Source organism: Juglans microcarpa x Juglans regia, chromosome 3S (genome assembly GCF_004785595.1).
Source record: "Juglans microcarpa x Juglans regia isolate MS1-56 chromosome 3S, Jm3101_v1.0, whole genome shotgun sequence".
NCBI lineage: Eukaryota > Viridiplantae > Streptophyta > Magnoliopsida > Fagales > Juglandaceae > Juglans > Juglans microcarpa x Juglans regia.
Genome location: NC_054599.1, coordinates 14,341,435 through 14,413,523, shown reverse-complemented (window position 1 = coordinate 14,413,523; position 72,089 = coordinate 14,341,435). Strand labels below are relative to the sequence as shown.

The 72,089-nt window shown below is 36.9% G+C and overlaps 4 protein-coding genes across 10 annotated transcripts in view; 1 reads left to right on the top strand and 3 right to left on the bottom strand.

Annotated features, from left to right (window-relative positions):
- The window catches only part of LOC121257115 (BAHD acyltransferase At5g47980-like), a 1,462-nt gene extending 293 nt beyond the window's left edge, over positions 1–1,169 (bottom strand). Inside the window, exon 1 of the mRNA XM_041158008.1 lies at positions 1–1,169. This exon is cut by the window's left edge and continues 293 nt beyond it. Coding sequence (XP_041013942.1) covers positions 1–1,121 — 1,121 coding nt within the window. The 5' untranslated portion in view covers positions 1,122–1,169.
- Positions 1,170–15,486: 14,317 nt separating this feature from the next.
- LOC121257191 (serine/threonine protein phosphatase 2A 57 kDa regulatory subunit B' theta isoform-like) lies at positions 15,487–25,716 on the bottom strand. 6 transcript variants are annotated; one of them, XR_005939169.1, is made up of 5 exons: positions 25,323–25,716; positions 23,452–25,234; positions 19,472–19,561; positions 19,142–19,354; positions 16,213–16,349 (listed from the first exon to the last, which is right to left on the bottom strand). XR_005939169.1 is itself a non-coding variant. In XM_041158123.1 (4 exons), the coding sequence occupies exons 2-3, from the start codon at positions 24,664–24,666 to the stop codon at positions 16,029–16,031; spliced, it is 1,536 nt and encodes a 511-aa protein (XP_041014057.1). In that variant the 5' UTR covers positions 24,667–25,234; positions 25,323–25,710; the 3' UTR covers positions 15,487–15,890; positions 15,996–16,028. The 6 variants fall into 6 exon arrangements, 3 of the variants coding, with proteins under 3 accessions (XP_041014057.1, XP_041014055.1, XP_041014056.1); XR_005939171.1 differs by having other exon boundaries at positions 19,142–19,204; XM_041158123.1 differs by lacking the exons at positions 19,142–19,354; positions 19,472–19,561 and adding an exon at positions 15,487–15,890 and having other exon boundaries at positions 15,996–16,349; positions 25,323–25,710.
- A 14,332-nt stretch (positions 25,717–40,048) lies between these two features.
- Positions 40,049–48,617, bottom strand: LOC121258478 (probable thimet oligopeptidase). The gene is made up of 20 exons (XM_041160001.1): positions 48,280–48,617; positions 47,996–48,117; positions 47,696–47,859; positions 47,222–47,312; positions 46,736–46,915; positions 46,490–46,570; positions 46,198–46,278; positions 45,624–45,716; positions 45,401–45,481; positions 45,113–45,275; positions 44,852–44,972; positions 44,679–44,751; positions 43,593–43,700; positions 42,519–42,616; positions 42,395–42,440; positions 42,149–42,245; positions 41,915–41,988; positions 41,733–41,837; positions 40,662–40,742; positions 40,049–40,424 (listed from the first exon to the last, which is right to left on the bottom strand). The coding sequence occupies exons 1-20, from the start codon at positions 48,440–48,442 to the stop codon at positions 40,314–40,316; spliced, it is 2,133 nt and encodes a 710-aa protein (XP_041015935.1). The 5' UTR covers positions 48,443–48,617; the 3' UTR covers positions 40,049–40,313.
- Positions 48,618–61,181: 12,564 nt separating this feature from the next.
- The window catches only part of LOC121257848 (trihelix transcription factor GT-1-like), a 15,387-nt gene continuing 4,479 nt past the window's right edge, over positions 61,182–72,089 (top strand). Inside the window, exon 1 of one of the 2 annotated variants that reach the window (XM_041159096.1) lies at positions 61,182–61,896. In XM_041159096.1, the coding sequence (XP_041015030.1) occupies positions 61,335–61,896 (562 nt within the window). In that variant the 5' untranslated portion in view covers positions 61,182–61,334. The remainder of the gene's footprint in view (positions 61,897–72,089) is intronic. The other variant, XM_041159095.1, reaches the window with a different exon arrangement.

The window sequence follows — 72,089 nt, the reverse complement described above, 5'->3', positions numbered from 1 at the left end:
AGTGGATATCGGCACCAACTAGAAAAGCAAATCTGGTGCATATCCTTTGAGGCGAGAAGCTTACCAAACTGTTTGACATGCTGACTAATCACAGAGAAAGCCTCGTTCCCATGTAATTTTGTTGCATAATCTTCACTAAAAGCTTCTTTCCCTTTCCTTAATTCAATAACCAAGCTGTCCAAGTGTATCTCAGCTTCTGCTGTTTGTGCCCCAAAAGACCACACGAGATTCCCAAAAGCATTTTTTGGAAATGACGGGACAAGCTTTCCGCGGATATTCATCATTTGCGTCAGTGTAGATGGCACTATAGATCCGCGTTTTGACCTTGAGACGGTTATTGCACATTTCCAAATGAGAGATGACACCGCTTCAACACGTGTGGGTTGCGCAACTCTAGCGCTGGCGGCTTTTGCCTTGAGTGATGCAATCTTTGATGCATCGAAAACGCACCTCCTCGTAACAGTCGTCTCGTTCACCAAGCTCATGGCTGGCGCCGCGACTTTGTATTCAATTCTTGGTGGTATGCGAGATGCTGCACTGAATTCCGGTAGCAGCACTGCCTCATCTGTAAACGCTTCAAGAGCCATGCCAGCCCAGCTGTGAATGAACATGCTAGTCGCAGCTGCATCGACTACCCTGTGGGAAACGCACACGCCAATGGCCATTCCTCCACATTCGAAGAAGCTAACTTGAACTAGAACCAAACGTTCTGTGCTTGCTTGCAGAGATTCAATCTCTTTAGGAAGAAAGTGGTACAACATTTTCTGTTCGGGTTGTTCTAGGATGTCTGAGAGGCGACAGTTGACTCGAGCTTCCAAATAATCAGCTCCAACGTCGTTGCACTCAATTGAGACATTATCTTTGATTCTCCCAGAAAGTGGATAGAAAAGGCTCAGAGTTTCAGACAACGATGTCTTTAGCCTATGGGATATATCAGCAGCCTCAAAATGGTCGGGAAAAGAACTGCCATCACTGTTGTTGGAGTAGAATAGCACCAATGGTATATAAACTTGGGGTTGGAGCTGATCTAAAAGGCAGAGATCGAAGCATCTAAGGTGATGAGGAGTTGGAGAGGAAGGCTTTATTGCCTCTCTATTGATCATCTCAACTTTGATCTCCATGGCTAGCTATTTGGTATGCTTGTGTTCCTTCATTATTAATGGTGTTCAAGTCGTACTCGAGCAGCGTTTATCTTAATATATATAATAAGGGTGAGTAATATGATTGTCATAAAATAAAGATGGAGACAATATTTAATCATACAGGAAGATAGGTCGAGAGTCACATCTGTCCTTTATAATGATTATAATAAGAATAAGAATAAGAATAATAATTCCAACAAGTCGCCTCTAGTTTATTAAGTAATTTTGTAATGCCTCGTACCTCAAACCAGCCAACGTGCTGGTGTTGACTAGAAACCCCCCAACATCACATGTTTTTCTCATCCATCTTCCCATTTGTTTATTTTTAATTGGTACAAATCCATAATTGAAGGGTAGTTGAATGAGGATGAATTTGTTGGTAATGCCCTTTGGAGGGATAATTCACTCCCCCGTCCCACAGGGTTGGGCCTGGCCAGATGATAAAGCCCCTCTCCAGCTGGAACCTGCCTTTTCCCCAGTGGCCCAAAAATACCCATGGGGCCCTGCCCACGAATTGTGTTAATAGAAAGGAAATGCTTTGCACGGGAAACAAGTCGAAGGGGATAGGTGGGATGCGTCATCCCTGATAGTCCCGTCTATCCCTGACACTCCCTTATGATGACTAGTATTAGAGGATCCACACTGGCAAGTGAATGGAGAACACTAGTGACCCTTCATTCTCTGACGATGGGAACAAGAAGTGACGCACCAATCGTCAACCGTTGAGGCACCACCCGAGAAGCCATGTCGCATAAATGGCGCCACCTCAAATGTCACATCGCATTAAAGGCCATGATTGGGCCAATTGTGGGCGTGACACAGACCCCTTAACGCAAGGTACGGGAATGTCCCCCCCCCCCCCCGGGGTTACAAATTAGACTCTCTGAACTCTACTATTCTCCAGCAATTCTCTTAGACAAACTGCTAACTTTGGCATCGGAGGCTTTCTAGACCACCACCGAGCCCATCTTTATCTAATTTGTGATCACAGGTGGAAACCTCAAGACCAAAGTTGCAGGAACTTAGTCCAGGTATACGAAACACATCTATAACACGCATAATTTCATTTTGGGCAGGGAATATATATACATACAAGGACCGACATTTCCATTTCCACCGATCAACTTTAGAAGGTCACTGCTCAAGGAAGCTTCCAGTATTTTCAATCATACAAAGACTCTACAAAGTCAACTTCTTGGCACGTGTTCACCTTGGATGGTAGAGCTATTAGTTCAAGGATTGTGGAGCAAACTTGCATTGCGAGCAAATAGATATAATATAGGTACTAAAGTGACATGATAAAATCTGTCAATGATAGTTTTCTTCGATTATTTATAGATCATGAAGTTATATTTCGATCGAAGTTTTCATGGATTTTAAGATTAACTAAACCTATAGATCAGTGCACAAAAAATTCTACATGCAGCTGTAAAAATTAATTATATATAGATAACAGAAATAAAAGTAAGTCCTTCTAATTATAGTAATACAAAACAGGGATTTTAGAACCAAAATTTTCATCGCAAAAGATTTTTTTGGACAAAAATTTAAATTTCATCCAAAAAAAATACTTTTTGAGACAAAATTGAACAAAATTGTTTGATAGCATTCGAACGGTAAGTTGTTTATGTGACGATTAAACTGCATCCCAGATAGACAATGAAACGGTCAAATCTTTTTGTTAACTTTAAAAGTATGTTCGAATGCATTGGATTGAGAAGTTGATCGAAAGCAATTTGCTCTAACGTATTAATACGGAGAAATGTTCGAACGTTAAATTCAGTGTTAGACCATACCCTATTTTCGAACACATTTCATTGCGCGTTCGATCAAACTACTATATACAAGTACTATAAGTCATGACACTTGGATGCCTTTATTAGTCAGAATATCTCTTGGTCATGACTTAGAGATCATCAATAGATTTGCACCATTTTTATGATAAATCTTGTTTACTGCAACATATATAATTAAGATCAAATGAATTTATTTCTTATATATATATATATATATATATATGCTTGTTCATATGAATATTTTGAAGAAGATCGAATTTTAATTTTAATTTTAATTCACTCTATAATTTGGATTTGAGAAATCTTGTAACCAACCTATTAATTTTAGACTTTATAACTTCAGTCTATTAATATAATATTTTCTGATGCGGATGCAGTTTGTTTTTGGTTGACTACTAGATCATGTCTTTGTCAATATGCAGCAGCAATTACGGTATCCAATGTATTCATACATACATACATACATATATATATATATATATGGATTAATTCAGTCTCCTTTGTTCCTACTGTGTACGATTTTGTTGCCCTTTTGCACTGTAAAACAATATCTGTCAACAACGTAGCGTCGTCTTCATGATCATCATGGGCCATGCATCCTCAGTATACATCAAGCATAAACCCACCAAGTTGGGTAGATAGCCACTTAATTATAAAAATACAATTAATAATCCTGTCGTTGTCGTAATTGTCATGATCATCGTGGAGAAGGTTTTAAAGGTGCCACAGTTTGTCCGACTGTTTACCCACCGGTGGAACGTGTTCTAATCCTTCTATGTAAGAAAAAGGAAAGATTGGAAAACTTCTATAACATTAAAGAGACAGAGAGAGAGATCAGAGGTGGACGACAAGAAATTACAGCAAGCGGATGTTCTTTGCTACCAGGCCGGAAGGAATTATATTTGGAAATGTTCAGTCATGATCGGGTTTGCAATTTTTGCAAATAGAATTCAAAGCCCTGGTTTGGATGGGAAACTTATCTCATCTCATCATTACAACTTTCTCAAATTTTCATGTAAAATATAATAAACAATTCAACTTTTTCAAATCTCAAAACAATAATAATATTAAAAAATAAAATTCTAATAAAATTTTATTCAACTCATCTAAAACTATCTCAACTCATCTCTAAATCTAAACGGAGTAGAGTTTGCAAGTTTGTACACATTCAACGAGTCCAACACAAACATGATTGGACAATAAGAATCTATTGTGATATGGTTCGGACCAAACCAAGTTGATTCGATTAGGCATGATTAATAGATATGAAAATTTTATTATATTTCAACAGGTTTAACCCACAATATTATTTTACCTTTATAACGAGTTTCTTATGTAGATTATATATGCGTGGAGAAGTTTATAAATTATATTTATTAGTTATGATTATTAAGAATCTAGTCATGATTATAATTAATCAAATTTATGTTTATAGGATATGAAATTGTATTAATAAGTCAGATAAAATATTCAGAGATGAGTTCTACTAATATAATTAAATGAGGTGTGTAAGTCTAGGTCACTTATGGCCGTTAGACAAGATACAAATCTAACCCACAAACCCAAATATTTGAATAAATTCATGTGCTTAACTCATCTAATAAAACCGATTCTACAAGAGATGATTGTTCATTCCTTATAAGTATATACAAGACCTTGTCCACAGGCTGTGTGAGATTATTCCTCAACAATATTCACTTCTAAATTCATGACAAGGATTTTGGTCTTTTCCAGCGCTTCAACTTCGCTGCTAAAAGCCCCAAAAACGCCGCTAATACCTTTTTGCAACGAATTTTTAATCATTGCATGTTGGTTGTCAAAGATCGGATGTTGATAAGAATAAGCGTCGAATCATAATAAAACGATGAAACAAAAATTATTTGCAACGTTTCCCTATCTGCCGCAAATATGCATTTAGGCGCTGCAAAAAAGGCCTTCACCAAGTGACCGATCGCGTTGCAAATACATTATAGGTCGTTAATAAATCCCTGCACCAAAAAAAAAAAAAAAAACTCGCTGCAATTACTAGACACTTTTGCAACGTTTAAATGCATCGTTGGGAATGATAAATTTATTTGCGTTGGAGGATGTCGCTGAAAGAGTATTTGCAGTGATTTTTGTCACCGCAAATACTCTTATATGAAGAAAAAAACTATTTTCGGCGAACTGAACTCGCCAGAAATGATGTTTCAGAAAATAAAATAAAATAAAAAATTCACAAAACAGAATAAATAAAAAATATAATGCACATCCAAATTATATTCACTATAAATTTCTAAATTTGGTTCCCACATCTTTTCTTTTTTCACATTACCTAGCTCCACTCAATGCATGTGCAAACTACTAAATCAAAAAAACACCCAAACAAAAAATTAGAGAGTGAAAGGATTCTCACAATCATCACACCAAGTGACAAGTTCTCGTACAACTAGTTACAAGAAATTTTAGACACCCCATTACAACACTTTCGCAAACCATGGTTCATACCTTGAATCATAGGTTTTAGCACATCAATCTCAATAAGGAACCCGAGACTTCATTTATGGTTGTTGATAAAAACAACAACAAAAACAATGGACTACCAAACTCTGCCCAAACACACAAATATGTACAGAATTTATATGATTGATTTAACCATATATTTGACATTTTTGTGTGGTAATAGTAAGAACTTCCCACTAATGTCTTCCATTCACGAACTTAATCAACTTGCAATTTGTCTTGAGTAGACTAATCAAATTTTAAGCTTCAACTAGTTAATGCAGATATTTAATGATAACATACCTATGCTCCAAAAACAATCATGAGGCTTTATAGGCTCATAAAGCTCCCCCTACAAGCATTCAAAGTGCATGATGAGCGAAGGTAAAAATAAGCTAAATGGAGCATTTTACATAGAAGGAAACAAAAAGTTGCAGAAACCATATTCATTAACCCAATAGCTATCATTTCCTTGTTTCCATCTACTCGGTAGTCCTTTAGAGCAACAAAAGTCCTTCCCACAGCAATGCCTTCCTGTTTGAAACTAAATTAAAACAAAAATTGATTAGCATTTTGTGGTTATAAAAACCAGAAAAACATTACAAATATTGAATATTGATGGGAAATAAAATATACTGTGAGGGATAGGATGCCAGTAACCAGCCCTGTGTTCATTACCAGTCCTAGGTGGATACCATGAAAATGCAACATGTGCCATGAAGGTGGGTTCAATCCTTCTTGTAGTTTTCCAATCTACAAATCAAAACAGCTTAAAAAATAATTAGTAATGAGGATTTTGGTTACGTTGGCCGGCCATAAGTGAACCTTTGAGTCTCCAAATAGGAAGTAGGGCCTTGCAAATAACTTACACGCTAATGCCATGATGATCAGCCTTGAATGCAAAGACCAGAAGAGTTGAGAGGATCACAGACACAAGAGGGGCTCCAACTGAAACCCAGAACAGCTTTGTTTTTCTCATGCTCTGCATGATATATAAGATCACGCAACTAATTAAATGTTATTATTCAATATGGAAAAATGAATTAAATTGAATTGGAGCGAAAAACTTATAAAAAGTAATGAATAAGAGCTAAGAAGTAGTACTCGAGAGCCTTTCTTCATAATATGGTAAATATATAAGTGAAAAGTAAAACTATGGTTTTGGTAAAATCTTCAATTAGCATCTATATATTAATTTTTCTTTTGAGGTCAGAAGTAAAATACTTGTTATTGATCCTCGAGGCAAAAAATGGTGCTGTATAAGTGGTTATAGTGGTGCCATCTACCTTTTTTTTTTTTTTTTTTGCATTCGACGATGGGTAAAAAAGAAACAAATTGACAAACAAAGAAGCTTGATAAACTAATATAGTCTCAACAAATATATAAGGGGTGAACACCAATCAAAATGCACAGTAATTCTAGGCAATATCTTCTTTTTATAAGAATTCAGACCCAAATTAAAACTAAAATAGTCTAGAAAAAATATAACCAAGTAACATGAACAAACAACAAAAAAAACTAAGAGCTTGAAACAAGAGAAAGACCTAAACAAAAATAGTAAAGGATAAAAAAAACCCAAAAAATCGAGAAACTGAGAAGTTGTATTTAACTAGAGGTAGCACTGATATTCCAACTTGGCCGCAAAACCTGCTGCTTGAGTAACTTAACATATTTTCATTTAGCAAGAGACTTTTATCTATAAGGCTATATGTATATGTATGCACTGATATATATGCCTGAAGACCATTCAAGGTCAATTACCATTATACTTTGACTTAATCTACTCCCACATTTGAAACATTAAAAGACTCACCTTGACAATTTTGGCTCTAGTATCGTATGCAGACGGTATCTATAAATTACACATTGATGGAATTAAGTCATCCAGGGGGAAAGAATCTCAAATGTTTCAAATATAAACACATATATAAACAAACCTATAAACAAACTAGCGACCACACAGATATAAACACAAAACCCAATCTCCAAACGGAACTAAAACAATAAATCAAGCAAATATAACAGGAATGAAAAGAACCCATAAATGTGAAAACAGAAGGCAATATCAGGGGTGGTCGTGGTGGTTACTTGGCGTGGAGTGGTGGCTCAGGAGGAGCACGGTGGCTCTGGGGAGACTTGGTGACCATGGGCTGCGAACAAAGCAAGGGGGAGAGGGAGGGCCTCGGATTGCTGGGCTAGGCGTGGAGGAGAAAGGGCTACGACGGAGAACTGGCGACGGCGTCGACGTGTGGGTCGTGGCGAATGGCACCCCTAGTGGCTATGATATAAAGAAATCTGAGAGAGAGAAGGGTGACGCCAGATTCGGGGAGGGTAGAGATCCGGCTGGGGCTGGGGGAGAAGGAGAGGGTGGCCTTCGAGGTGAGGTAGCGGTGGCGTGGTGGGAACGTTGGCGACAGGCTGTGCGCGGTGGCGTGGGTTGTGTGCGACGGAGGGATTGGAGACAGAGAGGGGCGAGAGGGGGTGGGGGGAGAGGGATGGAGGGAAATGAATGGAAAAAAAGCAGGGCTTTTAATTTTAATACTTTTTTGCGGCGAGTATATAGCGCTGCTAATAATATTTTAAGTGGCCCCAAATATTTTACAACGATAATTTTCGCCGCAAAATTATCTATTGCGGTGATTATAACATTCGACGGAAATGAAATTTTGCTACAGTCAAAAAGTGCTTATTGTGGCGGAAAAAATTTGCCACAATAGCTATAAAAGTTGCTACAAAAACTTAACAGTTAATTTCTTCGTCAATATTATCCAAACTCGTGCTTCTAAGTCACCTGCGAAATTCAAATCGCCAAAAATAAGTATTAGTTTCGTTTTTTTTTTTTTTTTTTTGTTGCGTCAATCAAAAATTCGCTGGAAATAGTTGTTTTGGGCGATTTTGAAAGTGAAAAAATCGCTGCAAAAGACCACTTTGCAATTGCAACGATTAACAAATCATCATAACAAGTTTTTTAATATGCCGGCAAATTTTTTCATCGCAAAGAGTGAATCATCGCTGTAAAAGACCAATTTAATATTTGCAGTGAATATTATCGTCTCGAAAATTTCAAAAATCGCCGCAAAAAATTAGTTTCAAAATTTTACGTAAAAAAATAGCGACGATGTAAAAATTGCCGTAATTAAAGGCTTTTTGCAGCAATTTTATTTCCAACCGACATAAAATCACCACAAAAAGCCTTATTTCTTGTAGTGATTAATATTAATTAACTTATATACAAATAAAAAATAGTTTGAAGTAGTATTATTGATCTTCTCAAGACAATTTTTTACCTTATTATTTATCATCCACAGAAAGCATCAAATTAATACTCAGCCCGGCCCCATAAAGAACTGCATCAAGAGAGCATGCGCAAGAGATATTTATTAGTCTTGAATTTACTTTAATATACCTAAATTGAATCTATGACAGAGATTTTTGTCTTTCTTGGCAACTTGATATGTTTGTTGATATGCAACAATCATCTAGATATAGACACCATGCTGTCATGAAAACAATGTCCAGTTTTTTTTTTTTACTTTTGAGTGGTTTTTCCTTCATTCAGTTCAATGTATTATTCTTTTGCACTCTTTTCAACCATCAGCATCATGTTACGTGCTCAATTTATCGGGCACGTAATGAGATAATTTGGAATAATTCAAGAGAAGTGGTGCTAGGGTGCCGTCCAATAGTGGCCGTGGGTGTGCCTCTAGACTTTTGTTCATATTTTTTTAATATTTCTAAACATTTTTAAAAAATATATAAAAAATAACAATACACTAATAATCACTTCTTTAATCAATAACTGAAAGAAAAAAAAAATGTAAGAATAAATTAAATGCATGAGCGGTCAAAATGAGATGTCAAAATGGGGCGGCATAATAGTATTATTCAAATACTACCTCTTTTGTAGGACACTTGGAGGTGGAGTCCTAGACCTCCCAATTAATCAACAAAATTTTTTAAAAAAATTGAATCAAGTTCGATGCCTTTATTATTAACATCGATGGCCTTAAAAAGGTTACAAAAAAGATTTAGTATGATCAAATACTACCTAATTTAAAAAACTCTTAATATTTATTTATTCCCTTATTCAAATAATATATCCCATAAAACCCTAACAAATCATTATTAATTATTCCAAAGATGCAAATATAACATTCCCCCCTCTTGAAATTGCCTTTGAACTCAAAGGCCAAAAATAAATTTGGCACTCCATTTTTTTTTTTTTTTTTTTTTTACGATAATACCTGTCAGGAATCCACTTGAGAGACATTGTGATACCCCATATGATAAGGATAAGACTAGGTGGTGTATGAGATCTCACATTGATTGGGAATGAGAAGTTCTTTCTCTTTATAATGTTCCAATGGAATTCCAATTGTATCATTGACTAGTCATTTTGGAGTATAAGTCACGTGGTTTGGGCCTTCCATTGGGACATTACAAATGGTATCAGAACCTATCCCAACTAGAAATATGAGACTTGAGTCGTGCCACCTACAACGAACAGACCTGACAAGGACGTCGAGAATTTAAGAGGGGTGGATTGTAATACCCCATATGATAAGGATAAAGCTAGGTGGTGTATGAGATCCCACATTGCTTGGAAATCAGAAGTTCTTACCCTTTATAAGGTTCCAATGAAACTCCAATTGTATCATTAACTAGTCATCTTGGAGTATAAGCCACGTGGTTTGGGCCTTCTATTGGGGCGTTACAAATATGGCTCAATTGAACTATATTAGAAGGCAGTTGAAGGAGCTTAAGCTGGGAAGTGGAAATGATATCGTTTGATTAATGATTCATTAAACCCAAAATGCAATGTTTTTTTTTTTATTTGATGGAAACGCAACGTTTTACTATCCTTTCAATTTTGTTATTTTTTCTTGTTTGTTATTCTATTTTGCTATAGCCACATGTAGTTTAGTTGTGCTTGTAGGAATCTGTTAGGAAACATGATTGCCCTTAAGGCAAGGGAGGCCTTAAGGGAGAGAAAACTCACTAGAAAATTCATGAAACTTGTTAACATTTGGAGGTTGGATTGCCTCAAATCAATCCTAGCCCATTTTATCAATACAATTCAACTTCCTTATTTAGAATTTGGCTAATGTAATTGTTCTTTCTCTTAATTGGTTATCATAAACTTGAGGGACCTAACATTTGGTAATCAAGGCCATCGATTCTATAGTAGATAGAAGAAGGTCCAAGCACCAGCAGGAGTCTCTCCCGCGGTAGGTCGAGAACCAAGAAGAAAGTATCCAGGAGATCAAGACTTAGATGGACCAACTCACTAGTATGATGCACACCCTTGTAACAACTCAAACTCACCAGGCTCACTAGGAGACTCCACTAGAGCATGAATTGGATGGGTAGGATCATCGCAGGGGTTTTACTAGAGGTCTTAGGCTTGATTTTCCCCATTTTGGAGGTGACCATCCATCTGGGTGGATCCTCAATGCCAGCCAATACTTTGACTTCCATCAAACCCCATTAGTTGATCTCTTACTCATGGCTTCCTACCAAATGGATGGAGAAACATTAATTTGTTACCAGGATGCCATGGAGAGAGGCCACTTTCGGGATGGGGAAACTTTCACTAGATCCTTACGGGTGCAGTTTGGCCCTATGGCCTACGATGATCCTATGGAGGCATTGACTCAAATCGAACAAACCACCTCTGTAGCAACTTACGAAGAAAAGTTTGAGACCCTATCCAATCGTTTGTGGGGGCTCTTAGACATACACAAGCTAAGTTATTTCTCAACGACTTGAAAGATGAAATTCGAATCCCAATCAGAATGTTGAATCCTGTTAATTTGAATTATGCTTTTGGGTTAGTCAAGATGCAAGAGGAATACGTCCTCAATACAAAGAAGACATTTAAATTAGTTGGAGATAAAGGCAACTTACCATTTAGTGGTAACCATAATCAATGGACACAATCTGGTGAGGCTAGAAATAAGTGGCAAAAGCCTTTTCTCCCTGCAAGAAAAATTTCATCGGCTCCAATGGATGTGAAAAGGAAGAAGGTTCTTTGTTACCAATGTGAAGAGAAGTGGAGTCCAAGGCACATATGTAAAAATCCCAAGATTTATTTACTACAAAGCAGTGAGGATGTGTTGGAGGAAAAAGAGGATGACATTGCTTATGACAATAAAGAAGGTCGGGAGAAAAATTTGGTCCCTTCCACAGCATCAGATGAACCTAAAATTTCCCTGGCTGCTATCACGAGGACACCTATACCTAAAACAATGAGACTTCTAGGCAATTTTTGGGGGAGCAAGTAGTTATTTTGGTATATTTGGGAAGTACACACAATTTCATTGATTCATCCCTGGTCTCAAGATTGAAACTACCCGTGGACACATCAGTGAACCTCTCTGTCCTAGTGCCAATGGACAATGCATTTAAAGTGGAGGACATTGTAAGGCAACAAACCTCAAGGTCCAACTTACTCAATTTCTACACTCTTTTTATGTGTTGGAATTGTCTGGTTGTTATGTAGTATTAGGGGTCCAATGGCTAGAAACATTGGGACCCGTTACACAAGATTTCTCTAAACTTTTAATGGAGATTTTGTATGGTGCAAATAGGGGTGTAAAAAAAAAAAAAGGAAAACTGGTTAAACCGGACCAGAGTAGACCGAACCGGTGGATTCAGCCCAGTTTGTAAGCGGTTCATTGTGGTACCAGTTCTTAAGAACCAAAACTGGTCCTGAACCGATGCGATACCGATTTTCATATTTTAAAAATCGGTTTAAACCGAACTAGACCAATATATATATTTATAATTTTTTTATATTATATTATATATATTATATGTTAAATTACTAATTTATATAACATGAAATTCTAATCTTATTACTCAAGTTTATTAATCTTATAATACAAAATTAATATAACATGTGATATAACATAAAAATTAATCTTATAATTTTTAATATAACATTTGATATAACATCTAAATTTTAATCTTAAAATATAAAATTAATATAACATAAAATTTTAATCATAAACGTAAACATCAATATTAAGTTATTAATATAAACTTACTTTTAATATATATATATATCAATGGTAAATACATTTTTGGCATAATAAATTATAATATATATATATATTCTTTTTGTAAATGCATTTTTACACATTTGATCATATATACCCATATAAAAAGTCTAGAACTTATATAGACTATAGTTAAATTCAATATTATACTAGTATGTGTTAATTATTCTAAAATAATATACTTATACTATAAAATCAATAGACTAATAGTTTAGTACATGTAAATATAATATTATTACTAACATAGATAATCCGTAAAATCGAAAAACCGAACCAGACCGGATCTAAACCGAAAAATCGAAAGTTCCAGTTTCTATAGTGAATCGGTCCAGTATCGGTTCTTAAATTTTTAAAACTAGTGTATATTTGTTCGGTTCTAAAAAATATACAAAACTGGACCGATTATACCCCTAGGTGCAAACGGGTGGAACTTTGGGGTTGTTAAGTTGAAACAATCCACATTAGAAGATTGCACTAAACTAAAATGGCCTCAATAGCCAAGGGGAGGGGATTTTTGTTGCAAATTGGCCTTGAACTAACTGCATCACAAGATGGTAATATTGTCGAGATACTTTAGTTGTTACAGGAATTTCATGGGGTTTTTCGAGAACCAATTGAGCGACCCCTATCCCGAGCCCATGACCACAAGATCATATTCTAACCTATTTCTAATAGTCCATATAAGTACCCTTACTACCAAAATTCTACTTATCATTCCCACACCACGCACCACATGATTTTTTAATTTTTTTTATTTACCAAATGTATGGTGTATGTATAATGAGTAAAAGAACTCAATTAATTTAGAAAGAATAAAACAAAAATAAATAAAAATATGTGTGGTGTATGAGATGATGAATAGCAAAACTCTTGAAAAAATAGTGACAGAATTATTGAAATTGGGCATTATCAGGCCAAGTAGTAGCAGCTCTTTTTCCTCTCCTATTCTGCTAGTACACGAGGCTGATAGGAGCTGGAGGCTTTGTGTCGATTTTAGGGCCTTGAATAGAGAAACAGTTAAGGCTAAGTTTACCATTCCAGTCATAGACAAATGATTGGATGAGTTGTTTGGCTCAGTGCTATTTTTAAACTCGATTTAAGATCGAGTTACCACTAAGTTTGTGCAATACCAGAAGATATAGCCAAGACAGCTTTTAGAACTCACAAATGCCATTAAGAGTTATTGTTGATGTTGTTTGGGTTAACCAATGCTCCTTCGACCTTCCAAGACTTAATGAACGATGTATTCAAACATTTTTTTATAGAGATTTGCATTTGTGTTTTGAAGATATACAGGTTTACAACAAGTTTTGGTAGGAGCATTTAACCCACTTAAGGCAGGTTTTGCTAATGTTATAGCATCATAGCTTATACGCTAAAAGGTCTAAATGTAGGTTTGGTGTGGAGGAAATTGATTATCTAGATCATTTGATTAATTCAAAAGGAGTTTAGGCCGATTCTTCGAGGGTTGCTTCCATGCTAGAGTGGGCTATACCCAGGAATGTGAAATACTTAAAAGGATTCTTAAGGTTAATGGGCTAGCACATAAAATTCATAAAAAATTAAGGCCTCATTGAGAACCCCTTACAGCTCTCTTAAAAAAGAACTCCTCATGGAGTGAAGAAGCAAACAAGGCTTCTCTGGCCCTCAAAGAAGTTGTGGCTCATCTCCCAAATTTAAGGCTGCCAGATTTTAGCAAGCCTTTTACCATTGAGTGTGATGCTAATGGCACGGGCATTGGGGCAGTTTCAATGCAGTTTGGCAACCCATCTCATACTTAAGTCAAACCTTAAAAGGAAAGGCTCTCCGAAAAGAGCTATTAGCTCTAATGACAACAGTTCAAAAATAGAGGCCTTACCTGTTGGGTCAAGCATTTGTTGTGAAATCTGACGAGCAAGAGCTCAAATCTCTCCTAGAGCAGAGGGTAAGCAGCAGAAATGGGTCACAAAGCTTATAGGATAATGATTTCTCTATAGAGTACAAGAGGGGCAAGGAGAATAGGGTGGCGTATGCTCTTTCAAGGAGACAAAAGGAATTCAAAGATGAAGCTTATTTGACTATGATCTCATTTCCATCCCCCATTCTTGCTAATTCCCTGCGCTTCATATACATTCTCTTGATTCTCGTCTTGATAAGAAAGAAGTTTCAGTAATTGGTCTATTCTTATAGTGCATTCCTTTAAAGTAGGATTCATCCTTTTATTTCCCCTTTCCATTTATCAATCTCTCTTCTATTTCATCAATTGTCCAGATTTTCCTTTTAGTCGTTTGAAGTTTCTCCTGAGCAAATTTGTTCAAAAAAGTCCCTTGCTGTTCAATCAAAGATGGCACCCAACTTTCGAGACATCACATTTAGGCAGTTGCAAACCTCAGCCGATTGTTAATCTCTAAAACTCCAGAACCCGTATACAGGCAGGGTTAATTGGCCATGAAGGTGCAGGAGCATTGACTCTTGTAAAAGACCACAGCCCCAGATTCAGAATGCAAAGATGCTCCTTAAGCTTATCAAGTGCTTTTGAAATGGAAAGAAGAAAATGCCGACAAAAGTTCTAAAAGTGGCCAATTTCTTCAAAGTTTGCAGCGGAAGAAATTAAAACAGAAAGTTGAAGTTGGTGAGCTGAAGAAAATGAAGATTTTAATAATGAGCTTATGAACACCCAGAAGGGGGAGTCCTTAGCAGGTCATCTGGGACGGAGCTGGATGCGTGTGAGAAATCAGAAAGGGGAAGCATCGGAAGTTGAAGCACCTACAGGGTCTGTTTCAGACAACGACAGTAGGCAGTGGGCACTGACATAGTACGAATTAACAAAGAGAGGGAAGTGTAGCGCCAAAAGAGAAATAGGAGGAAATGATTCGGATCATGCCCTTCTTCAACTCACCGTACCTTCCTTCCACCCAACCTTCTTTCTTCAGCCCATACCCCCCAAATTGACTAATAACCTGTGGAGCAGAAACTCAAACTACCTTTAGATTGAGAATATGCTAGGGAGAGCAAGTTTGCCTGTAATAGCAACCCAAAAAAGTATGATGGATTAGTTAAGATCATTCATATACATCATCATCTATATAAACAAGAACTCAGAGAGTAAAGGGTTCTCTAAGATCAATCAACAAATATACTATTTAATACACACATATAGGAATAGAATTGGGCAGTTCGACAAGCATTTCAGCACTCGAGGAAATCAAGTCCTGGTGTGTAAATTACCTTTCATCTGCAACTTCTTCATCTCAATAATTTAAATATCAACTATGAGAATTCTGATCTCCTTGGTTGCATATGTGGAGTGGAGCTTCTAACTTAATTCTGCAGCGTACCCTGTATACAGTATGTTCGTGAACTCCAGAAGTAAGGACTTCAGTGTCTTATAGAGGTGTCAAATATTATTCATCATTATAGCACTGACAGACCTGAAAGGGGCACGACAGCTATGAGTTTAGACAACAATCCCTAAACATTCACCTCTTAAAGCACATTAACCTTCCCATGCCCCTACAATCAAAAAAAAATGAGACCATAGCACCATCTCGAAGATGTTTGGCTAGGAATTATGCAGCTCTATTTCTTGCAGCTTTTGATGCAGCAATATCTTCTAAGCACTTCCACATGGCTGCATGCTTTGTTTTGATCTCCTCCACTTTTGCTTCATCTTTCTGGAACTGCTGCAGGCATTCCTCAAACAGCTCAGGATCAACATCAGAGAAGATTTTGCGGACATTAAGCGTCAAACTCTGAACCACCTGATTCCAGTGGTTACGACCATTCTTCTCAAGTGCAGGGAAGATGATGGGTAATATAACATTACGGTTCTGTCTGATTAAATTCTCAATGTGATCATTGTTCCACAAGTACAAAGCCCTCTCTGCAACCTGTGAAAGCATGTATCAGATAAGTTATTCAAATTTTAGGAAATGCATAGAATATAACTATCATTCTTTACCAAAGGATAAACTAGGATCTCAAATCTGAGTAGATACCATGGTAATGTAGTCCATAACAAGAATCTATTTCTGAATTTTGAAGCACGAAAGAACTCTTAACTAACATCTCCAGCATATTTTTTTTTAACAAGTGCATCTCCAGCATACTAAAAGAAACTAGAAATATCTTGACTTTTAATCTAGTCCAGCAACCATAAAATGATTGTAAAAGTGAATAAACTATGCACGATACCTATTGGGGGCCTGGGGGTATCCTGGGGGCTGAGGGAGGGGTATCCTGGGGGCCCATGCCCCCCACCCCAAGAGCAAAATCCGAAAAATCCCTCCCTGCCCGCTAAAAGATTTTCCTTTGGCCCCTAAAATCTGAAGGCATTGGGTAGGGCTATAAATATACAATATTGCTCAACAAGCCACTCAAAATTGTCTAGGACAAACTCAAGTTCAACTTGATTTGATTAATAATTGAGCAATTTGTGAACACAACAATATAATCGACCACTAAACAATATAACTCAAACTCAAATAAATTTGTAGTTATTAAAAAAACTCATTTAGTATTATCTTAAACTTTATAATGAGAAGAATTTTAGTATTTAAAAAGATAGAAGGAAATCATGTTCCTAATAAATTTTTTTTTATAGGTAAAATCATGTTCCTAATACTATACATGTTGTTTGAGCCCTTCAAAGTATAATAATTGATATATGTGTATATATAAACTATAATAAATTTACCAAAACTCAAAGTTTGTTATTTATAAGATACAATATAAACAATTTATTTCGTCAAAACCAAGTAGCTCGTGAACAAGCTTGAGCACGATCGAATAAAAATTGAATAAACAAGATTTGACTGCCAACTAATCGCTCAAGCTCGACTCATTTACACCCCTACCACTGGGTACTTGATTGTAGTTCCACTAGTCAATCTTGAGCTAGTGGAATGAAAAAAATGAAAGCCTAGTTTAGCATTGGCGAGCAAATTGAAAGCCTTTGGAGAAAACCATGAAAAAATGGAATGATGAAGAGTATGGTCATATTGAGAACTGGAGAAGGCTACCATTGAATGAACTTGGTGGTCTTGAAGTGATTGCAGAGAGTCTTATCCACAGAGGAGGCGTCACAGAATGAGGACATTTACATAGAACTAGAGAAAACAATTATCATGGAAGAAGGGAGTTGGAGAGAGAGATGAACACTGGTGAGGGAGCGAGACAAAAATAATAATTTTTTTCACCGGTTAACTAATTGGAATCGGATATATGATTCCATTAGAGACCTCATTATCAACAACTCATTCTCATCAAATCCTAAAGAAGTAAGAGAGCATATTTTATAGCATCACAACTGCCATGATGAACAGCTCAACTGGTGCCCAAAATTGGATGGTTTTAATTTTGACACTATTGAAGGGGAGGAAGCCACGTGAATGGAATAATTTAAGGAAAGTGAGGTCCTTGAAGTCTTGAAAGCTCTAAATGGCGTAAGACACGGGATCCAAGTGGTCTCTCTATAGCCTCTTTTCAGAAGTGTTGGGCAGCAATTAAGACAGATGTAATGAATGTTTTCCATGAGTTCTGTCTTCAGGGAGCTACATTCCTTCTAATTCAGTATAAGCCAATTTTTATAGCACTTTTTCCAAGAAAAGGAGGGGCTATGTAGATAAAAAATTTCTGAACTATTTCTCTTGTGAGTGGTCTGTACAAAATTATTTCAAAACTTTTAGCTAACAAGACGAAAGCGGCATTGAGAAAGGAAATATCTAGAGCACAGAATGCATTTATCAAAGGAAGACAGAATTTAAATCTGGTCCTCATTGCCAATGAATGTCTAGACAGCACAGGATCCTAGGAGTGTTATGTAAACAGTTGAAACAATAAAGACAGCTGAGCAAAAGAATAGTTAGGGGGACAATACTCGGGAAAAGGCCCAAAAAACTTAGCGTTGTCTTTCAATTCATTTTATTTATATTATTGTTCCTAAGCATTATACTTACACAAATGCCATTAACAATAGAATAAATTCAATAAGTCAGCAGTCCCCCTCAAGCTTAGGCAAAGATATCTCCCATGCAGAGCTTGCAAAAAGCTATGTAAAAGACATTACTAGACACTCCTAGTGTTAAGATATCTGTAAGTTGTTCTCATATTTTCAAATAAGGTGTAAAGATCGTCTCAGAACGCAACTTCTCCTTGATAGTGTCTATCAACTTTGATGTGCTTGGTTCTATCATGTTGGGCCAGATTAAGAGCAATGTTGATCACAGCTTTATTGTCACAATACAATCTCATAGGGTATTTAGAATCAAATCCAAGCTGGCAAGCTCCTTCAAAAATATTTTCTGCCATACTTAACTCCCATATCTCTGTATGGCATGACTTGGAATTCAGCTTCTGTACTTGATCTAGCAACCACATACTATTACTATGGCAGGTAAAAAAATTACCTCTCACAAATGTATAACTTAATGTAGATCTTTGATATAACTAATCCAGCAATCTGCATCCGTATGCAATTTTACTTTCATGCGATCGTGCCTTAGAACAGCAAACTTGTACCAGATGAAGCTTACAGATAACGGAACATCCAATAAACGGCTTACATATGAGGCTCTTGTGGTGAGTGCATAAACTGTAGCTATACTAACTGCATAGGTAATGTCTGGACAAGTATGACTCTATGAGAATATAAATTAGTCTTCCAAGCAATCGTTGAATCTACCTTTATCCACCAGATGATTCTCGTCAACTTCTCACCTTTTGTTTGGTTCTTCAAGGTTGTCAACTGTCTTACAACAGGAAATATTGAGAAAAAATATGTCGTCTTGATCTAGCTACCTCGATACCCAGGAAAGACTTCAAACTACCCAAGTATTCTGTATAAAAATCACTAGCCTCATATTTCTTTAGCCTTTGTATCTCCTCATCATAATTCCTTGGCAACATTATTATCAACATAAATGATCAGAGCAATTACCTCCTTTTTTTTTTTTTGATAAATAAATAAATTATATTGATCAAAGAAAGGCAAAGCCAGTACAAGAGCAATTACCTCTTTTGTGACAAATGTCTAAAGAACAGAGTATGATCAGCCTTTTGTGTATAACCACATCTATGCATAGCTCAGGAAAACCTCCCAAACCTTAAAGCATAGTACAGATGCCATAAACAAAAATGCAACGGGACCAAACAAAGTGTCAAATAAAAACTAGAAAATCACTCTTAAAGCATAGTACAGAACACCATTTAGAGACTCTAGGTAGAACAGACAATCAATATGAATAATCCAAGGAAAAAAAAAGAATGGACTAGTTTTTTTGTACCATGCTAAACAACCTGTCATTTTATACAGGTTGGCTGTTGTTACCATCTTCTTTAAATGGTCTTCAACTAAAAAGCCTTGTCATTTTCTTGAATATACTAAGCTATACACATTTAGTCATCTACCATACCCTCATGCCTAGTCATTAGAAAACTCATTGTCTCACTGGAAAAATGTGATTTACATAATTGAACAAGAAACCCACTAGAGTACCATGAAACATTGTTAAGCACCCCCACATATACAATGGCTAACATCAGCCTTTGTACTGTGTAATTCTCAGTATAAATATTCCAATATAGATGTATTATTGCAAATGTCCAACCCAGATGTATTATTCTGCAGGCCTCTCCAATATTGAGAGAACAAAGGCCAAATTGATAGGAAAGAGAATCAGAGCGAAAATCAGGAAACATTCTGGCGCAAAAAACTTAGGGTTCTCTTCTGTGCGTGTTATAAATGCCCTCAACAGAAGAAAATAGTAAACATGACAACATAAATTGCATCTAAAGAAGGCTTAAAACCATGTCAATGGGGATTTTTTATTGTACTTGTTGAGGACGTGGGGCAAAGTAGTGGACACTTATCAGGTTTCTCAGTGGGGCAAACTAGCATGGATAAGCTGCTCGTGTCTAGTCTTTTTTTTTTTTTTTTTTTTTTGTGGATGACACTGATTTTTCCATGAGGATAACTCAGAGCACTTATGCCATTTACAATGTCTCTATGCTTTGAGGCTGTGTCAGGGCTAAGTGGGAGATGAGGAAGATGTTGGGTTATTCGTGCATATTCTCAGTTGTAGGATGGCATCTTTGCCTATGAAGTATTTGGGTCTTCCCTTAGCTGCATCATATAAAGCAAAGTCAATTTGGGATGGCATCATTGAGAAAATTAAAAGGTAATTGGACGGATGTAAGCGTCTTTATTTGTCTAAAGTGGGTTGGATCACATCGATCAAGAACACTTTCTCCAACCTACCTACTTATACTTTATCCCTCTTTCTAAACCTAGGTGTGGCAAAGTGTATTGAGAAGCTTAAAGAGTGATTTCTTGGGGAGTGATGTGAGGGATAGGTGGAAGTTAACTATGGAAGTAGATGAAGTGATTTTTATTCAAACGTGATCAATGGGCCTTTCAGAGTGGGAGTGTGGAAAAAACATTTGCTAATAATGGGGAGAATTTTCCAGTCCTCAGACATGAAGTAGGAGACAGGTCCAAAAATAGAGTTTGGCAAGAGGAACCATACGGAATTCAAGCCCCGAAGGAAGTATACCCAGAATTACTTAGAATCATCATATGCAGGGAGGCAGCAGGCCAAAACTTGACTAGGTTACTAATGTCAATCCAGAGTGGAAAATCTTCATTAGACTAGAGCAAGATTGCAAAGTGGAATCATTCTCTTCACTTCAGAATCTCCTGTACTTAAGCTAAGGAGAAACCACAAGAATAAAATTGGGTAGATCCATTCTAGATGAAGGCAGTATGACGTTAGATCATTTTATCAAATGCTACAGCCCACAAATACGCATTATTTTCCCTTGAAAAGTACATGGGCAACAAGTCTCCATCAAGAGCAACAGTCTTTGTCTAGACGGCGGCTCTTAGGTAAGATCCTAACAATGGATAATTTGAGAAGGAGATGCATAATGGTGATTGATAAGACAAAGGGATTGAGGAACAATCGATCATTTTTTGCTTCATTGTCAACTGGCTAGGGCCTTGTGCTCGCAATCTTCCATTTTCTAGGGATTTGAATGGGTGATGTCTCAACAAGTGGTGGAGTTAATCGCGGCTTGGGGAGGTAATTTGGGAGGTGACTTGAGAGCAGAGATATTATGGAAGATGGTTCCTTTGTGCTTAATGTAAAGTATTTGGAATGAGTGCAATGCTTACAACTTTCAAGATGGTAACAGAATGGTGCCTAAGTTAATTGCTCCCATGATTAAGTATTTGTATGAATGAATAAAATCGCACACAATAATACCCATTTGGCTTCTTTTGTAGATTTTCTAAATTCTTGCTCTTCCCTTCCTTAAACTAGGCACTTTCCTTGTGTCCATTGTACTTAGATTAATCCCATAGCGCCCTCATATAAAATGCGGCGTCTTTATTTATCAAGAAGCATTCAATGCTGTCAAAACCCTATGTACTTGATTTGCACGCTTTTCACTATTAATGAGATTTTAGATACTTATTAGAAAAGACACCAAAGAGGTTTTAAAATGTTTCCAAGCACCGCCGCAATCAGATGTTAAAAATATATGTGAATTATTTGACACCTCTAATAACAACATCATGGTGACAACCCCTAGGGGGTGGCTCAAGTGGTAAAGGCCTTGGGTTTGAGGGTATACTCCCCCTAAGTCTAAGGTTCAAATCCCCGTGGGTGTAAACAATCTCTAAGGGCCATCGGACTAAGGGATTTTCCCTTTAAATTACCCCGAGTGAATTTGAAGGGAAACTTCTTGCCAAGGGCCTATGCACCCCTAGATTAGTTGAGACACTGTTCCCGGACACCCGGTGCCAATCAAAAAAGAAACATCATGGTGACAATTCAGCACAATTCACAAGAATCAACCATATGATGTGTAAGGGTAGGCGGTTTATGAGATCCCACGTTACTTGAGAATAAGAAGTTCTTGCTCTTTATAATGGTCTCAATGGGGCTCCAATTGTATCATTGACTAGTTTTTTTGGAGTATAGACCATATGGTTTGGGCCTTCCATTGGGGTGTTAATCTTGAAAGGCTAAATACTCCCACATTGATTGAAGACAACTAGAGCCTTCTGTGGCCTCCAAAATATTTTTCTTCTGTATATCATTTTACCATTTCATTGACTGGAATCCCTTTTGAAGTTGTCCTTTTAAAACTTGACACATAAATATTGAAGAGATATTATCAATCATAAATGAAAGAATAAATTAACATGAGGACAAAGAAATGATAGGTCCTCAAAGCAGTTGCAAAACATTGTCGAGGTGTACCAGTGCCATCAAAAGCACCATCATTGCTACTACCATAAAGACAAACAATCCCATGTTACAAATCTATGGATGAAGCACCACATATTGTTAGGAAGACTTGCGGTACGTGAAGACTCACTGGAGGAAAAGATACCTGATTTTTATGCCCTAAGAAAGAAACGCACCCCCTATTCCACAAGATAATTGGAATCCCCGAAAATGTGCAGGAATGCCATAGATGTATGAATCCAAGTTTTGATGAAATATTATAGATGAAGTGGACAAGGAACATCAACAGAAGGTTCTCACCCTATCCACGAAGTTTTGATTTTAACAAAAATAGAATTCCAGCTGCCTAAAAGTTATGATCCACAAGCTCGGGACTTAAAGTGACACAAAGGTCCTTAGAAATGTGCAACAACCACAGATTTCTTACCTATAGCCCTTGCATTTATTGACAGGATATTGAATAAATCAAAAAGAAGTGCAAGCAAGCAAGAAAGACTATTATACTTTACCAGTTTTATTGTAATGGTGAGCATAAGCCACCCTTCTTCCCACTTAGGAAAAAATAATTATTACCATTTATTCAAAATAATCAGAGCATGTTCGCAAATTCAAACTGCAAGTACTACAGAAAAAGAACAAGAAACATAGCAAGTAAAAGTGAAAAATATTTGAAAATAAGCTTCAAGATATAAAGTGTGAGTTGAATTGCAGTAATATCAAACTTAATAGAGGTCATTACCTGAAAATGTGAACTACTTAAGCAACAGGCAATTTGGCGGAACAGGGTCACCATACATCTTTGAAATTCTGCTGGCTGAGTTGCTTCTAAAACTTCTTCTAACTCACTTAGGAACATGACTTCCTTTGAACTATTTATAATTGGCCAGTACTTCAATAAACCCCTTATGACAGTGTCGGCAAGCTTGGAGTCCTTCTCAACAAATTGTGTAATGCAGTATGATAACTGCTGATGGTACATTTGTAAGCATTTTGGTTTGTGAAGAGGGATTAGAGCCCGAACAAGGAATAACTTGTGTTCTTCTTTTAGTGGCAGAGCATACCCATTGATTATACTGCCCAAAACTTCTAAAAGCTCAGCAATCCCATTATGCTTCTCTGTTTCAAAAATAAAATTGAAGAAGATGTTGTTGATTGCTTTCCTAATGAATGGGCGATGCACCATAAACTTTCCATATATGCGATGTAGAATTGTTTTCAGATACTCCCTCTCTCTGGGATCCTCAGAATCAAAGAGATCCAGCAACTTCAGAACAAAAGAGTGATCAACATACCTCTTGGCCAACTTTGCATCTGTCTCAGGAGATGCAACAAACCTCAGAAGGAATTCGTATACAATTTGCAAATGAGACCATGCAGGGTCCATTGAAGGCTCCTCCTCTTCCAAATCAAAAGCTTCTAAGACCTTGTTCTCACGAGGTTGTGGGGTGAGTGATCTAAATAAGTTGACAGAAACCATCTTTATAACTTCTTGCATGACAATTTCAGTAAACTTCCCGTTCGCAGAAGTAACATAATCCACCAGCTCAAGCAACGTCTGCCGCTTGATATCTTTTTCTTTCAGGTTCTTCGTTGGATCGGTGAAGTCAAAGACAACACTACACAATTTCAGCTTTCCAATAAGCAAGTTCTGTTTCTCAAAGCTGGATACATCCCTGAATGCTGGCAATGCTTCATAAGGACCTAGCATATTTCCATTGGATTTTGGATTGGCAGCTTGGGGAAGTTTATTTCCATAACTATATCCTGAATTTGGAGCAAAGTCAGGGCCTATGAAGTTTGTACTGTTTGAGCATACCGGCCTATTACTCAGAAGGTCACTGCTTTTTGTGTTAATGGAAGTATTGGAAGGTGGGTCTGATGAACCCCCAAATTCACGATTCTCACCAGACTTAGATGGCTTCCGGGGAAGCCTGCCAAGTATTTGTTTGATCATAACTTGAAGAAGAAATAATGACGATAAACTCAAGTCCAATCAAGCACAACTGTATCTAGAATCTAGAGGCTCTCTCAAAGCAGATTCCAATTCATCAAAAGAGGCAAGCACCTAAATTTCATAAGCAGAAAAGAAAACCCAGATGGATAAAGCGCATTTCAATCCATTGACCAATCTGGACCCACTTCCATTAGTCTCAGATACAAATACCCATTCCCATATATAGTTTACACTAACCCCAGAAGCATTAGTCAAAGCCTCGAGTGAGAAACCATTGTTTAAATATATCATCCATCCAAAATTGGAGATTTTTTTCTAGATCCCTAGCAAAATGATCTACACGATTTGGCAGCCTTGAACTAAATTCACACACCCAGATGAAGCAAACAACGAAAAGGACAGCTTAAACCGAACACAGCAACAACTCCCAAAATTAGATACAAATAACACAACCTCCAGCCTTTTACTATGTTCTTACAGATAAGACAGAGTTGAAGAGGAAAATCCACCTTCTTGGCCCTTCCTCGAAACTCAGCAAGCTCGGACGATGACAGGATCTGGGTGCGATCTATAACACGAAAATAGAACTCTTTCATCAACGTATTGTTCGAAAAATAACTGTAGAAAAAAGTTAAGAAAGAAAGTGAAAAACTTACATAGAAGGAAGAAAAGCAGAACATCGACGGTGAAGCAAGCCCAGATGAAAAAAGAAGCAGAATTATGTTTTGTTCTTGGGAGAGAGGGCCAGAAGCAATCACTTCATAGAGAAGCGGTGTGAAATGGGCAAAGATATTCTTTCTCTCTTTTCATTTCCATCGGTCCAGCGAGAGAGAGAGAGAGAGTACTGACCAAAATAGTCGTAAGAACATAACAGCGCGTCAATGGAACCTTTGAGTAAGATAAAATAAAGTTTGACAAATAGAGGATGAAAAAGTGCCTCCCTCTCCCTCTCTCCCTCCGCGAATGAAATCTAGAGGATTACATTACTGTTCAAAAACACGCTTAGGTCGGTGATCATGGATATTGTTCGTGGGACACCATACATACAAACTGCACATCTCATGAGAACGTTATTGCTTCCTCAAACAACCAAACCACATCTCCTTAATAACTAATAAACCAAAATCACCCAATATCAGTATTTTATTTCTCAAGTTTACCCTACCTAACTAAATAACTGAGAAAGTCGTTTAATCTTACGTTAAACAACTCTCTTTAAGAGCCCAGGCAAAAAAAAAAAAACATTACAAAGTTATAGATGTAGAGTGTGAGAGTGAATAGTGGCTAATGCATAATAAATTTCTACTATTATTATTTATTTATTTTTTTAACAGTTTTTTTTTATAAATTTTATTATACACAAGTCAATGCGTTAGCATTAAGGCTGTGTATTTAATCCGAAGAACCGATGGATCCGATTAAAATGAACCGACCCGACCCATATTTTATCGGGTTGCTATTTGATCAGATCTCCAACCCAACAAGAAGCGGATTTGTGTTTTGGGTGTCAACCCGTCCGACTATAAAAACATCATTATCTTCAAATCTCAAACCCTAGCCGCTCTCTTCATATCTCAAACCCTGCATGGGTCTTTCTCGTGTAAGCCCTCCGTCTCTCTCTCTCTCTATCTCATCCACCGTTCGTCTCCTTTCCTTCCATACCTGTAAACATTGTTCCTCGCCGGTAAACAACTATTTTCGCGTTTTGAGAGAATGTGGCAGGCCTCGTTCACTTTAAAGGCTTGTTATTGAGTTTTTTATGCCCGGGATCATGATCTAGGGTTTGATTTTGAGATTAGGATTCTATTATGTGGTTGTTTTTTATTCTGCTCACGATGAAGTGAACGAAAACGGAGGCTTGTAGAGAAGGACTTCTGAATGAAATTATGTGTGGTTAATCTTTTTCGGTTTGGTTTTCTCAAGCTTCACATTTAATTTGCATTTTCAGAATTTTCGGTTAAAACTTTTGTGGATTTTCCTTTCTTCTTTTGTTTCATCATTTGGATCTTGGACATTGTTCTCTGTTGGAGCGGGTTCATAATTTTTTCTCTCATTATGATAAGTTTTTCTGATTTCTACGTAGATTCGGAGTAAGTTTTTCTAGGTCTTTCTTGTATTAAATGACATGGGGTAACTTTTTTCTTATTTCCATTACAGATTTGGAGTTCTATTGGTGTTTTTGGTTCAAGTAGTCTTCAAGTTTTTGAATTTTTTGGGTTTTTTTCTCCGTATTTGAATATAATCTGTTGTGATTTTAGTTGTTTGGCTCATGAGGAAACAAAGGAAAAAATGAATTTTGACGTTGAGTAAAGAAAATGAAATGGGTTCTTGTAGTGGTTTTAATTGTTTGGCTCTTGAGAAAACGAACGAAAAAATTAATTCTGACGTTGAGTAAAGAAAAAATCGATTGCTGAGTATGAACTCTTTTGTTGTGCAGGACAGATACATGTTGCTGAGCAAGTGATTTTGGACGATTTGGAGGCTAATCCTGAAAAATACTGTTGTGTTGAAAACAATATTAGATCTTTAAAGGATCTTTTTCTTGTGTTTAGTCCAGATTTAAAGGGTCTTTAGTGGGTCTAGTATGGTTATTTGAGTCCAGTATTTATCAAACTCAATCCAATATTTAGTGGGTCTGTATTTATTTGGTTTCCGAGTGTAAAGGGAAAGGAAGATCAGCCTGCAAGCATTTTTTTAACATTTTGATCCTTAGTTAGTAAAAACTATAACATGCATCACCTATTTTGCAAACCCAAATTTCATCCAAGCATTTCTCTACCCATTTTATTGCAATGGCATATTTGGGCATAACTGGATCCAGCATTAACGGCACTGTGATCTCTATGATAATTCACAACTTAGACAGCCTCAGTAATAATTTCAATGTTTATGATTTTTGGGTTGAATATAACTTCGAGTCATTCCAAGCCATTTCCACAATTCAAAAGCTTAGCTGCTGTTGCTTTGAGGAAATATGAAAGGATGTCCAAAGCGTAACTTGAAGAATAAGACAAATGATTTATCCACAAAAATAAATGTAGAAGAATCTCAAAGTAAATTTAACATATCATATAAAGTCATATTAGTTTGTGGGTTTATTTTTATAAGATCTTTTTGTGGTTGTTACTTCTCTACAAACAAAAAACCATCATGAAAAAATGTTTGTTAGGCTTGGACTCTAGTTATCTCTAAAAGCTTATTCATCTCATCCCATCTCATATAATCATTACAACTTTTACAAACTCTCATATGAAATATAATTAATAATTCAACTTTTTTAAATTTAAAAAAAAAATTATATTATAATAATATTTTATTCAATTTTCAACCAAACATCTCATTTCATCTTAACTGTGTAACTAAACTAAACCTTAATACCATGATATGTACGTTGTGAATAGATTAGAAATACCATGGCTTGTTGAATTTTGTTTTTTCTTTTGTTTTTTTTTTTTTTTTTCCCCTATAAAAGATGAGAATTCTTAGCTGAAGGCGTGCAGAAACGTGGTGTGTCCGAGGAACAAGCGCAGCAGCTTCATTACTTGCAGCATTTTTCTAGCAGCAAGTTCCGCTAGACACTTCCACGTGCCTTCGAGTCTTGCTCTGGTCTCATATTCGTGATGATCTCTAGCATTTTTGTACAAAGCAGGAGATAATAGATTCTGTTTGATCAAGATCTCAACATGATCATTATTCCTCAAGAACAATACTCTCTCTGCCACCTAAGGAAAGAGGGATCAATATGATTATATAGAAGATAAATGTACTTTTTTTTTCTCTCCGCCAATTACATGATACTACTATTAAAATGTATAAATGCTGAAACATTATCTTTATAAAATATTACAACACCTCAGCATTTGTTTATCTTACTTTATTTATCTTCATTATTTTACTATTCTCTAATTATAATAAAAGCACATTTATACTTTCACTCTTTAATATTGCCACTTTATTATCCATCTTTTATATTGCTACCTTTTCTAATATTTTCTAAGTTATCAAAACTATTGGGTTTCCAAGTTATTAAAGGTCATTGATATGACTACAAAGTATTATCGTGGGACAAATCCACGATTTCTTCTTTCTAGAAAGTCCAAATCATTCCAAGTGCCTCCTCCAGAGAGGAGGATGAGAGCAGTGTGATGCTTTCCACCCTTCTCTCCATCTCCATCTCCATCTCCATTTCCTTTCTACTACTACTGTGTGAATATACTTCTGTGGTAGTATTTTTTTTCTCTCCTCCCCTCCACCGGTTCGATTTTCGTCAGATCTACTGCACTCCGGACACCATCAGTGGACACGCGCCCCACCACGCAATCCTACTGTCGCTGATCTACTAGGATGACGTGGAACTGCGCCAAATATCTCGATGCATGCCCCTCACGCGCAGCTTGTTTTCGCTTGTGGTCTTTACACGTTGCCGTGCCTGGGCAACTCTGCCGGCTACACGCATCATACCAGCAGATTCTCCATCTCACGATTTGTCAAATTTGCCCCACCTCACCTCTTAACTATCAACGTGTAACCTCCACACGCCACCACAAAGGTATGAGAAGACAAATGATCTACCGCAGATCAATCCATCTGATGCAGGTCTTTCTACTATGTTATTGATTTCTCTAACCAATGATTTTGAAAAAGAGACTAAGGATCTCTCCAAAAAATATCTTAAAACAACAAACTGCAGTGCACCTACAGCTTACACCACCTCCAGTGGTGGCTTATTTAAAAACCATCTTTTACGATGGCGCCCTCTTTGTAGAGCATGGGTGCGGACCAAAAAAATTGTCCCAAAACCCATTTTATTTTCTTTTTTTCCACCATTTTTGCACTGTGATTATTGTACTGAAGTGTTTGTTGGGAAACCACACCACATCTTCATATATTATCTTTTCTTTTTCTAATGAAATTTTCTTGCTTAGAAAAAAAAAAATGGCTGGGTAACCATCTCAGCATTAATTTATCTCCTTAAACACCCTTCGGTTTCCAAGCTCTTCAGTTTTTCATATTGTTTGGTTTCCAAACTTAGCAGGATGCCAGGAAGTTTGTTGCACTTCGTTTATTTCTCTTCAGATTTTGGTCTTCTATTTAAGATATTATTTTTTGTTTCATTGTCATCTTGAAGAGAGTTAGCTGATTGTCGTCTTTAGGGCTAGTTTTGTTATGCAAACCAAACTATCTCATCTCATATAATCATTACAACTTTTTCAAACTCTCATACAGAATATAATAAACAATTTAACTTTTTCAAATTCCAAAACAAAAATTATATTATAACCATATTTTATTCAATTTTTAACAAAATATCTCATCTCATCTTATCTAAACTGCGTAACCACACGAGGCTAAAGTCATTGATGCTAGTTCAAACAATGATACAATTGTATCATGAAAACCTATTTGATTAAGTGGTTTTGAAAGGTTTCAAAATTGGTTTCTCTCTTAGAAATGAAACTCCTTGCGACAATATTGGAGGTATTGGTGTCTATCTCTTTTGTGCAAAAAGTTGCAGAAACCAAAAAAATACAATAAATAAATTATCTCAACTTATTTCATCTAATTATTACAACTTTTTCAAACTCCCACGTAACATACAATAAACAATTCAACTTTTTCAAATCTTAAAACAAAAATAATATTAAAAAATTATATTCAAATAATATTTTATACAATTTTCAACTTTTATTTCATTTCATCTCTTCTTATTTCATTTGATCATCTGTATAACCAAACCAAACCAACTCAACATCTGATATGAAGTTGTCGTTTTTATACCCACTTTCTTTGCATCTCTTGTAGCTTTAACTTTCGGATTGTTTTTCTAGCTATAATGGACTGAGTCCAACAACCAACGTAGATAGTACTTAATATGATGGTTCATTTCTCTCTTGAACTTCTCACATCTCTCTTTGTACATGAGTTGACAAGTATATCAAACTTCTGATAACACGAGAGAAGTAAAGGAATATATAAATAAAGTTAAAACTATCGGAACAAGCTTAAGCTTTGAAGAAAGAACATGAGTAAGATATTCTTATACGTTTTGATGAAACCTTTAACCAGCAGGAGAAATATCAATGCCTCAGTCTTATGATGTTTAAGAGTAAGAATAGATACGTTTTGATGAAAGATTGTAGCTCAACATGATCAAGTTGAGCAAATTTAAATTCCTTAAGAACTGAATCTTTAAGGGACAAAGATCTAAAATTAAAAGGAGAAAAACTCGAATAACCAATTAGTACTCCATATTACACACTTAAGTTAGAACACTCCGAGGAGGATAAAGGAAATAAATAGAGTAAATTCTTCGACACAAAAGATTAAGAAGAACTCAAACTCACCAATTAGTAATCATTAATTCAAAAATAATTTACTTTCACGTACAATAGAAGATGAGAAAAGACTAGAAAATGAATTTATGTAAGAAGAAAATAAAGAAAAATAAGAACTTTCTTGAAATACAAACACTAAAGTTAGAGGAGGAAAAAAAAAATCTATGCAAGTGGAAATTAAGGATTCATGAATGAAATTTGAGAAGAAGTAAAATTCTATATCCCAAGAATTTATATATGATATCCCAAGAAATCGCAAACGGAGAGAAACTCTGAGATCAGGGTTTTGTTATAAAGAAAACCCAATCATCCTTCTGGGACCCAAAAGCCAGGCTTAAGAAGGCCAAACAATAAAATACGGAATAAGATAACTATGTAGTTATGGTTAAACCTAGCCTAAGAATCCAGAATAAAAATCATTATGAAAAATAAACTTTACCATAAAATAAAATTAACCAAAAATGGAAGAATTAACTAAAAGTGACGATTCAGAAAGAAAAACTGCTGATTTTGGGGTCAACAAAGGGCTCACCAAGCTAGAGCTTGGTGATCACGACGTGCACACTGAAAAAGCTTTTCGGATTGGGGATCATATGCGTGATTCTGACACTTGTAGCCAAAGTCATGGGTAAAATACCGATATTGTCACTTCTCCTCTCACCTAGCTAAGGAATAACTCGCTCCTCGCCCAAATCAGACGAATATCGCTTCTCGCCCAAATCCTAGGAATATTTATCTCTTTCTGCCAGTTTAGCGCTGGTCTACATTCTCGAGATAGTCTAGTACTTTCAACGTCGTATCAGTGAGTTGAGCCTCATTGGACTCAAATTCCCTTGCATCAATGTGCAACTCTAAGAGATGTCTCTATATCAAGAATATGCTAAGAGAAGATTGCAAAAATGCCTTCTGGAATGAAATTCATAAATGGTCTTCCTAACTTGTTTGCACACAAATTAGAGGAGATCGCTAAGTACACCTATTGGAATAATAGAATATGATAACCTCACATATGTAGATATCATGAGTTTTATTAACAAAGAAGGTCTACATACAGTAGCGCCACAAAGAAGACAAAAATAAAGATACTTTAGAAAATAAAGAAAAGACCAAACAAAGAGAAAAATATCCAATCAAATGAATTTTATAGAAGAAATTTAAAAAAAAAAAAGCAAAAAATAAATATTACAAAATAAACACAATAAATAAAAGAAAAATAACATGTTACAAGTGTGGACAAATAGAGCAATACAAATCAGAATGTAAAGTAAAAGATATAATAAATGGCTTACAAATCTCTCCAAAAGATAAAGAAGCAACATACACAATCTTAAAACTAAAAAGGTTCTACTGAAAACAAAGCAAAAGTAAGATCTCTAAATCTTCGACGGATACTCCAATATTTGAAAGTGAAACTCCAACAACCTAGCTAGGAGTAAAGTTAAGATGTACAGATAATTCTTGCATAATCAAATTAATCAATGTTTTAAGTAGGAAAGACCGTATTCATAAACGGGTGTGTAGTACACACATTGCAAACCACTCGTGGTATGATTTAATTTGTAAGGATAGTTTACAAATTTGAATCTTGCAAATTAATCAAATTGTACCTGTAAGGGATTTTTCCCACCTCTGTCTTAGCGGGCCTAAGAAGAGTAACTAAAGGAATAAGAAGCGAAGGCCCAGCCCAAAACAAATAGACTCTTCGGTCCAGCCCACGGGTAGACTCCCCTGGAAGCAACCTTCATGAGGGAGCATATTGCAGGGGGATGGGACTCGCCAACCTGGAGACCCCTCAAACAGTGTCTAGCCCTTGAGTACCTATCCGCGTAAATGGGCTGGAAGTAAGGGGAACCCTTGATCCTCTGACATGGAGACATCGATGGACCATCAAGGACTCCAGCGGGGTGAGGCAAATTGGAGAATCACGCCACATTAATCGCACCACTACCCGAGCTATACGCCACATTAATGACGATGTTGCAGAACCACACCGCATTAAAAGCCTCTGACAAAGGAACAATATGAAGGACACGGATTCTATGAGGGCATACATGATTTGTCCCCCCAGACTCCTGATATAAATAGAAACTCCCAGGTACGAAAAATCTCTCTCTGATCCCTAGACTCTCTTACTTATTTACAAACTTTCAAGATACTTTACTGACTTTGATATCAGAGACTCCCCGACCCCAAGGCCACCCTCTCCTAGTTGCCTTCTTCTCTATTTTCTCAAGCACAATTCTAAAGACCTGAGTTGCTAGAACCAGACCCAAAGGCGTATGAAACACGACATTAACAGTGGCACCATTAGTGGGATCGTTATAGATCTTGTGTGTACTTTGTATGCCTGCGACAACCCATTCTGGACAGCTCAGAAGAGACACAGAGGAAGCCATGGAAGCAAGGCTGAAAGCTATGAAGGACTGGGTGATAAAGTTGACTGACGAGATGCAAACACTTTGCAAAGAGAATGAGGAGCTCATAAAGCCTCAACGAGGGTAGGACGAGGAGGCAGAACCCTACAATAGTGAGAACATGGGATCCCGAAACACGGGAGCTAGAGCAAACAGGGAGGAAGAAAGGAAGAACATGCAAGACAAGCTCCGCAATCTCAAAGGCAAGTACGAAGAGATTACAAGGAATGTGGGCACATCGTCATCAGTGGAACAAATGCTCACAAGCATTGGTCTACCCTACAAGGAGGAGGTGATGGTTGTGCCCTTACCGCTAAAGTTCAAGGTCCCCAACATGGATGTGTACGATGGAAGGAAGGACCCCCTAGAACACTTGGAAACCTTTAGGGCTCACATGACATTGCATGGTTTCCTAAGGGAGGTGGCATGTAGGGCGTTCCCATTGACCCTAAAGGGGCTAGCACTAGTATGGTTCGGGTCTCTAGCGCCTGACTCCATGGACAGTTTTTGTGAGTTGGCGCAGTTTTTTTTAACCTAGTTCATGTCGAGACGATGAAGGCGACGCCCAACAACATACCTCCTCACCATCAAGTGGGGAGAGAAGGAAAGCTGAAGATGTACCTATCTCAGTTCAACAGGGAATGCATGACCACTAACGGCTAGGATGAAAAGATAACCCTGGTGGCGCTTTTGGGAGGGGTTTGGCCACGATCTCAGTTCATGGCCGAGCTAGCGAGATGGACTCCTGTGATGTTGCGGGAGTTTATGGACCAGGCCGATAACTTCATTAATGCTGAAGACACTCTTTGGGCCCTAACGGAGCCAATGAAGGAGTTGGAGAGAGCGGAGAGGAAGGCGAGGTCTCCAGCCAAGGCTAAGGTCCAAGAGAAGCTGGAGAAGAGCTCCCATGACAAGAGAATGGAGGAAGCTTAGCCGAGGGGACTGGGATCTCACTTCAACCTACCCGCTTTCACCATCCACGAGGTCGACACCTCTGCTGCACGCGAAGACAATGATTGAGGCGTTGTCCACTACTATTGCATCTACCACAAGTCCACCTCTCACAACATTAAAGATGCTTCTCCCAACAAAGGAGGAGGAAGAATGCGGAATGGACGAGGAACCACTATCCCCTCCCCCGAAGACGGGAGCAGGAAAGAATGGGAAGGTTAAGGGAAAGGAACATGAACCGAGTCGATCAACAAAGAAAGGAGGAAAGCCCTCGACAGTGACCACCAACACGAGGGCCGCAGCAAGATCACCCCTGCTCACCACAGCGAAGGGATCTCCGCTCGGAGAAATTTGGACCATAGTAGGAGGATTCGCAGGAGGCGACACTTCCTCCTCTAGCAGGAAGGCACACGCCAGATGGGCTCGGTACCACGAGGTGTATTCGGTAGAATATCACCCTGCCAAGCACAGAAGGGGTGAGCTAACTCTGGTCATCTCCTTTAGGGAGGCAGGCGAAGAAGGGGTCCTATACCCCCTATGATGATGCGTTGGTGGTGACCATGCTGGTCACCAACTTCACCACCCGCAGAATCCTCATTGACAACGAGAGCTCCGTGGACATCTTATTCTGGCCATGATAGGAATAGATGCTGCTCGGCTGCATCCAGCCCCCATGCCGCTGAAGGGCTTCTCTAGGAACATGGTTCATCCTGTGGGAACCATCACATTGCCGATCCTCGCAGACAATGTCCCACTGCACGACCTCAATCATGGTCGACTTCTTAGTGGTGAAAACCATGTCATCCTACAATGCCATCATCAGAAGGCCCACCGTCAACAGTTTGCGGGCCGTCACGTTGACCTACCACCTCAAAATGAAGTTTTCGACTCCCCATAGAGTGGGAGAAATTCGAGACGAACAGGTCCTAGAGAGAGAATGCTACATACAAGAATTGAAGCAGAACGATGATGAGGTTACCCTAGACAGCACCTCCATGAGGGAGTAGGTCATGTACCTCTTGGAAAGCCTTGGCAGGCCTTAGTCTGCGACTCGCCCTGTCGGGCTCGAGGGGGACCAAGAAGGTGCATAGTCCCAAAGGCAGACACAGAATGGACGAAAGCTCCCCGAATACAGGCTCCATTTCCCTTTCTTTTGTAATGCGTTATTTAACTACTATAAATTCTTATTATTTAAGGAAAAGCATGATTTTCCAGGACAATGCAACACATCTACTTTAAACTTTCGCGTTATCGACAAAACTCCGACAAGACGATCTACAATTAACATAATCTACAACAATAAAATCATCGCCAAATCAAATGCCTACCTTCCCTGCGATGTCAACGGGCAAGAGTAAGTCCATTCACAAACTGACCGAACATCATACTTCATGCGGGATCAAAGGGAGAGTTAGGACAAAGGCCACTTTACCCCACCCACGATGGAAAGCAGGTCCTCCCCCCCCCCCCCCCCCCCCCCCACCCCCCCACCCCTCGTAGCCCTAACAACTTACCCCAACAACCATTGCAGAGAAGAGACATTCCCTGCGATGTCAACAGGCAAGAGCAAGTCCATTCACAAACTAACCGAACAGCATACTTCTTGCGGGATCAAAGGGAGAGTTAGGACAAAGACCACTTTACCCCACCCGCGATGGAAAGCAGGTCCTCCCCCACCCCCCCCCCCCCCCCCCCCCCCCCCACCCCCTCGCAGCCCTAACAACTTACCCCAACAGCCATTGCAGAGAAAAGACCTTCCCTGCGATGTCAACGGGCAAGAGCAAGTCCATTCACAAACTAACCGAACAGCATACTTCCTGCGGGATCAAAAGGAGAGTTAGGACAAAGGCCACTTTACCCAACCCGCGATGGAAAGCAGGTCCTCCCCCCACCCCCCCCCCCCCCCCCCCCACCCCACCCCCCACCCCTCGCAGCCCTAACAACTTACCCTAACAACCATTGCAGAGAAGAGTGGACCAGTCTCGTGCTTTCCGAAAAAGCTACCTCTTTCGCTGGGTACCAAAAGGAGAAGTATGCCAAAGGTTGCTTTATTCTTCTCGCGGCAAAGTGTGGGCCAGCCCTCGGTGGCTAGAAGACAAAGACTTACCTTCCTTGCAAAAGTTAACAGGCAGGAGCGGGTCCAGTCTCAAACTGCCTGAACAGCGCACCTCCGTCGGATCAAGTGGAGAGCTAGGCTGAAGGCCGCTCTACTCCTCCTGCATTGGAGAGCGGGTTCTACCCCCCCAGCGGCCAGAATAACTTACCCTAACCTCTGCCTCAATGAAACGTGGGCTCAATGCCAGCCTGACCTAGGGGAGAGCACTTACCTTCCCTGCGATATCAACGGGCGAGAGCTAGTCCAGTCTCAAACTGCCAGAACAACGTACCTCCCGCAAGACCAAGGGGAGAGAACTAGGCCAATGGCTGCTCTACCCCTCCCGCGATGGAGAGAAAGTCATGCCCTCTACGGCCTGAACAACTTACCCCGACCCCTATCTCAGTATAGAGCGAACCAGCTATATCAATGTCCAAATTACCTCCCCCGCGAGGTACCAATGGGACGGGTGTAATGCCTAAGGCTACTTTATCCCTCCTGTGGCGGAGTGCGGATCAGTCCTCAACTGCCTGAAGACAAAGACTTTCCTTCCTCTTAAGTGTCAACAGGCGGGAGCAAGTCCAGTTGCAAATTGACCGGAAACTTACCTCCCCGAGGGATTCAAAGGCGTGAGTCACGCCAAAGGCTGCTCTACCCCTCCCGTAGAGGAGTGCAGATCCAGCCCCTCTCAACAATCCAAATACTTACCCCGACTTTCACTGCGAACGAAAAGTAGGTTCAGTACCAGCCCAAACCTTACCTTTCCCTGCGATGTCAACGAGCAGGAGCGGATTCAGTCTTAAACTGCCTAAACAAATTACCTCTCCCTGATGGAGTGCAGGCCTAGTCTTTCAACTATCCTATGTGAACAAAGTCTCCAAAGATGAAATGTCAAAGCAAAGGGCTATACAATGTTAACAAATGAGTGTGAGTTCAATCTTAAACTGCTCAAACAAATTACCTCCCATCGGTATAGATACAATCCTTTACGCGACATTATTTTAAATATACGGTATTTTTATATAAAAAAAATGATACTCTTATGACTATTTTAAATCTTATATTTTAGAAATATCCTCCATTTAAACATAATTATATATCAATTACGATAAATAATATTTTAGATAATTTTTTGTAATACATTATTACACATTAAAAAAATTGAGATATTAAATTTCCATAACCTTCTATTAAAATTTAGGGAAAATTATTGTCGTAGTCCATATGTTTGATCATTTTTAAAACTCATCCTTGGAATGAAAAAAGTTTCACAACTATCCTCGAGATGATACTCATACAACAAATGGTTCTTTCATTCAAATTCCGTTGATAATCAATGAAAACAGTTCATGAAGTCCCATGTCAAGAGCAATTAAAGACAGACACGTTTCACATATGCATGGTCAGTTTTTCAAGAATTAAAAAATGCCTATTCAAAATGCCTCATATACATAGTCAACTTTTTCAAATCCTTTTAAAAAATGTCTAGTCAACATGCCATATCAATAGAAAAAATAAATATTAATATAAGAAAATAAAACATAAAATTAAATGAACAAAATTAAAAAAACGACTAAAATTAGGAAACCATAAAAAAGAATTAAAAACGAAACAAGAAATTAATAATTAATCAAGATTTTTTAAATTAAAATAATAATAACAACGGACAAAACTTAATTAGATTTATGATAAATAATATTTGCAATCATAATTTGTACAAATCTCGTGCATTCTTTTTAAAAAATATAGATAAATTTGAAATCTACAGGAAAAATCTATTTTTTTAATGGTAAATTTCACTATTTTCAAAAAAAATAAACTTGTACATTCTAAAATTGTATTTTGCATAATAGCATTACTCTAGATTTATAAGGATAATTATTTCTTTTAATGGGTTAAAGAAAGTATATTGTAGTTGTTTAGTAGTTTGGAGGCGTATTTACCAAAATCTATAATTTGGAAGAGCAGTTCTACACCCACCATGGATGTAGCAAGAGACGTCCTGATAAGAGCATTTTTTTTTTTTAATTTTTTTCATTAATTTTTTTACACACTTAAACGTTTAAAAAAACTCACATAATTAACACATCCTTAATTACTAAGGATTGGTTGTTTGGTTACACAAAATTAAACTATCTCACCCAATCTCATATAATCATTACAACTTTTTCAAACTCCCACAAAATATAATAAACAATTCAAAATTTTCAAATTTCAAACCAAAAAATATATTTAAAAATTATATTATAAAATATTTTATTTAACTTTCAACAAAACATCACATTTCATCTTATCTGAACTACGTAATCAAATGAGACCTAAGTACAAAAAAAATTGTCAAGACCCAATCGGGACCTACTGTCGGTAGAGTAGTATTTTTCAATTTGGAAGTATGATTTAGGCTTCGTTTGGAAACACAACTCATCTCAACTCATCATTACAACTTTTTCAAATCCCAACACAAAATATAATAAATAATTTAACTTTTTCAAATTCCAAAATAATAATAATAATAATAAATAATATTATAATAATATTTTATCAACTCAACTCAACTCACTTTAACATCCAAACGCTCTCTAAATTTCAGTTTGAAAGAGTTTATAACTTTATATATTTTTTTCTGAATTTTTTTCCTTTTTTTTTTTTTTTTTTCTTTCCCTTATTGCTACCGATCAGCTCCCCTGACGGCATCTAGCAAAGATCATGTCCATTGAAAATGACCCGCTCACCCAGCATTTGCTAGGTAAAGTAACAGGATAAAATGCAGCATTAGGAAGTCAATTGAATACAAAGTTCCATGATACCTTCATCTTCATCAACAAACCCCCGCAGAGAAGCAACTCCACAGTGTAAGCATCCTGTAGATTAACTAAACTAGGATTTCAAAATATTTCCACATCAGTGATGCAAATGATGTGTCCACTGACTTTGCAAGTTGAATTCCTCATTCGCAGCGCAACACTTGATAATACACAACAGTAAACTCACAAAGTAGCGTGTCACCATGTAATCCGTTATAATCTACTTTATGAAAAAAGTAATTTTACAATCTAACGTATTATACGAAATCATGTCACTTTGTGACTTTACGTATAATAACTTTGAAAGAAAATTAGAAAGTAGATAGGTTTCAATCGTTTTGCTGTTTCAAATCTTTTTTTTTTCAAATACAAAATTTCAAATTTCTAGTGACATCAGCTCATGCCACTTCAGGATCACTTTTAAAAAAATAGGGCTTGCATATAAAATTCTTCCATGATAAATAACAACATAAGAAATATCATCCAAGTCACTGAGATCATATTTTGCTGCAATCAAGTAATTCCCTGATCATTTTACCCAAGCAGCACTCAGAATAGTTGAGTTACAACAGTCATGCACATAAACCAAATCAAAGCAGATGAGTGCCACGGAACAAAAGATAATAAAATGCCAAAAGATGACACGTCTGCAGCATCGGGTGAACCTGTGTTTGCATAAACCCTAGTGTAAAATCTATTACCACTGTACTAAAATTGTTCAGGATGCAATTCAAAACAAAATTCTATCATTGAGCATTCACTGCTATTATACCTAGTCAAAAATAAAACATCCCCTATTTTTACTAGCTACTAAAAATTGTTAGATGCAGTGTCCCTGAGCATCCATTAGTGCAAATGTCTGCTAATAATTCATGGCAGCTATAAATAATATAACCATCACCAGAACAAGTACAAGAAGTGGCAATAAAGCCCGAATGATAACATGGTAAGAACTCTAATTTCTGCTGGCAACAAAATTGCAAGATGCCGAGTCAATTTTTCTTGCAGCAGAGAAATAGGTGGAGAGAAAAAGTACCGACTGTTTGGATCACACACTATATTCGGCTTTGCTCTCGATAAAAGCTTGAATTGATGGTTCTCTTCCAAGAAAGTCTGACAGAACTTCAACAGGTTCCTTTGCTCCTCCTGGGCCCAATACCTGCCAAAGTATTCATTTTAAAATTTCCACATTAAAAGATATGCCAACTATACCTATTGTACTTTTAATTCACAAGTACAGCATATACCTCGTACCATGCAATTTTTCGGGAAATAAAAGGCAATAAAAAAACTCAACATAAAGGCTTACTTCCCAATGATATTATCAACAAATGAATCCAATGGAATATTCCACAAATTGTAGCCAATGGTTTTTTAAGTTATCAAACCTATTTACCTTGTTCCTGAACTGCATGCCAACATACTGGTTTGAGGGATCGCCGCGAAACTTTGAGGCAAATATATCAGCTGCAAAAACCTTCAGGCATAGTTTTTTTAGGCATAGTTGAGGCATCATTAATGTTTAGAGAGAGAGAGTGAGATGGTCAAAGTTAAGCACTTTTCAAATTCTTGGATACGAATGATAGCACATAGCAGCAATTGTGAACAAAGTAGCTAAAACAATCATAATGATCAATACACTTAAAGGAAATAGGTTACTCCACAATATGTGCACCTAATAATAACATAATTATTTTCAAAGCAGGATCTCTACTCATATTCAGCCACATTATTTATTCTTACTTTAAATTATAAATTTGAAAGGTCATATGAATAAATATCATATGAAGTAAAATTTTGAAGGTCTAGAACACTTCGTCTTCCATCATCTATAACACTTGGGTATGTTTGGAGAATGAGATGAGATGAGAAATCTGTGAATAGTAATGAAATGATTTATAAATAGTACTGAAATAATCTAAGTTAAGATGTTTTATGGAGGGTTTTGGGAAAAGAGAGAATACAAATTGAATAAAAATATTATAAAGTCAAAATATTGTTAGAACATTACTTTTTAATATATATATATTTTTTTTTAATTTAAAAAAATTGAATTGTTTTTAGTATTTTGTCTGGAAGTTTGAGAAAGTTGTAATGATTAGGTAACGATTAGATGAAAAAATTGAAAATTTGAAATTAAAAAGTATTTGTGTTTGAGTGATGTTTGAAAAGAAAATAAGATGAAATGAGAAGAGATGAGATGAAATGAGATGGGATGAGATGAAATGAGATGGGATGAGATGAAACCATCTCATCTTCCAAACAACCCCTAACTTCTTTCCTCTATATCTAATCTATTTAGTAATCGGAAAATGTCATGTTCAAACAACTATACAACTAACAAAATAATAATAATAATAATAATAATAATAATAATAATAATAGATATAACAGAGTTTAAGATTAACAATCTTTCTAGCGCATCAATCAGGTGCACAATTAGTTGTAATAAAAGTAAGATCCAAACCTCACTCCAAATACGACTGTAACAAGCAGCTTCATAACCAATAACACTACGTGGAAAACATGAAGCTGGATTGGTTCCTTCCAACACCGGCAAACCTAACATCACCTGTAGGAACGAAGTGTTATTATATATCCACAGATGCAATGCAACTTTATAAATTAAGGATTTTAATCGTTACTTACCTTCGGATGAAGATGTTTGAATAACTCAACAACATCAATATTGTCAGCAGAATGTATAATTTGATCAAAAAGACCTGACAACATAGAAACAGACTGAGTTACAGGAGCAATTATCTGCAGAACCTAATAATTCATAGCCTGTTATGTCTCCACATCCCAACTGTCTGTTTTACAAGTAGTAGTTATCCAGTAGTGAAGTTTTCAATCAGAAAATATGTTAACCAGTCAACTTACAATAAAGAATTTCTTGCTTCAATTTAAGTGCAGAAAAGGAATGTCGCCATCTTTTAAGTGATCTACATGTCTCATCCTTGATGGGCTTTGTGATATCCTACAATTCAATAAATTATATAGCTATGTCAAGAAGATTATATAAAAATAACATTTTGATGTGTTTGAAGAGGAAAGAGAGGGAGACCAGATTAACAGTCCAAGTGTTTACGATAAAAAGAATCAAATTTTGTCAGAAGCGTGTATCACCTGATGGAAACCAGATATCAACTTCAGAGCAAAACCCTCATAACACCTAAAATTATCCAAAGAATTGAAGGTCGGATTTGTATTTTTCTAATAAGAATATGAAACAAAAGGATCCATTACATACAAGTTCTCTAGCACCTGAGCAGGGATCTCCACAAAGTCAGGATCTACACGCAGCCCAGAAAATCTAGCAAAGGTTGCACGATTGCAAATATGTTGGACCTAAAGTCAGCAAAAGACCATTGGCATCAGAGACATATCACAGCAGATATAATATTTATCATAACTTCCATAGAAACAAACAGTGTTACTTGTCAAGAGAATAAATACACCAAGTGAAGAGACATAGGCCAAAGTCAATCTTGCTATTAAGTTGTGGAGAAGACATTGGCCAAAGTACATAGCCTATATTCCAAAAGGACTAGTCAATGATATAATTGGAGCCCCATTGGAATCTTATAAAGAGCAAGATTTTCTCATTCCCAAGCAATGTGAGATCTCATATACCACCTCCCCTTATCCTTATCATATGGGATATCACAATCTATCCCCTTAAACTCCCGACGTCCTCGTCAGGCCAATCCGTTGTAGATAGCACAGCTCAAGCCCCACATTTCTGGTTGGGATAAGCTTTGATACCATTTGTAACACTCCAATGAAAGGCCCAAGCCACATGGCCTATACTCCAAAAGGACTAGTCAATGATACAATTGGAGCCTTATTGGAACCTTATAAAGAGCAAGAACTTCTTCTTCACAAGCAATGTGGGATTTCATACACGACCTACCTTTATCTTTATCATATGGGATTCACAAGAACCCATCAAATACAAAAAGCTAACTTCCACAAAAAAACAACAGCGCCTGTAGTCCAACTACCATTGTTTTTTCCACTGTAAACGCTGTTAGTTTCCTTAGCGAAGGAAATGGGGGTTCAGCCGTTCAGTCTATTTATTAATAGCGCTACCTCTTTTAGATAATGGTTTTCTAAAGGAACAAATGAGTCTGGCATCACTGAGACCACCTTCTATACAGCATAAAAACAAAGTGATACAGTACAGATATAGCACAATTTCTAAGGCAAAATAATAATAATAATAATAATAATAATAATAATAATAAAATAAAAAAGATACTAGGACAGTATTGGAGAATGCAAGTTCTACTTCAAGATAAAGTTTGGATCAAAGAAAACAAACCACATGTCCAAATTCATGGAAAAGATTAACCACTTCTGAGAATCGCAACAACCCAGGGTGACCACCAATGTCCTTTTCAAATTGAGATATCAGTAGTGCCACAGCTACCTGCTAACAAAAACCAAAGTTAACTAATTTACATGATACTAGTTTATACAATAACAAGGTATGACACAAACGATAACCATAAGCATAAACAAAAGATTTGGAACTGTTATAAAGGATAAAAAAATGTTTCAGACAAATATACAGCAGGCTCTACATGACTATTTTATGAGTTCCCGGAGAGAAAAAGATTCGTAACTCAACCTAGAAATGTAACCTCTTACTTTGGTACTCCAATTTGTAGGACTATCTTTAAACAACTCGTGCTTATTTCTTTTTCATTAATACCTTAGATCTACCTTAAAGCCAAGGAACAAAAGCACACATGCATCCATCTGAATATCCATGAGGATATCACCAAAAGCCTGGGGTTAGAGGATCGAAAGGCATGTCAACTAATTCAACTTAGATTCCTAAAGCAGTAGACAATTTGAACACAAGGGCATGAAGCAAGCATGTGGGACACATAATCTCTCATCAACAGGGACACCTTCTAATCTTGTTACCTATAAACCAAATCAGCAACATCCACCATCCATATATTCGTGGAAATATTTATCTGAGATTGTATGTATTTCAGTTGACTAAAATCAATGCACCAGGAAGGAGTAACTTGGTAAAAGAAACATGGAAATAACAGAAACATGTGGTTATCCTGTGATTGTTGTTGGTGGCAGTGGTGGTGGTGATAATGGTGTCACCAGTGAAAGAAGAGGTGGACTAGTGGTTTTGGATGTATTTTCTGGCAGCGGTGGCATTATCAGGATGATGGAGATAGTACTGAGATGAGGAAATGATAATTAGTTTCTTAAGGTAGAACTTTGCCACAACCTCAAAGTTTACTACCAAAAATTAGAACTCTATGACAAATAAATCAAGATGACCCTAAAAGTCCAATCCAGCACCACAAGGCTTAATTTCACAAATGTCAACTTTGTTTCCATGGATTTAAAGCAGAAATGGTTAAGTAATAATAATCACCTGCCGTGCACCATCTACTGATAATGCACCATTTTGAAGAGCCACCACGCAGGTATTACCATACTTTTCTTCCCTGTCCAAGTATACAACATATCCCCATGTCTGTCAAACTCAAAAGGTAAATAAAAAATAGATCAAGAGCTGAACATGTAAAAACTTGAAGTGAACCAAACCTCTTGTACAGATCTAGGTAGAAATAACCCAAGAGTTCACCAGAACTCAAGTCAAAAACTGAAAAAACACAAACATCATCATGCCAAACCTCAGCATCTGCAATTTCCTCAAACCTTAAACCTGTGTGGAATAAAGACGAAAGGATAAGTATCACTACTTACACCTGAAATGAAGAAGTCAACTAGATGTAATTAAATCATTTGTGATCAATATGTTACAAAGAATATCCCAATTCCATCTGAAGTTAAATCTGTGATTACCAAAAAGGTCTTGAAAAATTTTGAAGACCCCAGACAAAACCAAATTGACAGGAAAGTATTGCTTAAGAGCTCCGAAGTCAAGATCAAACTTCTGTTCTTCAACCCTCTTTGCATAGTATAATAGATCCTCAATTCCGAATGGAATATCACCTTCCTCTTTCTTCTGATAGCCCCATCAGATACAAAACCAAGTCAATGGCAAACAGTGCAGAGTAGACTTTAGTAACTACCTTACAACCTTAAAGTAGCCATACCCAGAAAATTTAAAAAAAATAAATAAATACTAACCTTTAAGTCCTTCATCATATTAAGTTCTTTATTAGCCAAGTTGGTTAAATTGACTGAGATGTCCTCTAGGAAATCAAATACCTGGACACAGTAAGAAGATATAAAGAAGGTTAAAGCGAGATTCATTGAAAAGTATCAAGAAAAAGAGCATACAGATGCATTATTTAAAACAGGCCTTAGAGTAACAGTGTATACTATTGCTTTATGGTAACACTATATAAACCTTTGAGGGTGTCTTAGCCATTCTAAGATCCACGGCATAGTCTGCATAGTTTGAATAACCAAGCAAGCGAGCATATTTATGGCGCAGTTTGACCTGAATCATAAGAAAAGAATGTCAATGCATGACAGCATAATAAAAAGTGGCAGTAGATGGTACAGAAAAACTAAATCCTCAAATAGAAAAATACATTATTATGAGCTAAATATTTAAGATATGCCAGCAAGAACCTCCTTTAGAAAAATGGTTACCTGATCGCCGTTAATTTGCATAAAACAAAAAGATACAACAGTTGCTTCATACCAGCTGATATACTTCCCTAATGAGGTTCATTTACTAAATCCAATTGGCACTTTCACAATATTAGATTTCCTGAGTTGTGAACCAACAACAAAACTTGTAGTGATGCTAATAAACTCACAGAAGCTTTCTTCAAAACAACCACAGCAATGTTACCATTTTAAGAAGTCCATATAATATCTTTAAATTTTAGTGTTAAAATCAACTTATCATTTACATTAAAGAAAGTCAGAAGTTTTCATGTCAAAACAAAGAGATTTGTATGATGAATTTATACCAAGTTTTCTAAGATGGCAAGATTGACTTCTCCACATCTCTTCCCATATGCCACAGCTACCATTTTCCTTGTAGTTCCTACCTTCACAGGCTCAAAATTGTTGTTAACTTAATAAATACATGTCCCAGTCCGAAATAAGTGGCAAGAACAGCATCTGAAAGCAATTACAAACAAAAACAACAAAGCACAGTAAATGCATTCATTAATGCCATCAATGAATGCAGATTAATGCACATACAAGTTTTGCGCCAGCACAGGGCAGAGCACAATTAATGAACCCAGAATGTAATACCTGGCAAAGTTCAAGCACTGCCGCAACATAATTACTTTTTAGGATGACCTTGAATTTACCATTTTCAGCTGTGTCTAAGCCCTGCCCAAGAACAAAGTCTTTCAAGCAAAACAAAACACTACATTGAAAAAGTACAGGCTCCTTACACATTGAAAACTTATTACTTCCCTAACTGAAATTGGAAAGTAGCACTCAAGAAAAAGTTCACATGGAAAATAGAAAAGAGTAAAGAGAGACATATCACACCTTAAGGAAATCTGGAGGTAAACCAGCTAACTCAGCCTCACTGAAGAGAAGAAAAGTACTATCATCATTCAGATTTTTTATATATTGCAAGCTTAGCTCATCTATTTGAGCTCTCAACCGATGCATTTCCTCTCTCTTTGTCACAGTAATGCTCAAACCATTCCGCTCAAAGTCTCTAACCTGTCACTGATTAAAATAAAATAAACATCCAGATCTAACTTTTGATGAAGATTACTGAAGTCCTTGCTGAAATGTATCAAATAAAAGATAAAGTAGTTTCCATATAAGTGCTTGTGTTTTATAGATGGCATAGGTATTGGTAAATAACCATTCCAACCATCAAGCAAGTACTTACTAAGTGAGAAGGCCAAATAACTGTCATAGAATTAAAATAATTAACCAAGAAAGGTACCACACTGGCACACACACTCTCAAGCTGAGTATATATTCACACTTGGATGCGTTTGCACATGTATTTGCTCTTACCAGGCTCTGAATGTAGTGTTTAGCTTCAGCATTCATCCATTCCCCCCTTGCAGCAATGGCTTTGATGACTCGGTATACATCTTCACGCTTGCTGATCGACTTGCATGAAATACACAAAATCTTTATTTGCATACCAACTAAAGTGAATGAAAATTAATTACTTTTTTTCCTCCATACATAATGTAAGGTTTAGTCTATTTTCAGTGACAAATTATACATGCACCCAGTATACCGCTCTTATGGAAAGGCACAAGGTTTCATCATATTTTTCCGACAATATTCCAACAATATGACATTGCTAACCAGCTTGAGTTAAGTATGTCAATTGGACTTCTTTTCAAGGGTAAGCGCACATGGGACACATAGTATGTCTGAATCAGTTGCACCAATCAATTGGATGGAGGAAATGGTAAAAGAGATGGTAAGTAAGGACCCGAAAATAAATAAATAAACAAACAACTACATAAGCAAAACCTGCACATCAGAACATGACCATCTATTCTTCGCTCAGCTTCAGCACTTGCTTTGCGCACATCATCTGAAGTGGACACCAACTTCGCAAACAAGCAAGACTGCATCAGCGGGAAGTGTCGTGCCTCTAATTCTGCCAGAGGGGAAACAACATTCTTGTACGTGACCTGCAGTTTTGAATTCATTAAAGTAATGATGTAAGCTTAAAAAACAGCAACTTTTTCCGAGCAATAATTGCATCATAAGATAGTCAATGTTATTTGATATCGCCAGAAGTGCAACAAGCTGCGAACTTGTCGATACCTTGTCGAGAGGAACAGAAGCAACTCTATCATGAACTGATTTAGAGTTCGCAATGATTCGGTCAGCTAATCTGCGAATCTCCGACGCCGAGAGATTGACACAAACATTAGAGCCCGGAAGATCTGATGTAACAAATAAAATTAAAAACACACGAAAAAAGATTCAAACAGTGACTGTCACAGAGAAACAGAAACTTGAAGCAGTCAATGCATAGTTAATGAATTGATTAGAGTTTTGTGTTTGTGGTTGTTATCCTGGAAATTTCGAGTACAAGAAGAGGAAACCTTTATTCTTCTTAGTCTTCTTCTTGTGGGAGTTGAAGGCGGAGATAGCGAGGTTGACAGCAAGAGCGAGCAAAGCAGCTGCTCCGGTAAAGGCAAGGACGTTTCTTCGGTCTCTCTTATGCTCGGTAGCCATTTTATCGCCTGTTCCTTGACTTTCAGTCATATCTATCTCTCTTTCTCTCCCTCTATAAGCTTTGTCGCTCACCAAACGGCTCTAGGGAGGGAAATTTGGAGGCCGAGCGGTCAGAACGAGATGCAATCGGGGCCTTTGTTTTAAGTATTTTAAATATTTTGGTGGGTAAGATGGAAGTACGACCCTGGCGCCCTTGGATTGCGCCAAATGCTATTAATTGGCCGAGGGCATAGGTGTCAGAGAAATAAAATATGGGCAAATGCTAAATTTAAGGTGGACTGTCTTGCTGTCATCTCATCTCCGACGTGATTGTGTAAGAGTGTGTTTGTATGTTAATTTGAGTTGAGTTGAGTTGAGTTGATATTGTTAGAATATTATTTTTTAATATTATTATTATTTTAAAATTTAAAAAAGTTGAATTGTTTATTATGTTTTGTATTGAAATTTGAAAAAGTTGTAATGATGAGTTGAAATGAGTTGAGAGTAGTTTAGTAACCAAACATACCTTTAGAGTGCGTTTGGATGTTGAAGTGAGTTGAGTTGAGTTGAGTTGATAAAATATTATTAGAATATTATTTATTATTATTATTATTGTTTTGGGATTTGAAAAAATTAAATTGTTTATTATATTTTGTGTTAAAATTTAAAAAAGTTGTAATAATGAGTTGAAATGAGTTGTGTTTCCAAACGAAGCCTTAATTAACTTTTAGATTGCATTTTTTATAAGAATTGATTTTATTTTTTATTTTTTTATAGAGGAATCAAATACTTTTATTGTTATGAAGCTCTATAAAAGAGAAGCAATACAAAGTGAAATATCTTTTAAGGTCCTCTTTAGATTCAAAAAATTTTTCATATCAATTCATCATTATAACTTTCTTAAATTTTCACATAAAATATAATAAAAAATTTAACTTTTTCAAATTTCAAAACAATAATAATATTAAAAAATAATATTCTAACAATATTTTTTTCAACTTTCATCTTTCATTTAAAATCATCTTATCTCATCTCTAAATCCAAACTAGCCATATTCAATGAGTACATCAATTATATCTAGTGCATTTTCGGCTAAACAATATGCCATCTTATTAGTATTTCACTTGATGTGTTTGACAGACAAGCACTCAAACTTGCTAAGAATCTTTTTCACATTAGAGATGAACATCCCAGTGTGATTTCAATGTTCTCATTGTCCATTTATTTCATTGACAACTTGTAGTGCATCCCCTTGAAGTATGATCTTGTCTTCCCAATAATGAATAATAGTCCTAATTCTCATTTTGCATAGTTGTTTGTCTACTGCAGCATCCCAGTTGATCTTGTAAAAGTCTTGTGGAGGAACTTCCATTGACCAGTGTTTTATGAGGCTTTGTAACTCAACATCTTTAGATTCTGCAACTTTTGTGTAGTATGTTTCAGGAGGGTCTTTGGAGTAATAAAATCTTTTTGAAACACCACTTCATTTCTCCTTTTCCAGAGTCTTGAGGCCACCACTGCTAGTTCTACCAAAACTTCCTCTTCTAGATCATCTAACATTTTGATCAAACTCTCTTTGAAACTCTGATGCATGATACTACTTTTCTATAATTGTTTAGAACAGTAACTCCACACATCTCTAGTTGACTTGCACTCACATAAGGCATGTCCAATGGTTTATGCATTATCCAAGCATATGGGACAGTTGGGATCATTAACAACCTTCTTTTTGAAAAGATTAACCTTTGTAGGCAGGGCAACATGACATGCTTTCCATAAAGAAAAACTTCTTAGCATTAGCATTGCAAGATTCCACAGCTTACCCCATTTTTCCTTCTACCCATGTGAGCTAAATGATTGCCCTTAACCCTCTGTTGTAGTTCTACTTGTAAATGGTAGGCACTTGTGACAAAGAATTTTCCATTAGTTGTGCATCTCCATATTAGCTTATCAGGACTATTGCAAGGGCTTATTGGAATTTTACTAACAGTGGCAGCTTCTTCAGCAGAGAACAACTCCTTGATCAGGTGCATCTTCCGTTGTTTTGTTGCTAGGTCAATTAGAGTAGCTACTATCTCTTCCTTATCAAAGAAGTTAACTGCACTATGAATCCTGTAAATGGTTGGTTGTGGCAACCATTTATCTGTCCAAATCTTAACACTTCCTCATTCCCAATTCTCTAAAAACGACCCTCTTCAAGCAAAGGTCTTGCTGCTAACATACTCTTCCAAATGAAAGAATGATTCATTCCTAGATTAGCTTGTGGAAGTCTCCTCTTGGAAAATATTTGTGAGAGAGTACTAGTACTCGAGTAACGAGAGAATGTGGATTCTGCACCAATCTCTAGCATTGCTTAGCCAACATTGCTAAGTTAAAATGTCTAATTCCTTGAACCCAAAACCTCCTGCTGCTTTGGCCTTTTCCATTTGGTGCTAGGGAACCCAATGAATCTTTCTTTCACTTACTTTCTGACCCCACCAAAATTGCTGCATAATTATGTTGATCTCCACCAAGATTGTTTTAGGAATCTTAACAACTCCCATGCAATATGTGGGAATAGCTTGAATAACATATTTGAGAAGTATTTCCTTTCCATCTTGTGAAAAGTATTTCATCTTTCAATTGTTGATTCTAGTTCTCACTTTATCCAAAATACTCCTGTAACAGTTTGATCTAGATCTTCGTACCAGTATAGGTAATCCAAGATACTTCTCATAAGGTTGTGTAGACTTGATCCCAACTATCAGTGTGATAATGTCCTTAGTCTCTTCCCTTGTATTGTTGTTGAAAAAGATTGAAGTTTGTCCTTGTTAAGCCTCTGACCCAAGGCCTGCTCATAAGTGTCCAACAAGTGCAACAATCTGCTCCATTCCAACGAGTTTGGCTTGCAGAAAAGAAGGCTATCATCTGCAAATATAATTTGACTTATATGCAACTAACCTCGAGCTAATGGAACACCTGGTAACTGTCCCGAGGCTTCTACTATATTGAGGATATTACTGAGTGCATCAGTACATAAAATGAAGAGATAGGGTGAGGGGATCACCCTATCTGATGCCTCTAGTTAGGAAAAAAGTGTTTTGGGGTATCCCATTTATTATTTGTGAATAAGAAACTGTAACAATCCGCCAAAAATTCAACGAAAAACTTTTTTTAGGATTTAGGAATCTCGTGAAAATCTCGAAAGTTTTCACAAATCAATCAATTGCGTAGGTTTTAGTCTGTTAGTATGGTTAGTATTACCACTCACTATGTGCCAGAAATGCGATTTTATTTATTTAAAGTACCTAGAAGTGTTAGAATGAGAAACAGTATGCTCCATTAGTCTGAAAGGAGTATTTAGCATTTTATGGTGTAATAAAACTATTTTCGATTTCAGGAATAACGCTTGTTTGAAAACACGTTTTGAGTTTCTCGAGTCACTTCGGAGTCTAATTGTAACACCCCGCTTTCCATGCTTAATAATAAAGTCACGTTTAAAAATTTTCGAGGAGTCGGAGTGTTATTACTGAATCTTGATTTAAAAATATTTTCTTTTATTCTAAAGGAAGCACCAGAGACAATGATTCCATAAATAAATAAATTCAATTTTTGTTAAGTACTTAAAATCTAAAAGAGAGTGCAGAAACACTTATTTAAAATCAATAAAGTCTCATGTGCTTATCAAAATAAATTATTAAACTAAGATCATAAAACCAATCATAGCATAATCTGTCTAGGCCTCTACCTCGCCTCTCGGGGTTAAGTCTTGTCCTGCAATCTCATCCTCATAAAGATCATCACTTAAAGTAGTTAAAAACATAAAATATACAAAAATTAGTCGAATACTCCATAAGAAACAAATCATACAGTAAACATAATAAACATAAGATTTTTTTGAAAAATATGCATCCTTATAAATACATACGTAAATAACATGAACATGAACTTATCTTTCACTTATCATAAGTCAGTACCCTTGTAGACCCCCGTAAGTTAGGGTTAGCGAATCTAAGTAAATTCCGATTCCGCCCATAGCCGCGGGTTATGAAATCCATAGATAAGGAATACACACTGGGTGTACTACCAGCATGTACAACCTGACAATGCAATATGCCCATAACATATGGTACCATCTTCATATCATAACATAAGCCGTTACATGTCTTATCATTCATACTTCATCATAATCATACTTACATACTTGTCATATCATAGATTTCAAATGAAAATGCACTCTTTCATAAAATTTCGTGATACATGTTTCTCACATAAAATCATAATTTTTCATAAATATTTTAATGCATAAAGCTTCACATAAAATCATGCATGGCTTTTTATAAATTATTTTAATGCATAACTCTCATATAAAATCTTGACTTTTCATATATCTTTTGATGCGTAATTCCTTTTATAAAATCGTGAACTTTCATAAATAATTTAATGCATAATTTTTTACGTAAAATCATGAATTTTCATAATTTTATCATGACTTGGGTAATATTTTCATGGAGGGCATACATGCATAATATTTTTATAAAAAACATGTCGTTTACCGTACAAACGTGTAAGAGTATGATCATGCTACTTACCTCGTAGTGCTAATCCAACATTTCCGATGCGCGACTGATTTCCTATAAGATAGGCACGTAGTTTACATCAATTTATACTTAAACACGCATCTCGTAATTAAACCTTAATCTATATTTCCATAAGCTTTGGTCTTTCATAACTCTAAAATCACATTGACTCCATAATATTGATATCAATTCTGTATATCTAAAGTTTATATATCCAACTTAAATTTCTCGACGTTTCGTCAATTTTTCTAAAAGAGTCTAACTTTTCGTGTGTTACTCTCTTAAATCAATATATATATATATATATATATATATATATATATATATATATATATCCCACTAAGCCCAACACATAAATCTGTTGGTCCATTTATAATAAGTCTATATTACCTATATAGTACACTGCGTAAGTATGTACTTACTCCAACCTATATATTAAAGCCATGGGACTTAATAGGTTGATCACACTAAGGAAGGGACGTAGTACTGTGCTTTATTAGAGAGAGAGAGATCACTTGTAGAGGAAGATCAGAGCTTGGACGTGAGGGTTGTCTGTGGCTTATGATGGGCTCTGGGTGGTTCGTCGGTGGCTCAAGACTGGAGAGCTTAGCGCTGGTTAGAGAGACAAAGAGAGAAACCGAAAGGTTGAGAGAGAGAGTCAATGTTGGGAGGAAGAGAAACTACCAAAGGCAGAAAGGTAACATGGAGAGAGAGAGTTACGGTTTAGTCTCGGCACGATGGTGGTTTTCGTTATCTGGGGCTGAGGAAAGAGGCGTGGTGGAGCTCTTGGACATGGTTTGGACGTCAATTGGCGGTGGTCGATGGTGAAGACTTGTTCTCCGGCATCTTCTGTTGCAACTAGCAATGGTGTCGTGACCTCAACTATGGCAAGGTGTGGCTCTCAGTGGGGGAAGCCAGTGCTCTATTTTGGTGGGGCTAACACAAAGGCTGGCGGTGGTTCTCGAACTGGTTCTCTTCCAAACCGAGGCTAGCGTGCGATGAACTCAGGATAGGGGTGTTGCGGCTTAGACACGGAGGCAGGTGGTTGTTCACGCTGGAATATTGGCTCGGGTCGGACTAAAATAGAGGCTTTCTAAGTGGAGGACTTGCAGCTTGGGGAGTGTGTTAATTTGAGGGGAGGAGGCGGCAACAACTAAGTGGGGCCGTGAGCTGTGAGGGAGAAAGGGATGGTGGATGGTTTCTGGCATGCTATAGGGATGAGGGGAGGTGGTTTGTGAAAGCAAAGGGGTGATGTGCGTGAGTGAGGTCTCTTGCAACGTGCTAAGAGTAACTAGAGAATTAAAGTGGACTTGAAGAAGAATGCGATGCACGTACTGTGCATGGAGTTCAGTATATGTATATATATATATATATATATAGGGAATCGGTTTAGGAAATTTAACGTGAAGAGGTTTGTAAAGTTGTAACTTTGTTGGGACAGACTTCTATTGAGGCGTGGATTTTAGTAGAAAGTAGAGACTTGGGTGGCTTAGAATTATAGAGAAACCAATATTAGGTTAACAGGTTTGAATTCATTTCATTGGTTAAAATTCAGTAATTTCAATTGGGTTTTTAAATTATCAATCCCTTAATTTCTTTTAAAATTCTCAAACTTTAAAATAAAAATTTTGGGTCTTTGGGAATAACTAAATCCCAAGAATTAATCATTCGCAGCTTATCCAATAAAATTTTATGGGCTTTTAGAAAAGTTATTGAGTTATTAAAAATTAATTAGGGCCCACTTGATCTATTAAATGGGTTTTAACTCATATATTGAGTCCAATAAAAATTTCATACTCTCTTTGAATAATTTCTTGGCCCATGGTCTATCTAAAATAATCCGATAAACCTCAATTGGGCTTCTATAATTATTGGCCCTTTAACCTAATTTAGGCTCAATGAAATTATCCATAATTTATCCCTAATACTATTGGATCGGGTCATTACATAAATTTTGATAAACGATTTGTATTTTGAGGTTAATATTATTATTTAGGATTTTATAGTGCAAAGTTTATTTTTTACTTTTTCAGAGTGAATAGTAGCCTCGATGTTAGTACCTAGATTAGTGTTTTCAAAATCTCAGTGTGAAATGTCCAAATTAGGTTAGAAAAGATTTATTGTGACACATGGAAAGATCTTAGTCATACTTGTTGAATAGTATTGGACGCTTGGCACTAAGAGAAACCATGAAATGGAAAATGTGAAGGAAATCAAGTTTTGTGATCATGTCATCTAAGCAAAATATTATTTTATCCAACCATCCAATTTGAACCAAACCAAAGAGGATTTCAACTCTAAAAAAATTCTAAACACTTAGAATCCAATTGAAAGCCTAAAATCTTGGAGAAAACCAAAACCCCAAATGGTTTCCCCAAACTCCAAAGTTGGCCTCCAAACCCTAATTGAACCCAGTTTTAGCTTAGTGTTTATTTATTTGATTAAATCACTTTCACATACTATTAAATACTTAAATTCATATTATTACATCCTTATTTATTATTTTAAACCTTGGTAAATTTATTGGATCAAGAAAAATTAGATTTGGTTTGATAGCAACCCAAACCCCATTGAAACCCTAAATGGTTGCCCATTCGGTTAAGGCCTATTAAGGCTCAAGAAATTGAGTCACCAAGGTAAAGTTTGTGGAGGAAGTTTTCCCCTGCCATGGCAATCCTAACACTGCCCAAAGAAGCTCCAAACAGTGCTTGATGGGAAGGCCAAGAGCCACCTCACCCCTCCCTCTCACACGACAGCTGCTGGTAGAAAACTATGGGCTGGTTTTGCCCCTGGTTTTAGCTGACACCCCGTCACTCAAAGAGTCATTTACAACTCTCCTATCACCCCCTTCTAGATGGTTAAAAGTCGTCCATGTTCATTTCCCTTTCATTTGGTTACTTTCTAACTCTTTTCTTGGAGAAAAAAAAACAGAGAAGCTCTCAGATAGATTTTTTTGGTTTACTTTGGTAGACTTTTTTTGAAACTGTTGTAAGTATTTTCTCACAAAGTACTCTTCACAAATTGTTTTCCTCTTGTATTAGTATTCATGGTCATTTGATGGGTCAAAAATTGGTTTAAGCATGAAGAGGTCATTCTGGGCAATTATCTAGATAGTGTGTGATATTTGGTTGATTTTAACCTAGTTATTGGAAAGATCTTGGTCTGATTTTTTTATGGAGTATAGTTGACTTGCTAATATATAAGTTTGATGAATATTTGTTGCATTTTATAAGCTTTTGATGAAAATTTTACTTAGATCAAAAAAATTGAAAATTGGAAGGTTGAAAATAGATTTTGTTTTGACTAAGCTTGAATCTTTTGTTGTGAAAACGTGCTCCAATGACTTTAATATTTATATATGATGTTTCTAGGACTTGGATTTACATGTTAGGATGTTAGTTTAAGGATTTATGATGTTGGTTTTAAAGAAATGATTTTTTATACATGGAAAGGTTCGTATAAGTCTGTATTTGAGGCTTTCGAGTAGATTGATATTTTGATGCATATTTGGCTATGTGATCTTCATTTTGATGCTTGGATCTATTCTAGGCCTTGATTGTTAACCATATGATATTGTTGATTTGTAATTTATTTCATGAAATATTTTAGATCAAATGGTTTGATCAAAACCAAACCATATAGGAATCGGTTTTGGTGAAAGTGTTAAGGCCGAATGTTTTAAGATGGATTTTTGTGGTTTTGGTTTGATGATTCAAAACATGATAGTTCTAAGAAGTGTGTTATGAATGTATTGGAAGTATGTTATTAAACTGTTGGAGTTCTTGGAGTTGTTTCGAAATGAGATAAAACCTTAAGAATTAAGGGTTGTGCTTAAGGTTAAAAACTTGAAGTGTTGTATTGAAAAGATTTGTGATTTTTGTGAAGTGAGTTTTGTTGGGTTTTCTAGTATGTTATTTGAACATATGATATGATTTTGTATATTGAAATATTTCGGTTTAAGCATGAGAAATGAGGTTTGATAGAATTGCAACAAAAATCAAGAGATTTGGCCTATGCATGTTTCGACCTATGCATGATTGACCTAGTTGTAATGTGTTTTAAATTTTTCTATTTAAATATTTATATTTACGACAAATTTACATGAGGAATAAAAATTTTGGTGTGTTTTTGAATTATGATGTAAAATCCTTAAATTAAGGATAAAATGGTCATTCCCACATGTAGAGGGGTAAAATGGTTATTTTACTTTAAGATGGTATTTTTTATGTTTCTAAACTGTTAGTGAGGAGTTTCTAACATTTATAAATTTTCACTTACTGTTTTCCGTATTTTGCATTTTAAATTCGTCACACAACGATCACTGTAAGTTAACTTCTAATTTCATATTAAATTATTGTGTATGTGTGTTGGTAAGTGAACAATTGTCTTTGTTCTTATGTTATCATATATTCCATACCATGTCATGTCACTACTTATATGTTTGTTACATATTATATTCTATTGTAAAATATTTATCTATTACATATTTTATTCTGTCACAAAATATTTATCTATTATACATTTTATTATGTCATGGAATGTTTATCTGTTACACACTTTATCATGTCACAAAATATATATTTATTACACGTTATGCCATGTCACGAAATGTTTGTCTATTTCATGTTATGCCAGGTCATTCTATCTAGTATTATGCCTTGCTCATATCAAGTTTCAATGTCATATACCCTGATTTCCCTAACATCCTACAGTCTATAGTGTGCATAGCTTCAAAAGCTACTATTATATTGTCCAAGAGTAATTTGCCAAGTACAAATATTGATTGAGTAGGGGAGATAATACTAGGTAAGACTTTCTTCAATCTATTGGCCAGTATCTTGTATATAATCTTGTAAGTAATAGTACAAAGAGATATAGGGCTAAAATCAAATACTTTGGTTGGAGACTTTATCTTAGGGATGAGAGCAATATGAGTCTCATTAATATCATTCACAAGTCCATCTGAGTTAAGCACAAACAAAACTACCTCACTAACCTCTTTACCAACTGTTTTCAAATGTTGTTGATAAAATGTTGTTGGAAATCCATTAGATTCAGGGAGCTAAGAGAATTCATTTGGAAAATTGCTTCCTCCACCCCTTGAACAATGAAAGTTTTAAGAAGTTTACTGTTCATGGAGATGTTTGCATGGAGGAGCCATGAGGCTACTCAGAAGGGGGCAAATATTATTTGGTATATAAGCTTCAGAAATCAATGTATGAGCTTAAACAAGCTTCCCAACGGTGGCATTTAAAGTTTAATAATATTATTATTACTTTTGGATTTAAGGAATATGTTGTTGAACTATATATATATGTGGTCTTGATGTACTTTGAAATAAAAGATATGGGAGGGGTATCGTTCGTAATTGGAATAAAAACTTTACGAGATCGAAAATGAGCAATGTTAGAATCAAAGTTTTAAAATCTGTCACGTTTCAAAACAAAGGGTCTGGTAGTGAAGTAATTTAAAGAACATGTTGAAGGAATGTGTCTTTTATCTTTGGGCTCGTTTACATAGTGAAATGAGATATTTTTAGATGAGTTGAATAAAATATTATTAGAATATTATTTTTTAATATTATTATTGTTAATAAGTATTATTTTTATGTGATTTTTATCACTATTTTATTTATGAAAAGTATAATTTTCCATTCAATACTATTGATTTTATTTATTTCACCATATTTTTATTTATTTTATTGAATTTGAAGGAATGAAAAGATTTAGTACAAAATGAGAGTATTTTAGTACAAAAGAAGATACTACAGATCCAGACTAATGAGAGGTAGCAAGATCTGCAGAGAGCCGATGAGACTTGGGCGAGGAGCCTTGTTTCGTGGGCAGCAAAGAGATTTCTCTCGCCCAAAGGCGAGAAGACTTAGCTCTCGGTAGGCAAGGAAACTCACACCAGAAGGCATGTAAATTTGGCAACAAGGCTCTAGGTGGTTAGATTGGGTGGTTAGTCTAAACGAGCAACTTAAGAGACTAACCTAAAAGATATCGTGGGGAACAACTAGAAAAGGCGATATGAGTCTTTCATCCTCGTCGGGAGTCGTTCCACTCGGTAGGTAAAGAGAGGGCTGTGTGGTCTTTGTGACCTTCACGCCCGTTCATTTGTGACCTCCACGCTAGTTATATTTAGCATATACGACATTTACTCGGTGTGATAATACCTCTCTACCAGAATCAATCTGCTGCTGACTACCAAATCCGAGTTCCACAATCAATCTATTGGCGACCAAATCCTCCCAAACCCTACAATTCAAGCCGCATATCACTGAATTTTCTATTTTAGATAATCCTATTATTCTTGGGATAATTCCTTTTATGCTAACATTTATCTTTAGAAACTATTTTCTAGATCTTTAGGTAAGATTTTAGCAGCAGTTATCTTGTTTTCATATTTAAATTTTGACATTTATTTAATCCCGTCTTGTGGGATAAATGTGTAAAGTTCTAAATTGGAGTAGAGAATTTTTATGTTTTAGAGTCTGAGTTTGAATTTAGAGTTCCAGAATTTATTCTTAAAGTGTTCTTTTAAGAAGGTGGCACTGGAGGTCAGAGGCAAGAGCAGCATGTTTCATCAACCGATTTCAACGAAGAACACCAGTTTTATTCTTTTTCTTTTTAATTTCATTATGAACTAATTCTATTTTCTAGAGTTTTGATGTAGTCTAGCATTGAACACACAATTTATATTTCAAGTTATTTTATTTTCAATATTTCTATGATTGAGTATTTATTTCTTGTTCTTACAATTTTCTGGCTAATTATTGTTCAATCTTTTGGATTGTAATGAGACCGAAATGTGATTTGTGATTAAAACTCTAGTATTAAACACTATTAGTTGAGCGAAAGTAGAGATACTTTACCGTGACTAGTATGATTTTCAAGAAAAATAAAAAAAAACTTAATGAGTCTCCAATTAATTAATTCACATCGAGATATGAAATTATTAGTTAGAGATATTTTTGGTATTGTTGGAGAGAAAATATTGAATAGTTAATGGATTTTTATCATCAACTTGGGATAATTGAGATTCTATAACAAGGAATAATAAATTGGGTGAGATTTGTTAGGTGAAGTCAAATACTGTAGATCTATTCTTATTATTTTTAAAATCTTAATTTTATTGTTCTTTTCTTCAATTTAATAAACCATTTTTCAAATTCGGTTTTCTAAATTGTAATTAATTTAGTCAATTTTAATATTCAATAGCATAATTATTTCCTGTGAGTTCGATAACCGTTTTCTTTAAAATACTTTACTACTTTTTACGATTTTGTGCACTTACAGATATATTTTTATGCGAACAATTGTTTTGAGATTTGAAAAAGTTGAATTGTTTATTATATTTTGTGTGTAAATTTGAAAAAGTTGAACGATAAGATGAGATAAGGAGAGATAAGATAAGATGATTTCTGTATCCAAATGAACCATCGAGAATGTATGAAGTTACAAATATTATAATACATGTTAAATGATAATGTCTGAATGTGCCTTGTCATGTAAATTGACATATAAGATCAATTGAGAAAAATAAATGGATACATTTCGTCGTTTCACTTTTTAATATAACACTTTTGATAAATTTCTAATTCTAAACTCCCTTTTCAAATACTTAATTTTTTTTTATAATAAAGTTAAAAATAAGAAATACGAATTATTCGTATTTATTCAAATTGAGCTGAATTATAAATTAGTTTTATTATTTAATAATCAATTATAATTTTATATTTTGACTTTAGAGGACACATGGACTCAAAATCAAATTTTTGTCAAACTGATCCAAACGACTTGTGAATAATGTTGTTTATTTAGTACAATGGTCTCTTTTATTAAAGGAAAATGCTACTCTTTCGCTGAGGACTCCGTAAGATTTTTTTATTTAATGATTAAAGAAATATGTTTTAATGATATTATAAATTTTTAAATTTTTTTAAAAAATATTTAAAATATATGTTAAAAAAAAACATACAAAATACACTAGCGAGTTGCAAAACTGTGGCCATAGATTTGTTAAAGAAATAATATTGAGAGAAGTAACTGTTTGAAAGCAGCTACTTTGCACATTTTATATGACATCATTCTAACTATCCATTTTAAAAAAAGAAGTTAATAGATTGTAGCGTATATATTATATGCACCGTTACAGTAGATACTATATAGCGACTTGGACAGTTGTCTTATTTTGTTAAAACGCCCTAACTTACAGATTCTGCTAATTAAAGTGAAACCAGTAATCCTTAGGAATGAACTATTTATTACTCTCACATCCCATCCGAATCTCCTCCTCGTTCAACCCCATCTTCCTCTAAACGCTGACGACCCCACTCCCTCTCAGACGAAAGCACGAAGTGCCTGTTTCATAGAAGAACAACCATGTACTTGTCCGAGAAGCCCCGTCCCATCGATTTCTACAAAGAGGAAGGCCCCCGCGACATGATTATCGAGGTCGTCACTAATGCTGACCTGCCACCTCACCACCACCAGCCTCACCCTCACCCCCACCACCAGCAGATGATCCTCGGCGATAGCAGCGGTGGCGACGAGGACCATGAGGTCGAGGTCGAGGTCGAGGTCAAGGCCCCCAAGAAGCGCGCTGAGACCTGGGTCCAGGACGAAACACGTAGCTTAATCGCTATGCGCCGTGAGATGGACGGTTTGTTTAACATCTCCAAGTCGAACAAGCATTTGTGGGAGCAGATTTCCTCGAAGATGAGGGAAAAGGGGTTCGATCGCTCTCCGACGATGTGCACCGACAAGTGGCGGAATTTGCTCAAGGAATTCAAGAAGGCTAAGCACCAGGATCGGGGGAGTGGGTCAGCCAAGATGTCGTATTACAAGGAAATTGAGGACATTTTGAGGGAGAGGAGTAAGAATGCGCAGTACAAGAGCCCCACGCCGCCTAAAGTTGATGCCTTTATACAGTTCTCGGATAAAGGTATGGACTTAACCTCTGTTTCATGCTTCTTTCTTTTGGAAGAATCGGAATTGGGTACGAACCGAAAATACTCTGTTGTACAAAAATTCCGATGCTTCATGGTGGGTTATTCCAGTTCTTTGAAATATTACTTAAATAGCTGGTGTATAAGCATTGCCAGGGTAGTGCTTCCTGTCCTAAGAAACGATTCTCTTAGAAGCTACGATACGAGGATTTTGAAATGGGTTTTATTGACTAGTGTATGGTGTCTTATAAAGGTTTGCAATGAGTGCTCATCAGAACGTTTGTTTTACTTTTACCTTACAAAGAAAAAATAAACCCTCAAAGTTGCTATTTTCAGTGCTTGGTGCATTCTGCAAAATTAGATAGGAACATCATGACTCTTTCTGCAAGCTGAGACGTAAACTTAAGAGTGTGGACTGAAAAGATACACCGCTTACTTTGGATATGCAGAGAGCCACTTACTTTAGAAATTAAATGGGGAGGGGATTGTGTGTAGGGATATAGAGGTCGCTCTGTGGTGAGAGTATGATTTTCTAGTTTTTAATTAGTAGATCAATATACTCTGAATTTAGAATTATTGTCTTCTTGATTTCCTAGGGCATATCATGAGGAGGATTACACACTAGCATTCATTTATCTTCCATGATTTCTTGATTACCCTGGCCCCTTTACATTTTTTTTGGCCTGAAATCTTATATTTCATTGCATAAGTTTCAATTCATCTCTCGATGCCACTTTTTATATATATATATATATATATAGCTAAGTGATGTTACTTTAAGGATTTTTTTTTTTTTTTTTTGTAAGTGATGTTACTTTGGGAAATAGTGTAGAGATGGAGGGAGGCATCATGGATCGAGAGGCTTTTTGAGGAGATGGAGGTTTTTCAAGTAGTGAAAGCGTTCAATAGTGAAAAGACACGGGGCTTGGATGGGTTCTCTATGGCTTTCTTTCAAGCTTGCTGCCATGGTTTTTTTTTTTTTTTTTTTTTTTTTTACAAGTAGAAAATGTTTTACTTATATTAAAATAGACATGACTCAAATATACAGGAAGTATGCCAGAGAATGCAACTAATGAAGAGTTAGAAGTAAATACAAGGAAAGCCATGGAAATTGAGACCATTAAAATCTATAGCTATGGCCCACATAAATAAGGTCTTTAAAAAGAAATGCTTAAGCTCTTCAAAAGAGCAATTCTGATCTTTGAAGTTCCGACCATTTCTTTCCCTCCAAATACACCACAATGAGCAAGTATGTACCATCTTCCACACAACTGCAATCTAGAAAATTCCCTTAAGACCTCTCAACTAGCTAGGAGATCAACCACCTTCCTAGGCATAACCCTCGTTAGTCCAACTCCGCTGAAGAAAATCATTTCATAAGGCCCTGGCTAAGTTTGTCACAGTGGAGGAATAAGTGATCCACTGATTCACCACCATTTTTACACATACAACACCAATCAATTATGATAGTCCCACGTTTTCTTAAATTGTCCGTGGGCAAGATCTTCCCTAATGATATAGTCCAAGCAAAAAATGTTGCCTTACGAGGTGCCTTGCTTTTTCAAATACACTTCCAAGGGAAGTGATCTTTGGCATGTTATGAAGGTAGATATTATGCGAGTGTTACAAGATTGTTTCATGATCTTATTGCTAATGGAAAGTTTGAAAAAAGTCTGAGTGCCATCTTAATTGCTAATGTGGCTAATTGCTTAGAGAAGTTGTTGCAAGACTTTTTTTTTTGTTGATAAGTAAGAAGTTGCTGCAAGACTATGAAGTATACATGAGATGAATCTAATTACAAGCTAAGTGTTGTGAAAAATAGCACACAAGTCATTAAAACTAGTCCCATTCAATACAATAGCTGAAGCCCAAAGTAACAATGTATGAAAGAAAAAGTCCCTAAACCCTCCTGATGAGCATTCCCTATTATCAAAACAACGATCATTCCTCTTGTCCCAAGTACACCACATTAAACATAGAGACACCATATTCCAAACAGCCACGATTTGACGATTGCCCCGAATTCCTCTCCAACTTGACAATAAATCTACCACCCTCCTAGGCATTACCCTTGCAATACCAAGCCTAGTGAAGATTTCATCCCATTAAGCCTTAACTACTTCACAATGAAGAAGAAGATGATCTGTCGATTCTCCGTTCTTTTACACATGAAACACCAATCTATTATATGAAGGTCACACTTTCTTAGCTTATCAGTAGTCAATATTTTCCCATGGGCGGCCAGCCAGCCAAAGAAAGCAATCTTGAGAAGAACATTACTCCTCCAAATGCACTTCCAAGGGAAAACAACGGAAGAATGGGTCGACATAACTAGGATCGGACCGAAAAGTTCTTATTCCCCGAATGAGTCCAAAGCAACCTATCCTTCCCCAGCCTTTATATGTACTGTAAAATTCAGTAATGTCCCCACCTCCCAATCCTGGACAGCTCTAATAAACCTCACAGACCATTGAAGAGAACCAATAGAAATGTCCATGTTATCAGCCATTGAGGCACCCTTATCCAACGTAATCCTATAAGGAGAAAGGAAATCGTTCTTCAAGGCAACATCACCACACCAAATATCATACTAGAATCTGATTCATGTTCCCCTTCCCACCTCGAATCTGAAATTACTAAAGAAATCTTCCCATCCATTCCAGATAAATTTCCAAACTCCCACATCATATGCCCCTCTTACTTCATTTGAGCACCATCGTCCTAAAATACTCCCATATTTAACATCAATAACATTCCTCCAAAGAGCATCCCCTTCCCGATGATACCGCCATAACCATTTTTCTAATAGAGCATTATTGAAGGTTCTTAACTTTCTAACCCCCAAACCATCACAAGATAAAGGGGTACAGATCTTATCCCACCTAATCAAATGGAATTTTTTCTCATCCTCTAAACCTCCCCACAAGAAATCACGAAAAATCTTCTACAATCTATTTGCTACCCCTGTAGGCAAAGGAAATAAAGATAGAAAGTATGTTGGGAGGTTGGATAATGTGTTCTTGATTAAGGTGATTCTACCACCTTTAGACAAATAAATCCTCTTCCAACCTGTCAATCTACATTCGATCTTTTCAACAATCCCATCCCACATTGCCTTGGATTTTTGAGGAGCCTCCAAGGGAAAACCATGATACTTCATGGGGACACTTTGCAGCCCAAGATAGCAGCTAATTCGCCTAAATTATTAACCAAGCCAACAAGAACCATTTCAGATTTTGATAAATTCACCTTAAGGCTGGAGGCAACTTCAAAACAAAGCAAAATAGCCCTCAAGGAATGAATTTGGTCGGGATTCGGCTCACAAAGAATTAGAGTGTCATTAGCAAAGAGGAGATGAGAGACATTTAAGCTACCATTCGATGAACCGTTCACCGAGAAACCCGAGATAAAGCCCTTATCCGCCACCACCTTCAACATTCTAATCAACACATCCATTACCAAAATGAACTAGAAAGGAGATAAATGGTTTCTTTGTCTCAAGCTTCGAGAGCTATTAAAGAAACCTTCAGGAGTGTCATTAACCAAAGTCGAGAATATGATGACTGTGATGCAATGTTTCATCCACTAACACCATCTCTCCCCAAAACCATACCTACCAAGTATATACACCAAAAAATCCCAATTAACATGATTAAAAGCCTTCTCCATAACCAATTTACATAGAATACCTAGGGCATCAACTCTGACTTTACTTTCCAAGCATTGATTAGCAATGAGGATTGAGTCAAGGATTTGTCTACCCTTAACAAAGGCATTTTGTGACTTCGAGATGATCTTCCCCATAGCTTCACTCAACCAACTAGCTAGAACTTTTGAAATGATCTTGTATGCCCCACTCACTAGACTTATGGGACGGAAGTCTCTCACCTCCACTGACCGTGCCCTTTCTGGAATAAGGGCAATGAATGAAGCGTTAAGACTTTTCTCAAATTTCATTAACGAGTGAATTACAAGAAAAACCTTATTATGTCCTCCCTAACAATGTCCCAACAAGCCTAAAAGAAAGCCATTGTGAAGCCATCTGGACCCGATGCTTTGTCTTTGTCCATCCCTCTTAACACACTAAGCACCTCATCCTCTTCAAACGATCTCTCCAACAAAGTTGTGCTTGGCTGATCGATCGAATAAAAACCAGCCCGTCAACCTTAGGCCTCCAATGGTATTGCTCCGTGAGAAGCTTATCATAAATGTGAACAATGTCATCCTTAATTTTAGCGCTGTCCGACCCTACCTTCCGAATGAAGAACCTCAATGACATTATTGCTTTGGTGGGAGTTAGCTACTTTATAGAAAACCTTTGTGCTTCTGTCCCCTTCCTTCAGCCAAAGAGCCTGAGATTTTTGTCTCCAAGAAATCTCCTCCATAAGAGTGATTTTTTCCAACTCAGTCACAACAACTATTTTCCTAGCCTTGTCTTCAACCGAGAGGGCTCCATCAACCTTTTTTTCATCAAAAAACTGCAGCTCCTGAAAAAGAATATTCCGCTGAGCATTAATGTTCCCAAATACTTCCATATTCCATTTTTTCAAATATTTTTTCAGGGCTTTAAATTTCCAACCCAAAACAAAACTAGGAGTGCCTGAAAATTGATATGAAGACCACCATGATCTAACCTTGTCTGTAAACCCATCTACCTTCAACCACATATTCTCAAATTTAAAATATCTCCACCCCTCGTGAAGACCCTCACAATCCAATAAGAGGGGAAAATGATCAAAGCATAGTATAGGAAGGTTTTTTTTTAATAGGTTAGGAAAGTAAGCCTCCCAAGAAGGAGAGACAATAAATCTGTCCAACCTAGACCAAGCCTTCCCATTAGACCAAGTGATGTCTCCAGCCAAAGGTAGATCAACCAAATCCAACTAAAAAATTAGAGCTGAGAAGTCAGCCATGGCCGAACCAATAATAGAGTCCCCCGACCTTTTACTTGGAAATAGAGTGATGTTTAAATCCCCTCCAATAGACCACGGGCCATCCCACCAACTGCACAAACCAGCAATCTCATCCCAAAGGAAGCCTTCTATTACTGTCATCATTAGGCCCGTATACTCTAGCAAAACCCCACCCAAAACCATCTTTCACATTCATGAAAGAACAAGCCACCAAAAATTCACCAACATACTCCACCAAATTAACTACTATCTTATCCCACATCACTATAACAGCTCTTGAGGCACCCTTGGAAGCAAGGGAGGCCCATCCCGCATAAAGAGCAACCCCACAAACTTCCTAATTATTTTTCTATCAATAATTTTCAACTTAGTCTCCTGCAAACAAATTACGTCAACCTTTCATTTCTGGATCATATTCTTCACTCGGAGGAGCTTGCTCAGGTCATTCAATCCCCGAACATTCCATGAAAGAATCTTTTAGGCTTTATAAAACGCCAGGATTCACCCCATCTTTGTGCGTCCTCCCCCTACTAGCAATTCTTTCTCTTGCATTAATTGATAGAACAAGAAAGTCTCTTAAGCTCCCTTTCTTTTTTAGAGGCATATTTGGCTAAAAGAGGTTGTCCTGCTTCAATGGCAATAATAATAGCTTTAAACTAATCTTCGAAACCTTCACAAGAAATCTCTACACAATTGCGAATTTCATCTACCTTTTGAAGGACCCAGTTTGAATGTAAACCAGCCCATAAAGGCATTGGAGGCAAAGAATAGATAGGGCTAGGCTCGTCCCCAGAATCCTCCAATTCATTTAAAGAAGCACCAACCCCAGACTCCTTGCAAACCAACTGTAGTTCAGACCCATCCAATGACCCATCATTCGAGAGCACCTCATCATCTGAAAGGGTCCTATCCTCTTCTTCCAAAGTACACAAAACCTTGGAAGGAACCTCAACAGATGTAGCTACAACTGAAGGTGACCGTATAACATTAGCGGCATCATAGGTAGATGATTGAGGGAAGTCAAAAGGCTGTGAAGGACCATTATTGCCCTGAGGATAGGTAGAAACTCTGATCCTAGCCAACCCATCTGAAGTCATCAACTCTTCGCAAGCTGTTTACCCCTATCGAAGCCGAAAATTACTACTCATTTCAAACCGGAAGGTTGCCGGCAACTAGCGACCCTTTCTGTGTTGACGACAAGCTGTCGGCAGCCTGAGGATAGACAACAACTTCAATCCGAGCCAACCCAGCTGATGTTGTCGCCTCGTCGCAGTTGTGCACCACTGTCGAGACTAGGAACTGCACCCTATTTGGAATCAGAGGGTTGTTGGCGGCTGGCGACACTTCCTGGACGTCGGCAAGGTGACTAGAGCAACCGTCGGGGAGCTTGAAGCTCTCGAGCCCGAGATAGATGGCTCTCGAGCCCGATATAGTCTATTTGCCCACTACTTAGGATGGACGGGTCTAAGAATTGGCCCCCAAATGTTTAGGCCCTGCCAACCAATGTTCGGGCCCTGCCCTTTCAACTTGGTATTTCTTGGATCTGGCCCATCAACACAGTCTGTGTTTATTTTAGGCTTCTTCATAGGCCTAGGCAACCCACAACCCAAACCCATAACTAGGCCCAAACCCCTATCAACTTTATTCATCAGATCACTAACCTCCTCCATGACTCCTGACAGCTGAGCTCTGATAGCCCACAAGACCCCTTCTACTTCGCCCGCCCTCGAGCACCCGTCAGAGTACCCCCCACCACCCATGCCAGACTAAACAAAATGACAATTGGCCACAGGTGGAGCAAGCCTACGGCTGCTATCACCTTCACCCTTAACTCCTTAACTCATATTCCGATTCTTGTCAACCACCACAAAAGTGCTGCTCCTTGTCGTAGAGCATGCCGGTGACCTCAAAACCGAAGCGTATGAGGCACCTTTGGAAGGGAAGGACCTCCCCACATTCATCCCACTGTTAGACTCCCCTCCTCGTTTAAACAGAGAATGTTGAGGGTGAGAAACCTTCAATCTGTTTGCATTCTCAAAAATAGGAGCTTTAAAGCCAACGACCAATCTAATGTAATACGCAAATCCTTCCCATCCATTGCCCTTTGAACCTTCAGGGATAACCAAAAAACCACTCCTCCTACCATTCCCGAACTCAGCCAGTTGCAAAAAACAACCCTTGGAGTTAGCTTGGCATTGAATGTTGAGAACTTTGTTATCCATCCTCAGTTTTCTAAAGAAACAACCAGTTGAGAACGTTCACGCTAGAAAAAATCTAGGCATTCCTCCGCCATCTTTTCCACCCATAAAGCCGACGACCCACTTAAGGAAATAAACATAACCATCCTTCTACTTCTTTAGGTAATACAAATGTTGTTACCGCCCTCTTTCGAAAATCCGAAGGTTTTTTATTCCACCCTTAATCGCCTATCACCCTCCATCAGAGCAACTCTAGAGAGGAAAAGGAATGAAAGGAGATTTTCGACGAGAAGCGACGTAAAATTAGAAGGGTAAAGGAGTAGAAAGAAGACTAAACTGAGAAGGGAGATTAACTCCAACGAGAAGCATTGGAGATGGAATTAGGTATGCACATGAGAACATAGAGAATTTTTACGTGCGGACATGAGAACAAGATAAGTTTTAGAGAGGATCCTTTCTATTAATAATATTGTTTACTATAGTTGTATTGTGGTTAGCACACCCGCTGCTAGACTTCTGGTGGGTGGTTTGGGAGTTTGGACGCTACTCCCTTTCAATCTTGCACTTTTGGGGCTTGGCTTTGGCGTTATCATAATGATCAATAGGCCTTGTGCATGGTAGTTGTAGATTCTAAACATGGATGTTGGTGTGGTGGGTGGTGCTTTGACAAGGTCCAAGGACTTTACAGGTTGGGTTATAGAAGAATATAAGAAAAGGGTGGGGGAAGTTTCCTATCCATGGTAGATTTGAGGCGGGTGATAGATTCTGAATCATATTTGGCATGATTGGTGGTCTGTAGATAGGACTCTAGGATAATTTACCAGTCTTGTACAATATTGCTTGTGCTAAGGATGGTTATGTGATGCATTTGGAGATATCTAGTGATTTCCCTCTCTGAAATGTGAACTTTAGAAGAAACAACTCAAGACTGGGAGGCAGATGCCTTCAATAAATTTTTTAATCAGTTGCATTTCACAAGTTTGGGAAGAGGAATTGAAGATAAGTTTCTTTGGTCCCCTTCCGAGAAAGGAATGTTCACCTTTAGTTCTTTCTATAATGCCCTTGTCCCTCATGATAACAATTCCTTTCCTCTGAAAAGTAATTGGCGGACTAGGGTGCATTTGAAAGCTTCGTTTTTTTTTTTTTTTTTTTTTTGTATGGACAGCCTATTGAGGAAAAACTCTCACCATGGGTAATCTCAAGAAAAGACACAATATGATGATTGATTGGTACTGCTTGTGGAAGAGGAGTGGAGAGTTTGTTGTTCACCTTTTACTCAATTGTGAGTTTGTAGTATTTTGTGGGGTGTTTTCTTTTTTCGATGGGTTGGATTAGCTTGAGTCATACCTAGAAAAATAGTGGATCTTTTTATTATTGGAGAGGGTTAGGATTGTGCCTGCAGATTGTCGTAGACTGGAAGATGGTTCCTACTTGCCTAGTATGGTATATATGGAGGGAAATGTACCATAAGAATTTTGAGATCGTGAACGGACTCTAAAAGATCTCATGACATTGGAAAGGAGATAGGTTAGAATTGCCTCTCAAGCCAAGCCTGCATTTGGAATTGGTAGAGAAGCCATCAATCAAGACTAGGTTGCTGCCATCTTGCGCTAAGGAAGTGATGGATATGATATGGAGCCCAATTTTTGTAATGTTGAATCTACACCTGGATAAGGCACCATCAAAAACCCCAACAAATGGGTCCAGTCCATAACCCCCACCTAAAAAAGAAAAAGAAAAAGAAAAAGAAAAATAAATATAATTGCATTTCACGCTCCAAAATTTCTGATGTCAATTAGGTCTGGTTTGGATAGTGAGATGAGATGAGATAATATTTGAATAGTAGTGAAATGGTTTGTGAATAGTAATGAAATTGTTTGAGTTTAGATTTTTATGGGGTTTTGGGAAAGGAGAGAAAAAAAGTTGAATAAAAATATTATTAAGTTAAAATATTGTTATAATATAATTTTTTAATATTATTTTTGTTTTGGGATTTAAAAAAATTGTAATGATTATGGTAATGATTAGATGAAAATATTGAAAATTTGAAATTGAAAAGTGTTTGTGTTTTTGGTGTTAGGATATTGAGATAAGATTGGATGAGATGGGGGAGGCTTCATCCTCTAGCCCTATTTGCGGATGCAAAGTTCATAGAAGTGTTTTTTAAAAAGTAATACAATATTATTAGAAAATGCAACTCAAGCACACGGGATGAATGGAAGAAATATCACCTAAGTATGAACTAAAGGGAAAACAAAGGCATAAAATCAAGATGATTAGAATAGCTAGGACTATTTTGGGCTGATATCCAAGAAAAAGAGTTTTTAACACAATGGTCTGAGTTTGTTCACCGTCTTCTTGCAATTTCTACATTTCGAGCGTTACGTTCATTTCAATGGACAACGGGAGACATAAATGGGACCAATCGCCAAACTTCTGCTTTGCCATGACCAACATTCTGATTTCTCCAGCATGCCAACAACTCTACCACCCTTTGAGGTATCTCCCAATCAACCAATCAGCACCAAAAAGATGGAATACCAAGGTCCATATATTTTGCGCAATTTGATAGTGCAGCAATAAACAATCAATTGTTCCCCACTCTTATTGCACTTGCAGCACCGATCCAATACGAAGATTCTCCTCCTCAAATTTTCCATAGGGTCCTCCCTGGTGCAGCAGTCCACACAAATAATGCCACCCTCATTGACTTTTGCTCCGCCAAATGCCTTTCCAAGGAAAGGGTATATGCAGGGTGTAATTTTACTGATAAAAAAAAGTTCTGACCTCAAATTATTATTTTGGATCAATCATGGTTTAGCTCGTGAGTCATGTGGTCTTGATGGGAATGAATTCCATGATTTCTAATATTTAAGCCCCTTTTATTTTACGCTTGAATCAAGTGCTTCGTCTTGCTATTGATGCCCTTGCTGTTGTATTATACCCCCTTCTGGCTATATGAAGTACTCCTGTCTTTCTCAATTCCTCCTATTCACAATGATGATAGTTAACAAAGAGGATGCAGATATTCCATGGAAGACCGATCTTCCGTAGCATTTCTTCATATTATATGTCCTA

What these genes read in the sequence shown, in the direction of transcription:
- LOC121258478 (XM_041160001.1), bottom strand. Translation starts at nt 48,442, where the DNA reads ATGACTGAAAGTCAAGGAACAGGCGATAAAATGGCTACCGAGCATAAG. An exon ending in TCCATGAATTTGGACATGTG is followed by an intron (nt 42,617 to 43,592) that starts GTTTGTTTTCTT and finishes TGCTGACTTTAG; the next exon opens with GTCCAACATATTTGCAATCG. An exon ending in TGATATCTGGTTTCCATCAG is followed by an intron (nt 42,246 to 42,394) that starts GTGATACACGCT and finishes ATTGAATTGTAG; the next exon opens with GATATCACAAAGCCCATCAA.
- LOC121257191 (XM_041158123.1), bottom strand. Translation starts at nt 24,666, where the DNA reads ATGATCAAACAAATACTTGGCAGGCTTCCCCGGAAGCCATCTAAGTCT. An exon ending in TAAGTAGTTCACATTTTCAG is followed by an intron (nt 16,350 to 23,451) that starts GTAATGACCTCT and finishes ATGCTTTCACAG; the next exon opens with GTTGCAGAGAGGGCTTTGTA.